The sequence below is a fragment of the Carlito syrichta genome, unplaced genomic scaffold, assembly GCF_000164805.1.
Source record: "Carlito syrichta isolate Samal-C Ts95f unplaced genomic scaffold, Tarsius_syrichta-2.0.1 Scaffold304020, whole genome shotgun sequence".
NCBI lineage: Eukaryota > Metazoa > Chordata > Mammalia > Primates > Tarsiidae > Carlito > Carlito syrichta.
This window is the reverse complement of record NW_007248116.1, coordinates 195,824-267,912: the sequence shown is the minus strand read 5'-3', so window position 1 is coordinate 267,912 and position 72,089 is coordinate 195,824. Positions and strand designations below refer to the sequence as shown.

Sequence of the window (72,089 nt, the reverse complement as noted above, 5' to 3'; positions counted from 1 at the left end):
GCTAAGATGCCCAGGTGGGTCTCAAACCCGCGGGCTCAGGCAATCCACTCACCTCAGCCTCCCAAGGCGTGGGATTACAGGCTGAACCACCGAGCCCGGCTATGTCTGATAAATTTAATCAGACATAAATTTAATAATCATAAATTTGGAGGATCTTCTCCATTCAAAGCAATTGCACCTTATGCAATATATATGTTAATAAATGGTGCTCCTCAGATGATATAAGGTTATATTTTTACTATGGGTGCTTGCAAAGAATAAGACAAACACAAAATCCAAGTTTGATTAGATTGCTCATTTTACAAAATCCCAAGATAGTTTAGTCTTTTTTTATACGCATAGTGAGGAAAGTGTTACTCAGTGCAGCTCAAGAACATATTCACAGCCTGCTGTCAGTAGTATGTATAGATAAAAGGAACCACTAAAATAAACCCTGAAACTTAATTTTCACATTAGGTGTCTGTCACGCTTTTTTTTTTTTAATTGAGAAATAGACACAGAGAAATACATACACCTTTACCTTTATCTGGCCATTTATTTAAACGATAAATTAGACTAAGTCTATCTTTAAGACTGGACAGAATATTAATACTCCCCTAGTAAACTACAGATCCCTGAGTACAATTCTTCCTTGTATAATTCACTTGTGAATTATGAAACTTACTCATGTCTAAGCCAATGCTTTAATTAAGCAGCGGATCAGAAGTTAAAAACAAATTCTGTAGGTGTTACATTGCCTCTTTCAGAATTTTTTTTTTTCCTGCTTCCTTATCTGCCATCAACCTTCTGCAATGGGGGAACTTCTCAGAAAGGTGACGACAGATATCAAGGATTTGTTGCAGAAACTCAGCAAGGCATTTAACTTCTCTAGTGTCCTAAGATTCCTCATTGATTAAATGAAGGAATTGGACAATAAAGCTCTCCTAGCTGTGTGAGTCTAAAATATTTACCACTTATATTGTTTATAACATCAGTCACATCACAAAATTTTTTTAAAAATCTCCTTTGAAAGGCAATATAGTATAATTGTAGAAGGCATGGTTTCCAGAGCCAAAAAGCCTGAACTCCTTACCACTTACTGCTCTGAGACCTTGAATGAATTGTCTAAGCATTTGTTCCTCAGTTTACTCATTTATAAAATGAGGAAGATAATAGAATCTATATCATACAATTATTGTGAGAATTAATGAGTTAACATATATAAACATTTAGAAGGTGTTTGACTCTTATACGGTGATTTTGTCATGTTATTCAACCGCTGATGACAAAAACCTGGGATTATATTGACTACATTGTTACTATCTTGCTGAGCATTTCACAAAAATATTATCTTGTATTGAGGAACAGCCATATTCAGGAAGCATATGACAAGTGTGTCTGTGAATGTGCATGTGTGTGTATGTGTGTATTATCTAGCACATTATTTATCTAGATTATTTAGATAATGTGTGATTAGAATAAAACTATACTTCCCATCTGTCAAAATAGTTATTTCCTTCGTTTTTGGTGCAAAGGCTAAAATGTTGATCTTATAAAAGTAGAGAGTAGAATAGTCGTTAATAGAAGATGGGAAGGGTAAACAGGAAGAGGAAGCAGAAATCTTCAACCCCCCAGGTCCTTCATCTGTTAGGAACTGGGCCACACAACAGAAGTTGAGCTGCAGGCAAGTAGCAAAGGTTCATCTGCATTTGTAGCTGCTCCTCATTGCTCGCTTTACTGCCTAAGCTCCACTTTCTTTCAGATCAGTGGAGGCATTTAGATTCTTATAGGAATGTCAACCCTATTGTGAACTAAGCATGTGAGGCATCTAGGTTGTGTACTCCTTGTGAGAATCTAATGCCTGATGATCTAAGGTGGAGCTGAAGTGGTGATGGTAACGTTGTATCTCATTACCCCCAAATGGGACTGTCTAGTTGCAGGAAAACAAGCTCAGGGCTCCTACTGATTCTGCATTATGGTAAATTGTGTAATTATTTCATTATATATTACAATGTAATAATAAAAGAAATAAAGTACATGATAAATGTAATGTGCTTGAATCATTCCAAAATCATCCCCTGTCCCCTTCTCTCCATCTGTGGAAAAATTGTTTTCCTCAAAAATAATCCCTATGTCAATAAAGGTTGGGGACCACTGGGTTAAAGGATACAAAATTACAGCTAGATAGAGGAATACTTTTCTGTAGAATGACTGTTGTTAAAAATAACATACTATATAGTTTCAAATCCTAGAAGAATAACATTTAATGTTCCCAGCACAAAGAAATAATAAATGTTTGAGATGATGAATATACTAATTACCCTGATCTGTTCATTATATATTGTGTATTGCCACATCATTATGTAACTCATAAATATTTTAAAAAGATATAAGATTTGAAACAATTCCATTACAGTAGGAATTACATATGGAATATACAGCTATTTAGCAAAAATGCATCTACTTAGTTTGAATCAACTAGCTATCCTATATAACAAAAGGCTTTTAAATGATATAAAATTTTAAAATAACATCAGAGAAGTCAGGATAAAATAGCAACCTCACCAAATAAAGGGATAACTCACAGTGGTATGAAGTGCATTCTACAATACAGAATGATGGTTAATTTTATGCATCAACGTGGAGGGTGTTTTTGCATATGATTAACATTTAAATCAGTGAACTTTGGGTAGAACATATTGCCCTCCTTTATGTTGGTGTGCCTCATCCAAACAACTAAAGGCTTGAATACGCAAAAAGACTGACCTCCTTGAGTAAGAAGAAATTCTCCAGCAGGCTGCCTTTAGATTTTATTAGCACCATGGGCTCTCTTGGGTCTCCAGGCTGCCAACACACACAGTAGATTTTAGATTCACCAGCATCCCTAATGTTGTAAGCCAATTCTTTATAATAAATCTCTTTCTATATATACACATCCTATTGATTGTGTTTTTCTGCATAAATCTGATCATTACAGTTTTTATTAGTCTTCTAGGTGTCTCAACTAAGAAAATGCACAGAGCACTAAAAGAATATGTCATGAAGGGATTCCTCCCTATCCCACAGCAAGAAAGGCAAGCCATCCACATATTTTGACTTAAAAGGGAAAATAAGTCAAGGATGCTGCAACTCTGCTGTACTAACTTGGAAATCAAGACTTCTAAAGTCATTAACAGCCTGAAATAGCACAAAAGCTCTCGTTACATTTTATTTCTCAATCTGGAGAGTTCTTCTTGCTAAAAGAAACAGTATTATTAACTATGAGTATATCCTCCATGAGGATAAAATTTAAGCTTAACGGTAAATTATTCATTGAAAATTTTGGAAACCATCTAACTGTTTTTTTTAATATTCCTCAAGTGCCTTCTTGGCATTTTCTCTGAATATCAACGTTCATTCCAGATAGCACCTGACACAAGGGATATCAAATAACAAGGTGTTTAGTGAGATAGATAACTCTGCTTTTTTCCCAAAACAATTGACCAGAAAATAGCTAGATCATAGATTGATATTTAAATGAAAATGTAGTTTATTCCCAATGTCACCTTTTCTATTTAGATAGTCCCCGACTTACAATGGTTTGACTTAGAATCTTTTGAATTTATAATGGTGTGAATGTGATACATATTTAGTAGAAGCCGTTCCTTGAGTACCCATGCAACAATTCTGTTTTTCGCTTTCAGTGCATTATTAAATAAATTACTGAGATATTAAACACGTTTTTAAAAAATGGACTTTATATTAGGTGATTTTGCCTAACTGTAAGCTAATATAAGTGTTCTGAGCATGTTTAAGGCAGGCAAAGATAAGCTAGGATGTTTAGGTAGATTAGGTGCAATAAATGCATTTTTTATTTGATACTTTTCAATTTATCAAGATGTAATCCCATCATAAATCAAGGAAAATCTATATTTATAATGTTTATCATGTTTGGCTACTTGATTCTTTACATCAGTAGTTTCTTTAACTATATATATATATGGTTGTAATATATATATATATATATATATAGTACAAGCCAAACCTTGATAAAAATGAGACTGCCATATGTTATATTCAAGTTCAGCATCAATAGTCTATCCCCTTAGAAATTAGATACTACTATGTTTTTTAGTATTTAAGCCCCTAAGCAACATGTTTTTTATATATTCAATAGCATTTCAGATGTTTAGATACTAGTTTTGTTTCTTTCTTACTACACACATACAGTTTCTGATGAGGCCAGGAAGTAGTATGTTTCAACAGGCTAAACAATTCTTATTCCCCACAATTATAAGAATTGAAATTCCAAGTAAGGTACCACAAAAAAATAAAGCCAGAAATAGATTCCAGATAGATGCAAGGATGACAGAGCTCAAATAAATTGAAAGTCAAAAATTGGCAAAAAGATAAATTATGTATATGATTCAAATTAGCAAAGACATGGTTTCCAATTGAAACCAAATTGTGTGTGTGTATCCAATCCCATCACCATTATAACAAATTACCACAAACCAGTGACTTAACACAACATAAGTGTGTATTATAATGCTGGAGATTAAATTTCCAAAATGGGTCTCACTGGGCTAAAATCAGGGTTCCAGCAGGCCCATTTTTTTCCCTCAAGGCTCCAGGGAAGAGTTCCTTTGTATTTTTTAGAAGACACTCACATTTTTTGAATTATGGTCCTCTTCTTTCATCTTCAAAGCCTATAGCAGCATGTCAACTCTTCTAATAGCCCATCACTATAATGTCATGTTCTGCCTTCCTCTCCCAAATCTAAGGAGGCTTGTGATTAAATTAGAACCACATGAATAACTCAGACTAGTATACCCATCTTATGGTCATTTTGTTAGGCACTTTTATGACATCTGAAAGCTTAATTGCCCTTTCTCACCTAAGGTATCATATGCATAGGACCCAGGGATTAAGGCATGGGCATCTTTGGGAGGTCATTATTCTTCATTATTCTAACACAGTATGTATGCATGTATGTTTTACATTGAAGTCCACATAATATGAATTTGTTTTTGATTTTCCTTTGTTTAATAGCTTGTATCTTTCTTTCTTTTTTTAACTGGAGTCTCACTCTGTCACCCAGACTGGAGGGCAGTGGCATACCTCTCGGCCACCGCAGTCTCAACCTGCTGGGCTCTGGCAATCCTTCTGCCTCAGCCTTCCAAGTAGCCCAAACTACAGGCGAGTGCTACCATGCCTAGCTAATTTTTTTTGATTTATTGTAGAGACGAGGTCTCGCCATGTTGCCCGGGCTGGTGTTGAACCTGTGGGCTCAGGCAATGCACTCGCCTCGGTCTCCCAAAATACTGGCATTACAGGCTGAGCCACCGAGTTTGGCCGCTTGTATCTTTCTACATAGACTCTCCAGAAGGTGTTCCGTTTTTAGAGTTTATGTGAAATCGCATATCCTGTGAATCTGCCTTAAGAGTTAGTAAGAGATACCTACATCACTTGCTTTTACTAAAGGTAACCCTGTGAAAGACATTTGCAATAGTAACCTAATACTCTGTCTTCTAGAGTATCTTAAGCACGGTTACTATAATATTAAAGTTAAAAGCATGAACTCTAGACTGACAGTGTTTAGATCTTAGCTTTACCACTTCCTAATTGTGTTATCTTTAATAGGTAAAGTAACCACTCTATGCTTCAGTTTCTTAATGTATAATGCAGATTTTAAAATATTACCTAAGTGAGATATTGTATGTCAATAGGGCAGTGCCTGGCACAAAGTTTAAGTGCTATATATGGTTACTGAGTTATAATAAAATTTAAAACTAATCCATCTAAAATGTCTAATGCCTAAAATCCATCTCTAACATTAATAGTAATAGATCTTGGCTGGGCTTTGTGGCTCAACCTGTAATCCCAGCACTTTGGGAGGTCGAAGCGAGTGGATTGCCTGAGCCCGCAGGATCGAGATCAGCCTGGGCAAATTGGTGAGACCACGTAAAAAATAAAAAACTTAGCCAGGCATTGTAGCGCGCTCCTGTAGTTCCAGCTACTTGGAAGGCTGAGGAGGAAGGATCTCCAGAGCCCAGAAGGTCGAAGCTGGGGTGGCAGTGAGTGTGCCACTGCACTCCAGCCTGGGCGACGGAGTGAGAATCCAACTCAAAAAAAAAAAAAAAAACAGTAATAGATCGTGACTGATTTGACAACTACTAACTGTATTATAGACCAAAGACTCATTCAAAAACTGAAAATGTTATATGTGCATGTGTAGTTCCAAATATTAAAACAAAGGTCATTCCTATATAATAGAAAACACTGATTCATAAAATGGCTGAGATACTATGTGCCACCATCTTCAAAATGAAAGGAGAGTTACAGTCAGTTTGGAAGACAGTTTGGCAGTTTTTTATAAAACTAAACATAAGATCTAGCAATCACATTCCTTGGTATTTACCCAAAGGAGTTGAAAACTTGGTTTGCACAAAAACCTGAAAGAAAATGTTTATGGCAGCTTTATTCATAATCGTCAGAACTTTAATGCAATCAGGATGTCCTTCAGTCGCTGAATAGATAAATAAACCAGTGTAAATCCAGAAATGGAATATTATTCAATACTAAAAAGGAATGAGCTATCAAGTCATAAAAAGACATGGGAAAATCTTCAGTGTGTGCTACTAAGTAAAAGAAGTCAATCAGAAAAGGTTACATGCTGTATGATTCCAACTATATGAAATTATGGAAAAGGCAAAAACATGACGACAATAAAAGGATCAGTGATTGCCAGGGATGGAGGTGGGGGGGGTGAGGAAAGGAGAGATAACAGGCAGAGCATGGAGGATTTTTACATAATGGAACTACTCTATAGATACTATTATGGTGGATACTTATTACAAATTTTTACAAACCCATAAAATATACAATAGTGAACCACAAGGTAAACTATATACTTTTGATGATATTGATGTGTCACTATAAGTTCATTAACTGTAACAAATATGCCCCTCTTGTGAGGGGTGTTGGTATGAGAGAGGCTATGCATGTGTGGGGGGGAAGGGGAATATGGGGAATCTCTGTACTTTCCTCTTAATTTTACTGTGAACCTAAAACTGCTTTAAACAATGAAAGAGGATCAAATATTTCTATGAATGCTCTGGGAACAAAGTTGTATATTAGAAATTCTTCCACAAACCAACCATCCATGGAGGCTTTATGGCATATGTTATAAGTACATTTTTGAATAGTTATTTTGACACTGTCAGGAAATCCAAACAGACAAAAGCATTTGCAGATGAAGAATTTTTCAAGTGTGTGTTTTCTGCAAGCACTCAAATTATGAAATTATAGATTAATTACTACAACTGACTAGTATGTGGGTCTCAATTAAGGTTGCTAAAATTATGGTTTTGTTCATGAACAGGTAAAAAAGAATTCATATGATTCCAAGATTTCTTAAGACAGAATATTTCAAATTATGAGCATAGTAACATAACAGTAGAATTATTACTGTTAGTGAGAGAAAAAAATTAAGAGGAAAGCAAGCTAAGTTCAGGGATTTTTTTTTTTTTTTTTTGAGTTGGAGTCTCACTCTTGCTCACTCTTGTCACCCAGACTGGAGTTCAGTGGCACGATCACAGTCACTGCAGCCTTGACCTGCTGGACCTAGGCAATTCTTCCTCCATGGAATTTTTAATAAACAAATATATTTTCTCTCATCACTATTATTTTCATACAAAGTATAAACAATAAATGCAGTATAAAATGTTTAAATTGTCATGATAGCATTACAGAACAAGTTATAACAATAACAATAAAGATAAAAACCTTTTTGGTTGTTGTTCAGTGCCAGATTTCTCTGCTTTTACTCTCATTTCTGCCAATGGAGTTGGAAATTCAGGATCATTTTATGTATTCACCTTCCTTTTAAAATTGAAAGCAAGCCGGGCTCGGTGGCTCAGCCTGTAATCCCACGAGTGGATTGCCTGAGATTGTGGGTTTGAGACCCACCCGGGTAACTTGGAGAGACCTCATCTCTACAATAAATCAAAAAAAAAAAAAAAAATTAGCCAAACGTGGTAGCGTGCACCTGTAGTTCCAGCTACTTGGAAGGCTGAGACGGAAGGATCTCAGGAGCCCAGCAAGTAGAGGCTGCGGTGGCCGGGAGCGGCCACTGCACTCCAGTCTGGGTGACAGAGTGAGATTCCAACTCAAAAAAAAAATAAAAATAAAAAATTGAAAGCAATATACTGACTGAGCAAAATTCCTTATAAAAACTTTATTGTCTTTTGTTTTCAATTGTTTAATGAATGCAAAATGTATATTTGAATTATTTTGCATAGAAGGGAATTATTCAGGGCTCTGGAGAAAATATCTCTGGCACAATGTAGTGCAACCTTATTTTATCCACCATTGCACAGAACATCTATAAATGGCCCCTGTGCTTGCACAGTGCTATAGGGCTCCTTCCCATTATCCCTGAGCTGTGGTTACTTCAAATGCTCTGCTAATCGTTCTGTACTCTAACATGCTCTGGAGGAAAATCTAAATGTTCCCACAAAGTCAAAGAGAAGTCCCACTAATGAAATTAAGTGAAGGGAATAAAATGTGTTTTTGTCAATGTAGGCCCCTTAAGCTAAATTTTGGAAGGTGATGCATGTGGATTATTCAGTAGAAAAGCTTTTAATTAGTGTTACTTTACACTTACTCTGTAAAGGATAAAAATAATCAAAACAGTTCATCAGGCTTGTTGAATATATAACTAAGCAGGTTTTCAACAAGCTAAGTTCCCACCAGTTATCTATTCAAAAGTACCTGAAAGTTAATTTAAAACAAGTTTGAGGAGTGGGTAATCAAGTTCTTTCGAAAAAACATATTTTATTCCTTAAAAGTAATTTTTATGAAACCCAAATTTCATTCTTTTTCTTTCTGATGCTTGTTTCTGTCTCTTCCTGTTAGGGTTCTCTTTTTCTCAGTACTTTACTCTTTATGTCCTGGTTGTGGAGTATAAAGTGCATGGAAAACAATTTTCAAAAGCTTTGGAGAAGATGAAAACAGAGAAAAAATATGCAAATATTCTGACTCTGCCTCAATAATGATTTCTAACCTGCCTCGCCTGACGTGTTAATGTAATTGCTTTACTGGACAATTGTATCCACCTTGTAAATTTGAATCAATCCACATCACTCTTTCACTGCAGTGCCCCAAACATTATTGATTTAAATATCATCTCTAGAAACAAAGATAATCCTTTTTTGAGACTTAAAATTCAATTTACAGACTGTGTATAAGTGACACTAGGTCAGTGCGGCCATCAGCTGAACACCAACTGACTTTACAGCTCTGACATTTCAAGCAAGCAGTTGGTAGTGATTGACTCACCAGAGAACAGCTCATTATTTATAGTGCTCTTACTGAAATGACTTAATTCTGAGCTGAGTAGTTTTCATCTGCACAGTGGAAAATTACAGATCTCTACTGAATTGAAAAGTAAACTGTTTTTTTGTATTTCCTAATTTTATGACTTTCATTTTATTCAGTACCCTGCAGGGTTTGTATACCCTCTTCTGGGTGATTTCCTATATAGACTGTTCCAGTGGGAAATACTGCTGGTGCATACATTTCTCTTAAGTCTATACTGTCCTAAAACCTATGGATTAGAATTCTTCATGATATGTGAAAATAGAGTTAGAACACCAGTGGTCATTTTAGGAGGCACATATCATGTGCTTATGATAAATTTTTAAAAAGGAAACTGCATATCTAAATCCATAAACATCAGTTTTATTTACCAAGAAGTTTAATAAAGCAAAAATTCCCTGAAGTAAATTAGAACTTCCCCTGATTGAAAGTGGAAGATCTGCCATTAGTATGGAGTCTGAAAAAAATATTATTTTCAGTAAATAATATCCCAGTAGCAATATTCCCCATATTTCAAAACCAGTTGAATATCTCTCGATCAAGTACATCTTGATCTATACCCAACATATAGTTATCAATCATACACACACACACACACACACACACACACACACACACACACACACACACAGAGTATTATAAGGAGATTTAAGACTATTTACTAAATAGTAATTTTCTTGGGAAGATCAAAAAGCTAACTAAAATGTAGTAAACATATATCATAAGAAAAACAATTGAGTAAAAGGTAAGTGACAAATAAATAGTAAAGAAAAAAAAAAAAAACCCTAAGCAGAGAAGTGAATAACTCTGATTAATAACTATGAATGAATCAAATTTAGTTTTAAATATGTTTAAGAGTTAATTAATCAAATATTTCAAGGCACATTCTCTCTGCCAAACATCTTATTTCAGATATTAATGGTAACTCTTCTTATTGGAAGGTCAGATCTCTGGGACAAAGCTATAGAACTCAATAATATTCAAAAGATACTTTCTTCCCCCTACAAGATAGGTTTAGAAACAAACATCATATGTAGTTATTTCTCTCATTTGCCAAAACATCAAAGAATAATGAAAAAAATCAAGTAGTAAAAGTATTGAATGCAATAATCTTAACAAGAAAGAACCGATAGGTCTTTAACTCACTTGAATTATCTGGATAAGAAATTCAGTTCTTTATGTGGTTTACATGGTAAGCTAACAAAATTTGTATATTTGTTGATGGAAATATTTAATCTTTAAGAATTCTAGAAAATATATCATATTTTATAGAACAATACTTTTCACTAATTATAGGCTACTTTCCCAGATTAATATAATTTTAATGGAATTATAATTCAATGTATATATTAAAATACATGCACTTCATAAAAGAGAGATTCCCAGAAGTTTCAGTTATGTGATTTATCTCCTTCATTATGTCAGGTGCAAACATTTTATGAATACAGGCTACTATTATAAAATAAATATGTTACCTCAAATTATTGCACCATAGAACTTAAAGATTTTCTATAAATGTCTTAATATTCTTCTGTATATATTAGCTGTTGCAATTCTAGAATAAAATTTTAAAACATGTAACTTATATAGGAAAAAGCATTGTAAATAATTTAATTGTCCCTAGGTTGAACACACTCTGCAGACTGTACCTGTCACAGTTAAGTTGTATGTTACTAAGGGTATGGAGATTTTGAGAAATAAGTTGGAAATTTCAGGTTGGAATTAGGTCATGGAGGATCTTAGATACAAAACAAGGAAATTAGGATCCCCTTCAGTAAATGATGCAAAGTTTGGAGAAGAGAATGACATTATTAGAACATAACTATAGGAAGATGATGCTAATACCAGTTGGTTGGATAGGCTGAAGAAGAGAGAACTTAGAGCCAGGGAACAATTCTGGAAATCATTTTAATAGTTACAGTAAAAGGTAATGCAGATATATGGTTTACTTCAATACAAAAAATTTACAACCAATAATAATAAGAAAACTCAGGTCTGAATTAATTTACAATACAGTACAGCACTGGTACTGTAAATATGTGAGCTATTTTGGTGTTAGAATTAAGAGAACTTGGGACTTTAGTAGATAGAGAAGGATGTTTGCTACCAATATGTATTACTACATTTTAACATTAATTCAGTGATATCACAAACGCATTAAGTTTATGATTAAATTTCTATTAGTTAAGTACGATTAAGTGAACAAACACATAAACACATTTTAAACAAGGTGAAACTTATTTAGGTGTCCCAAATTAATTTTCTTTCCTCATACAAATGAATGTATCTTCAGCGTCTGACTGCTGGAACTCTACCAATAAATAATTCACACAATTTTTACAATGCTAAATTAAAAACTACAGGATCACTTCCTACATTTAATTCAAGTATGTTTTTTAATTCAATGTTAATTGCAGACATTTATATCAAGACAACTTATTTTATTGAGAAAAAACTTCAATAATAAAAAAACAGAATTAGTTGTAGGAAACCAGTATTAAAAGAAATCTCATTGGGCTAAATTTTACTACTTAACAGGAATCTGTCATGTCAATTATTAATGGTGAAGAAACTATCTTTAGGAGAACAACAACAACAACAAAAAAAACTCTTTAGCAGTCTTAAACAATAGATGATCTTAGTTTGAATTCAGATAATTGTACAACATTACTTGCTTACTCCATGACTGGATGATTTGAGATATTTGACTGCATGTAAAACATGATAACAACACTATTTGAATATGTTTGACACCTCATCAATTGTACATAAATTTATCTATAAATCCACATGTACACATTGGGATGCCTAAATTCTAATGATTTATCCTCAAGTATATTTACTTTATTAAATATTGCATTAAAATGATAATTTGCTATTTGATCATAATTTTAGCATATGTCAAACTTGCAGAGTTTTCACAGAATTTGGTTTTGAATGTCTTTTAGGCTCATTTTATAAAATTCTAACCTATGGCATAGCTTTAGAGCTTTATTCATAGGAATCATGGCCTCCAAATATCTTTGCCTTCTCGTTTGGCAACCAAAATCAGCTAGATAGATTTCAAAATAATTATCCTCATTAACTGGAGATTAAAAGTTATACTAAAATTTTTAAAGTTGCTATACATAAGAGAAGAATCCACTAAACTAATGGCTCTTACTTATAATTATTTACAGGACTATCAACTCCTCCAGGGGACCATAATTTAACTTTTTTTATATTTTAAGCACCCAGAACAGTACCTGTATGTAACATATCCTCAATACATACTTTATTTCTTTTTTAATGATCCATAATACCCCAAGTAATTTTTTAATACAAAAGAATATACATGATCAGATAAAAATTTCAACTATTATTTCTGTGGTTTAGATTTATCTCTAGAAAGTTACCAAGCAACCAATGGGAATATGAAACTTGCAAAGTGCCATACATTTTTTGAGGTTATTTTGAGAATGTAGATTTTAATCTCTGACAATTTCTAAATGATTTGATTGAAAAATTTGACAGTCTAGTTCCATTGCTAAGTGAAATAATAAAAAAAAGTATTGCATTTTCCAAATCATTTTACACATTAATTAGTTATGGTGTGTGATGGCTCACAGAACTGAAACAGATATTACTACCTAAAAAAATCAAGGTTCATAAATCACTCTATGATAGGTATAGTCATTTCTTCAAAATTGCTGCTTTAGAACATTTAATTTCATTATTTTAATAGTGCTTTTCTGCTTCTATTTTCTTTGTAGGTTAACAAATATTATAAATATAGTGGTTAAATTTGTAAAAGTATGTAAAATTAGTTTCTGATAATATTCCAATTTCTTTTAAGTTGTTATCTATCATACTTAAATGTAACACATTAATGAAAATGTCAAGAAAAATAAAATGAAAATAAATATACTAGTGGTAAATAAATAAGTAAATAATAATAGATTTTTAAACAGAAATGTAATGCATTAGTTACATAAATTAAAATAAATATTCTAAAATCCATGGTAAAATCTTACAGAATATAATTTTATGTGATTTTGAATAAATAATGTTACCAGAGACACTCATATTTTACAAGTAATCAAATATCTCAAATCATATTGCAAAACACATTATTCTACACTCTGCCTATGCCATACTATGAAATATATACAAATTATATTTCATATTTTCATAATACAAAAGATCTAGATGCCTAGGGATATCAGGATGCTGAGCAGCCCACTGACAAAACAGTATTCATCCAACTTACTATGTGATATATGCTGAGACTATAGGAACATGCAAGACAAATCTCAAGATCCGTAGATAAATGTAACTAACTTCATTTTTAATGCAAATGGGATTCTTCTCCTTTCCTGTTTTTCCTTTTTGGAATAATTATTTCACAGACAATAGTTTGTGAAAAGTCAGCCTTATCTTTTGGGTAGCGCTAAAAGTTCTGTTCATTAGTAATGTACTGTTCCTACCTCTTGCAGAGTTATCTGTTGGACTAAATTTTTAATTAATTTAGTCAGAGAATACAGAATGATATATTTTATTTTTTATTTCTTCACCCAGGAGAGGAATAAGATGGAAAGCCTCTGAAAAATTAATAGTATGAAAAATGAATTTTATCCAGAGTCCACTTTACTTTCAGAGACTAGTTTGATTAAAATCAGAGTATTCAGAACTAAATAGATTGTTTTCATTCAATCCCTTTGTGATAGGTAGAATTCTAAAATATTCCTCCACTCCCAAAAGATATCCATCTTAATCTCTGGGACTGTGACTATGATGAGATGCCTATAATTATGTTACATTAAGTGGCAAAAGGAATTTTGAAATGCAATTAAGCTGCTAATCAGTTGACTTGGAATTCATAAAAAGGAGATTATACGCATAGATCTAATCTAATTACATGAGCCCTTTAAAAGCAATATATTTATCTTGATGGTAGCAGAAGAGAACGTCAGAGGGATTGGAAGCATGAGAAAGATTCAATATGCAGGAGGTATTTCCATTGCTGAGCTGGAGGTGGCCATGGATCAAAACCCCAAGAGTGGCCTCTAGAAACTAACAGTGGCCACTAGCTCGCAGCCAGAAAGGAAATAGGGACTCAGTTCAGGAACTAAATTTTACAAGTAACCTGAAAGAGTTGGAAGCTGATTCTTCTCTCAGAGACTCCAGATAACAGCCAGCCTAGCTAACACTTTGAGTTTAGCCTGTGAAACCCTAAACAAAGAATCCAGTCAAGCCAGCCTGGACTTTTGACCTTTAGAGCTGTGAGATAACAAATGAGTAGTTTTAAGCTGCTAAATTAGTAGTAATTTATTACAAAAATATAAAAAATAGTACCGCATTTCTTTCTTTATAGATAAGGAAACTGATCCCCAGGGTGGTCCACAAATAGAAAATGATGTACTTCTCTTCACTCTTCATGTCCCACCTGGTATACATGCATTCATAGGCAACTGTCTATGAATCCCACAGGGCAAAAATAACTGATTATTTTTACATAGACAAATATCCATAAAATTCAACAAACTGGCAGAGAAATAATACATGAATTACTGAGTTGGCAAATGTACTTGTGTGAAATTGTTACATATCTCCACACCCTAATTAATTGAAACCACTTTCTTTTTAGGCTTGGCAATAACACACTGATTAGATAACCCATTTTAGTAAGTCTAGAATATTGGGGTGTGCATAGTTGCTTTTCTACATATATAATCAATTAATCATTTTAAAATAATCTTTATAGATAAACTGAATTATTCTGACTTAGCTAGTTTCATTATTTGACATTGAATGAGCATTCAAAAGTCCCTATGTGCTTGCAAGTTTCAGCAACATATATAAAATCAGCTATTTTTGTATAAACCTAAAAGAGCTTTAAAAATACATCATATCAAATTAATGGAGTTTTAGAAATCCTGTTAAGGAAGAGAGAGAATCTGCTGATGTGATTCTAGAAACTGTCATTTGTGTGTTAGAAAGTGTTTGTTCTCCACAACTTGTCAGGCATTTTAAAAATATCAAACTACAGCTATGTTAGGATCCTATAACTAAAGAAAATAGAAAATTTAAGTAAACCTTCAGGACATGTTCAAAGATCAGTTTATTTGGCATCAAATGTGTGTGTGGACATGTGTATTTTTGTATGCTTATCAGCATTATCATTGGCAAAATAAATGAGAATTAAGTGATAGGAATTGAAGAGGTAGGTTAGTGTCTTGAAAAAAATTACTGTAGCAGATAACAGTCTGTAGATTTGACTAGTCTCTCATGCACTCTGTCTGCTTGCTATTACTTGGGCTATAATGCCCCTTTCAGTTTATGGATGCATTATAGTAGTGGGCCTAATAAGTTGCATTTGCTTATATGCGAGATTCCTTTCAATTATAAGTCATATTCTGTCTCTAATTATAACATTTCTAATGATTATAACAATATAATGATGCCTGAAATTATAAGAAGAATGTACCTGTAATTTTTCATCAGTGGGTCTTGAGTCTGATCTTTCTTTTGGTTCTATACTCCTTTGACATAAGTTGTTTTTATTTATTCTAACTGGTCAGGCTCCCAGTTCATATTTAAGATATTGAATTTCCACTTAACATGGATCATGACACAGAGGGGTTTGATTTTTGTAAAAATAAATCGTGTCTGAGAAAATGTTTTCTACTATTATGTACATCTGTATTTCAGTGTTTGGTATACATGAATATGGTGGTATATTTTGTGCCAAGTGTGCTGATTATATTAAATGAGAGTACTGATCTATAAACCTCATTTTGTTAGGTCAAGTATGAAAATTTGCTCTAATAAGATTAAAATTATTTTTCAAATGAAGCAATAAAAATAATTACTTTTCTACATGTCTGTTTCAATGTCCCAAGACCAGGACCACAGAAAGAAAGGAGTACTTACTCTCTCTGTCAGAGTACTTACACACCTCGAAAATGAATGCCTTTATTTTTGTGCCCTAGGTGCCTCACTCACCTCAATCTAGTTCCAGCTCTATAAGTTATATTGCTTTTATTTATATAAGGTTTTTATATAATTTGATTTTGTATCACTTTTTCTGTTCAGATGCTAGGTTGAATGACATATGCAGATGTATAAAATGGTCACATTTGCAATTTAATATGTAAGCCAAAAGGGCAAAAATATGATATCTTGCACAAAATGCATTTGAAGTGATGGAAAATTTTCTTAAAATGATGGAACATTTGTTTTTTGATAGAAATAACAAGGAAATAGGTTTATCCTCGGACATGAAACACAGATTTAACTGAATATAATTATTAAAATGACCAATCATACACTGTAGCAGTAAAGAAGGGAACTAACATTTAATGGAATAGATTAGTTTCATACTACCTTTGACATTTTTTGAATTAACTTTCAAATAAACATCCTTAAAGGCTATAAACTTACAAAAAATTGTTTGAAATTCTAATAATTTAGATGATTTAAAATTTTTGAAACAAATTATAGTTCCTAAATATTCCAAATTATGCTAGCAAATTATGCTGCTTTTAAATTACCAAAATAAATTGCAAATTAGTAATAGTCATATGACGTCAATATTGAACTATTTTGATGGAATTTTATAAATTTTGTCTTATAATAATGTGTGGTATGAAAAAGTCTAGCCAACCTGTGTTAGATAGCATTTATTTTTATTTTTTGAGTTGGAGTCTCACTCTGTCACCCAGACTGGAGTGCAGTGGCCGCTCCCAGCCACTGCAGTCTTGACCTGCTGGGCTCTGGCGATCCTTCCGCCTCAGCCTTCCAAGTAGCTGGAACTACAGGCGGGCGTTACCACACCCGGTTAATTTTTGATTTATTGTAGAGATGAGATCTCGCCAAGTTGCCCAGGCAGGTTTCGAACCCGCAGGCTCAGGCAATCCACTCCCCTCGGTCCCCCAAAGTGCTGGGATTACAAGTTGAGCTACCAAGCCCGGTCATTAGATAGCATTAATTGAACCAATTATGATCATGTTTTAAGGAATAAGGTGAGAGTGACATTTTCAATAAAAGTCAGATACTTTTATAGAAAATAAAATGTATATCTGATACTACTGAACTTTGCAAGCTAGACGATACTGATAAAGGTGATCTCATATAAAAATATTTTCAAACTTTTTTCTTGAGTGTTTTTCTACACTTGCAGATCATCTTGTACTGTCCTCTGAGATTTGCAAGTGCCAATACTAGGATGTAACTTATTCTAATAAGTTAAACGGTGTATATCTAAAGCTTGAGAAAAGGTCTTATTTTGTTTTTGTGAATATTTTTATGAGGATTATAAACTTGCTTACATATATGGATAAATGTAATCTACCAAGTGTAGATTTTCTATGGTAATATTTCAATATATATGCAAATTACCAAGTTGAAATAGAAAGACATTTTGAATGGAATGTATATTTCTTCTTTCCCCACCCTAGATAGCCTTTATTATGAACTTAGAGGGCCTAACAAACATAAAACGTAATTTTATCACAGTGACATCTTTAGGGAAAAACAAGATAGAAGGTCTAACTGCTCCTCAGTAATTCTCTCAGATTAATTGAACACTTTGTTTCACTGGCTGATGCTGCAAAAAAAAATGTCTATTCTAAAGATCATATTTTAATAAGACTGGCTTAAAAGACTGAATACTATTGGATAACAACCCTCAAGAAGCCTAAAGTAGAAAACATTGTAAAACAGGCATTCTAAAGTTCTGAAGGCCTAATGTACAGTATGGTGACTATAGTTAATCATACTTTATTGTATGCTTGACATTTGCTAAGAGGGTAGATCTCAAATAATCTCATCACAAAAAAAGGTAACTATGAGGTGACGGATTTGTTAATTAGTTTGATTGTGGCAAGTATTTCACAATGTATGCATACATCAAAGCGTCAAGTTGTACACTTTAAATATATATGATTTTTATTTATTTATCCATTATGCCTCAGTAAAGTTGGAGGAAAAAAGACAGGCAATCTAATCTTTTAATATGCCATTTTTATAGACAAATTAAAAAACTGATAACATACCAGTTGCCAACGTCTCTTTAGAACTGAAGGTTTTAACTACTTATTAGGCAATTCCAGATAAGATTCTAAATCTTGGGAGGCATCAAAAAGATTGCTAAATTCAATGGTTTTTGGCCTGAATTACTCTCCTTTGAAGTTAATAAGTCATAACAAATGTCAATACTTTCTTTTGTTTTTTTTCAGTGATACCTTTTTAAACCAGCAAACCACTGCAAAATCTTTAAGAGAATTATTTCAACCTAGAAGATGCCATATATATATTTAATGCATTTTTCCATTGGGTGCTTTAAATTAGGTCTCTCATAATTGTGAAGTGTTCAGAAGGTGAAGCATGCTAATCACATATGAGCTACTAAATGTGACAGAAGCAGAGGATCAGGAAGATGTTGTTGATATTTTCACAATGTAGATGTAGATGGTAACGTTTAATTCTGTAAAATGATTTTATCTTTTCTTTACCATATCGTTTAAACTTATTTTTTCCTAAAATGTATTTTGGCTAACTGAGAATGATCAAATGTATATCCAGATTTAACTTAGATACAAATTTTGGAGCAAACCATATAGAATAGCTTGTTTTGAATAGACCTGAATAAAACTGCCACTTCTCAAAATAGCTTTAATAATGTGCTACTCTCTATTTTATCTTTACCTTGACTATTTTGTATGGTTTGTTTTATAATTATATAACTATATGTGACTGTTTTAAAAATTGTTGAAGGAATAGCTAAAATGAATAAGGCTGTCCTTTACAGTAGCAATATATTAAGTTTGATTTTTAAAAATATAAATGGAAAAGCATCAGTACTGTTTAAGATCATGGCAACTTGAAAATCTATATTTGTCTATTATAATGAATTTAGGTCAGTGTGTGTGTGTGTGTGTATGTGTGTGTGTGTGTGTGTGTGTGTGTGTGTGTGTGTGTGTGTGTTGAGGGTGGTGTGTATCTGTATGTACATGTGTGTACAATGGTTGCTCTTTGGAGAAGTAATAAAAATTCAGAGACAACTAAGCAAATAATAAATGCCAGATTCGCCTTACCTCTATCTAAAATCAGTTATTTATAGAATCACTAAAATCAGTGTAATACCTGTGCATGTTTTAGAATTATGCTAGCATACATAGTGAAATAGTACACATGATTTTTATATTTCCACTTGCCATACTATTTTATCTTATTTTATTTTACAGATAGAATGATACACAATACATTGTCTATGTGTCAGAGGTAGCAGGGTTATCTAAAGTTTATTCCTCAGAAACTGTGTGTGTTCATTAGCACATTAGTGGCAAAAATGCTTTTTTGGCAAAATTATTCTTGGTTTTCCTCAAGGGACTTACCTTTCTTAGAAAAAAAGAATAAAAAAGTAATGTTAATAATTGCTCCAAAAGTTGTTTTGTGTCTGATATTTAAATAGAAATTTCACAAACATTTTATTTGTCACTGTCTATGAAACTAACATTGGTATGATTCTTCACTGATTTAATAAGTTTATATGATTACTACATTTATTTAATTAATTCATTATTTTTCCTGAGTGCCTATGTGCTGAAAACTAAGTTGGTTACTGGAAATATAAAGCTATAAAAGACATTGTGTCTGCCTTTGAAATGCTTAGTCTAGTGAATATAAGCTTATAGTGAACAACGTTTTAAAAACGTGGATGAAGACTCACCTAATTGACGTATATATGTTTGTGTTCAGTGATTATTATTTCGGTTTACATATCCAAATCACCTGTCAAGTTGATAAAAAATAAAGATAGCTAGACTTCACTCAGACCTACTGTATCAGAATCTCGTTGGACAGATTCTGACCTCCACATGCAATTTACTGCACAGCCAGTGTTTTGAATCACTGGTCTAGACAGTAATCAAATAAAAGGTCACTTTCATCAAAGTGGTTAATATACTGGGCCACTGATGCTTCAGCCTGTTTGCATTATTCTAATAGTGGGGAGAAGGTGAAGTCCTCTTTACTTTAAATTAAAACAAAACAGGAAAATGCTAAAGAATCTATATACGCAATATATAATTGCTTATTAGATAGTTTAAGTGCCCATGCCCTCAGAGAAAACAAATATTTTAATATGCTGCATTTTGTTAATATAAGATTTAAATGTATCTTCACATATTTGTAGTAACTTGATATCAACTTTTAGAGTTATTTGTAAGCTAAAAATATCTTCTCTATCAGAATACCAAATATATGAGCCAACTGCATTATAATTTCTTAGTCTTTACTTTAAAACATGGCCCAACATATAAAGATATTGTATGTACATACAAAATTATATCCTGTATGATACTTCTACGGGAGTTCTCTGAAACACTAATTTTGAAGCATGTAAATATCAAGTAACCTTCCCCTGCTTTGGAGAGGTGAATCTCCTCTTTCTCTCTCTCTAATTTACTTTCTAAATAAACTATATTTCTTAGTGTAAAAAATAAAACAAATAAATAAATAAATATCAAGTGACTAGTTATATGTATGGAGTCCAAGAACTAATGAATTGTAAACATGCTTAATATATATAGAAATTATGTAGAAAAAGTCACTAGAAAGTGTGCAGACTTCTTTTTCTTTTTTTGAATTAAATCATGGCACAGTTAAACATTTAGAAAATGGCATAATTAAGTTTATTTTTAGGAATAAAACTTTCAAATCATGAGACAATTAGTCTATGTGTTGTTTTATATCATCAAGTAAAAATGTGTAGAGTTGACATAGAGAAAAATTATTTAAGAATTGTCGGCCAGACTCGGTGGCTCAGCCTGTAGTCCCAGCGCTTTGGGAAGCCGAGGTGAGTGGATTGCCTGAGCCCGCGGGTTCGAGACCCACTCGGGCAACTTGACGAGACCTCATCTCTACAATAAATCAAAAATTAGCCGGGTATAGTAGCGCGCACCTGTAGTTCCAGCTACTTGGAAGACTGAGGCTGAAGGATTGCTGGAGCCCAGTAGGTCGAGGCTGCGGTAGCCAGGAGTGTACCAGTGCACTCCAATCTGGGCAATGGAGTGAGACTTCAACTCAAAAAAAAAATAAAAAATTGTCTGTCTTGATAGCATTTTATTAATTATGCACTGTTTTCCAATTAGGCATGATATACAGTTAAACAGAAAAAAAATCCATAAATCTTAACTTTGTAAACCGAGTTTCTCTATATCAATTGCTTTTGTAAAAAAGAGCTATTATATAAAAAGAAAAAGAATTTAATAATGATATATTATCTATTGGAACAAATGAAACTGATATATACAAAGATCTTTTAAAATGTAGTCAATTTTAAACATTTGTCTTATAAATATGTCCAAACAATGTCCAAAACAATTTTAAGTAAATATTAATCATAGCTTATCACTAATTTTAATGGAATCACCTCCAGTGTTTCTCTGTTAACTATAATGTTGGCTGTTGATTCAGTGCACAAAGAGATGTATATTCAAGAAGGTTCGTAGCATTGTTTATAATAGCATAGAAATAAGAAAACATTCAGCAATATTGGATAACCAAATGTAATATGGAATGTCTATATAATGAAATATATTTTTAAAATATATATTTTATTTTAAAGATGTGGAGTACAATTCTGTATTAGGTATGCAAATGGACATCATTCAGGTAAAGTTTGGGCCCCCCTTTGGTCCACACTTTGCCTGGTTTGAGATCAGGTACCCTTATTGATGTTGTGTTAATCCTCCACCCCAGCAGTATCCCACTACTGCCAATCCCTTTCTTATAGTATAAAGCAATATTATATAAATTTGGGGCATCTTATTTTAAGAGTATTTAATAAAATATAAAAAAACACAAATATATGTGTGTGTGTGTGTGTGTGTGTGTGTGTGTGTGTGTGTGTGTGTAAAATAGAATGGAAGAATATGCACTATCCATGTTTAACAGCTGATAAAAAATAATATGCACTAAAGTAACATTTATTATCATTAAGTTGCTAGGATAGAATTGTAGGTAATTTTTATTTTTTTCTTCTCTATTTTATGTATCTAGTCATCTACATCTTTCAAACTTTCCATAATTAATACATGCTATTTTATAGTCAGAAAAGAATCAATTGCTAACAAGTACAAATTATATTGTGGAAATATAACATCTAGTTGAAGAAACCCTTTGCTTATCAATAAATCAATCATAGTTGAATTGTTTCTACCAAGCTTTATAGTGATAAATGCAAATATATAGATGAACTAATGAATTTACCTCCAGAATATATTCCCATCAAATGAAAAACTGTGCTAAATATCCATTTGCTTCTGATTTAACAGCTTTCTCATATTTTATGTTTTTTATCTCATACCCCATACCCATCTTCTCACCCTTTTTTCATCATTAAAATGATTAGAGTTTCACCATCTTTACTTAGAAATACATGCATATTTGTTTTTCATCTCAACTTACACTTCTTTAATAAATTTAAACTTCTAATTATCTTAGTTCGAACTCCAATTGGTAGTCTCCAACAAACTTCCTTAAATTTTGGAATCTTGTTAAAAATTTTATTATATTTGGTCCCCCCATCTCATTTGTCAGTTCATATTTTCAATTCCCATCTCTTCTTAGTCTTGGATCTTCTCTCTTATTTTAGTCTGTAGTGCAACTTTCTTCTGGTTTTCTTAGCTGATTTCCCCGCTTTGAAACTTGTTTTCGATTTTTCATTATGATCTTTAATTAATTGTTTCAAAATATCTTTATTATGCAACTTTCCTACTTAAAGATTACACACACACACACACACACACACACACACACACACACACACACACACACTCATTTGGTATCAGCCCAAAAGAAAATAGGTGGTTATACAAAAAAGACATCTCTTCTCTTATGTTTATCAGAGCACAATTTACGATTGCAAAGATGGGGGATCAACCTAAATGCCCATCAACAGATCAGTGGATAATGAAAATGTGGTGTGTGTGTGTGTGTGTGTGTGTGTGTGTATACACTATGGAATACATCCAACCATAAAAAGAGAATAAAATAATGTTTTTTGCAGCAACTTGGATGGAATTGGAGACTATCATCTTAAGTGAAGTAACACAGGAATGGAAAGCCAAATGCTGCATGTTCTGACTTATAAGTGAGAGCTAAGCTAAGGGTCTGCAAAGGCATATAGAATGGTATAATGGATATTGAAAACTCAGAAGGGGGAGGGTGGGAAAGGGGAGAGGAACAAAAAAACCACTTATTGGGTACAATGTACGCTAATGGCAGTGAAAGTGGGTGACAGGTACCCTTAAAGCCCAGACTTCTTCACCAATATACATTACATCCACATAACCGAAGACCATTTGTACCCCTAAAGCTGTTTAAACAAACAAACACATACATAAATAAACAGAATAGCCAAGAGCAGCTCTCTATTTAAAAAATGATGAATTTGCAGAAACCAAAACCAGCATGCTGTGTAGTAGAAAATTGTAAGCAAATTGATATCTCTGCAACATAAACAATGATCCAGGGATGAATGAGATCACAGACTGAACAGTAAGTGTAAGATCACATCATGGAGAGTTTTGTATGGTACACTAAAAAACTAGAATATTTATTCTTAAAAATATGAGGATCCAATAAAGGATCCCAAGCAATGGAGTGAAATAAGATTTGCAAAGAAATAGGACATTGATTGACTTTGTGGAGAACAAGACTAGAAATATGATGAATGCTAACTAAGCAGCTATTGCAACTCTCTCTGTAGAAGATGAAGATGACTTAAAATAGGACAGGAGAGTAGAGATGAAAAGCAGCAAATGCTACCATCGTGTGTAAGGGTATGAAATCTAGAATTAAAATATTTGTATTTGAATACTAGCATTACTAATTATCATCTACGTGATATATGACAAGACAATGAAACTTCCAAACCTTTATTTGCCACATAAATAAAATAGGAAAAATTAGTACCTGAAATATAAGGGTTAAGTGAGATAATGCTTTTAAAGGTCTTGGTACTATGCCTGCCTTGTAATAAATTTTCAAAAACACTATCTGCTATAATTTTCATTCTTTTGACCATATTTTGGGTGTAAAGTCAGAAAAAAAATGAACTACTGAAAAGGGAGGGTCAGAGAGGAGAGAAGAAAGCATAAAATGTTACCCAAGTTTTTAACTTGAGTGATTTGAGTGAATGGTGAGTGCATTCGTTGATATAGGTAAGGGATTAGATTTAGAAAAAGGTAGTTTATGGGAATTAATCCTATTTGAAGCAAATTGAGTTTGAGGTTATATGGACCATTAATGAGGACATGTTCATGGTGGAGTTTGGTATATCAGTCAAAATCTTGGGTGAGAGGTCAGTACTAAAAATGGAGATAAGAACTCATCAGGATATAGGTCACATATGAAGCAACAGGGAGAGTATAAAGCAATGAGGACAGCAGGCTGAGGATATAACTTTAATAAAAATTGACATGTATGCAATAGACATGATGAGGTAACCACAGTTATAAAGAAATGGAATTGTCAGAAAGTAAAGAAAAACAATCAGAAGGGAATATCTTCATGAAAGCCAAGAAAAAACCTCAAAAAGAGTGAATGAGAAAGTGTCAAATGGAGCAGAAAGATATGCAAATGGAACATGTCCATTGAGTTTACCAAACAGGTTGATTACAATGCTAACCATATGAAAAATGTGAGTAGTGAGCAGATGGGGGATAGAGACTAAATTACAATGTTTTGAGAAGCAAATAAGAATTGAGGAAGTGCAGTTAATTAATGTAATTTTCCAACTTGAGTAGGATATATGAGAGACAGTATTCTAGAAATAAATATAAAATTCTTTTAATTTATTGCCTCCACAAAATTGTCAATAATATGGTTCTAATATTTTCCTAAATTTATCTCAATGGTAGCTGAAAACACTTTCAAAATATGACATACACTGTAGTTTATTTAATTTATAGCAACTGGAATTCTTCTTCTCCATTTTCCAAGTTCTACTTTAAGGACCAAATCATGATCAGTTCCTCCCATGAATCTTTCCCAATCTAATCTAGTCCACAGTGGTTCCTTTCTTCAAACTCAAAATGGGAATTATTCTCATTCCATCTTGTACTTTATGTGTGTAATTTCATGAGTGTAAGACTTGTGAGCCTAAGTAGTGTGTTTGAGTGAGTTCTGTAACCAGTCATTGATTAATTTTTAAATGAAGAAGTTAATAGAATAATAAGTAAAGTTACAATATGGACAAAATTTCACCATCTTATAGTATACAAGTTTTAAATATAGAAATATATGTGTATTATTTATATTAAGACATATATATTATTATGAGGTTATTTGATAACCAGTTTCTAGTCAACAAGCTGATTTTCAATTTCATGCCCATGGATAAATGCAGACAGGTCACCTAAATTTGGCAAATAAACTTGCATCTATTTGGCCCTAAGATCATAGGCAACTATAAGCAAAGCATCTAAACAAAGCCACATCCAAATTTTAAAATATGTCTTTTTTATCACGGGGCATATATTTTAATTAGAGCTATCATTTGTAATGTAGCAATCCATGTACATTGAATAAAGTGTTTTTATTTTAAAGATAATAGAGTAAAATGACTAATATTAAAAACCACATGTTAAGTCATAATCTTAGCATAATATTACGTTTCCTCTAACATAGTTTAGATATTTCATAAAATAGACTCCTACTCATATAACTCCCCATAACAAAAAATAATATGAAAAAGTAATTGAATAAATATTTAATGCCATGCATAATGACTTGAATCGTCTGAGTTTATAAACTGCCTCTGAACAGAGTTATTTGGGGTCTCATGTCAGAGGCAGAACAGCAGGCAGCAAAGGACTGGGAACTGAGAATTAGGCCGATCTTGGTAAAATTCCAGACAAGTCACTTACTAGTTATCTGACCTTGAAGAAATCACTGAAACTCTGAAAATCAGTCTTCCGGTGTAGTTTGTACGCAGGGAAGATATGAATATTACTTGCTTACTAGGTAGTTGAGCAGGTTACTTGAGGTAAGAGGTAAAGAAGGAGCACAGTGTTTAATCAGTGCTTATTATGTTCCAGGCACATTTTATAGATTATTTCATTTAATTCTCACAACAATTCTGTGAGTTTGACATTATCTTTGCCACTTTTACAGTTGAAGAGCCTAAGGATCAGAAACTTTAACAGTTGTTTTGTTTTTTTTTTTGAGTTGGAGTCTCACTCTGTCGCCCAGACTGGAGTGCAGTGGCTGGGAGCCCAGGCTTTCCTAACAAATACACATGACAGGGTTCAAGATGCGACATTCCTATCATGTGGATGAACTCTAATTTAGCAATTAATAAAATAGGGTTGCTTAGACTTTTGATCTGAGATACCTGTGGTACAGGGGAATGAGCACTTAAATTGGCTAAACTGGGCTAGGGAGAATTATTGAAGCTTTCTGAGACTCATTTTGGTTTTTAATCTTTAAAATGGATATGATACCAATAATATCTAGCTCATAATATTATAAGAAGATTAGATGAATTCATCACCATAGAAGAAGGCTTATACTTATTGAAAGTCTACTTTATGGTGTGCTGTGCACACTTTATACATTATCTCTTTTAATCCTCACTTACTATCTTGTAACTTAAACATCATGATTTCACTGGAAAGATGAAGATCCTGAGGTTCAAAGAAGATAAAGAGCACATATAGCTAGAGCCTGCAAATCCAGATTTGGAAAACAAAATTATCTGACTCTATAACTCAGTCATATCCCACTACATCTCGCTGCCCAGTGAGCCTAGCACTATGACTGGAACCTAGTAGGCACTCGAATTTAATGTAGCACAGGAATCTGATGTATGTTCCTTAAGTAGTCCTAAGGAGTAATGTAGCTTCTTAAATAAGGGCTGAACTTTGCCTATTTGGAAACACAGTATCGTATAGTATGATATAGTAAATGTTGGGCAACATTAAAATTAATGTTTCAATTGCTACATATGAATTGAATTGTTAAATTAGGAAGCATAAACCAGAAACAAAATATTCTTGCAATTCCTGCTATGTAAGCAAAAGTTAGTAATTCTAAATGACTAAAGTGAAAATCCATATTGTTCTTGAATTAGTGAGTCAATACCTTTTATAGATACCTGGTGATCCATATTTGATATATATATTTATGGTTATTAACAATGTGTATAAACAGGCTAATTCAAAATTCATAGTTATGCTGAATATATTAAAATTTTCCTTTTTAGTATAAATTGATGTCAAAATTACATTTAGATTTGGTGATACACATATATACCCTCTCTCAAACTTATCTTGTAGCTTACCAAACTGCAGGGTATTAGTATCATATTTAAAATATTGCAAAGTCAGAATGAAAAGAGTAGGTGTGACTCCCAATACACTGTCGCAAAAAATTCTATTATACACTTTTTCAGTAGCCACTATGTTCAAAATTTTTCCCAGGATTCATATATTGGGGGTGGGGATAGATGGAGGAGAAGGGATGTCCTTGTCTGTGTTATTTACATTTTTCTAACTGATCTGTTCATAAGAAAATTTGTCCTATGGTAAATATCTGCTAATAATAGCAGCTTCAAGAATAAACTTAGTGCTTTCCAACTTTATAAAAATCTAATAAAAAGAATCATTGACAATATTATCTGTTCAAGCTTAAATGAAAAAAAAAAACAAGTCTAGGAAGGTGCAAAGTGGATTGGGAAAATCTAATTCAACTGGACATTGATTTATAGAACAGAAGAGAAATTTAACAATAACGTGCTAAAACTGAAAGGCCTATGGATTTCAGTCGAGGAGATCTGGAAGCCATAGCTCTGCCAGAATTGTTATGTGATATAGTGAAAGGAGAACATGAGAGTCAATCAGACTTTGCCATAGACGCCCCCTCTGCCACTTACTAACTTTGTAACTTCTATGAGATAAAAAAACTAACACATGTAAGGTGCCTAGCATACTATCTGACATAAAATAGGTGCTCAATAAAAATTAATTCTCTCCCTGAGCCTTGGTTCCATCATTTGTCAAATAATAGAGGCAGACTAGGTCACTGCATGATCTTTAAAGTTGTATTCCATCTCTAAAATAGATGCTTACAAGTAAAACAATAAATTTCATAAAGATTGTAAAAGATACTCTAGACCTAAGTGTTAGATAAGTCAGTATAACATAGCCACAAGACTTGAGTACATTCTTCATGTAAATCAAGTAAAATATTTCTTCAAATCCAAACAAGAATTTGTTCCCATTAGAAAAATATAATCATTTTTTTAGTTTTTCTTTTTAAAGCGAGATCTAAATTTAAGTTCTATTAACTCTATTTTAGTTTATATATATATGCATTATATATAAATGTATAATATATCTAGTATACATGTGTTATATATGTATACAACATATGCATATACATGTAACATATATTATGTAGAATGCACAATGCATAACTATGTATTATATATTATGCAATATATATAAAATATGTAATGTGTAATGTAATGCTATAGATGATACATATATACAATATACACATATATGTAATATATAATGCAATATGTATATAGTATTAGTGTTATATAAATCTGTGTGGAAATTGAACCTATATTAGAGATCTTTTGAGGCTGTTAGATTTCTTTGGACAAGGGGAAACCTCAGGGGGAACATATGACTATTGATGTTTCTGCCACAAAAGAGAAATGGAGTAAAAATTTGGGGAATGAATATGTGAACCTTCAGGAATGATCTCTTGTAAAAGGGCCAATATTAGGTATTACCAGGGAGAGGCAAACTAAGATACAGGTTGATGAAACTGAGTAAGTGTTGGTGCGAATCCATGGTTTTCACTTGAATCCTGCCACCTCTTTCTTCTTCTTCTTCTTCTTCTTCTTCTTCTTCTTCTTCTTCTTCTTCTTTTTTTTTTTTTTTGTGCTAGGCTATTAATCTTTTCAGCACTAGCACCCTCTCTCTGTCTCAATCTGTTTATCCAAAGATTTAACCGTCTTTATGCTTTAACTATACAAACTACACTTCTCTCAATGTGAAGAACGTGTTTTCAGAACAGCAGATTATTTGGGTAAATCCACTTTACTTTCCACACAGTGTGCATCTATATTATGATGAGTAGAGTGGTCATTGTTCAGGGAATGAGAGAGTTCAAGTGATTTGACTGAAGTACATCAGAGAATAATATTACGAAGAAATATATTTTTTAAAAAGGTTCAGGTAACTGTTTCCGAGAGTAAAAGGGATTACTTTATCTAGAAAGTGTGTAAGTGACCAAGGCTTTTTCTCCTAATAGATTAACAGAGATTAGATAAGAGACAAGGTACATGTACTTATGTGAACCCAGGGTCACAAAGGTTGCCCAGAGAATAAGGCCTGACCTATGGTGTGTTTCTTTTATGTGTTAAGAAGACAAGGCCCTATCTGTTAGTACGTCCAATGTCTCCCATGCCCATATATGGTAGCCAATCTGGGATTTTAACATGCCAGACTAACCTAAAGAAGAAAAGGATATGCTGCTAAGTCTATTTTCAGAGTTTTCTCTTTGAATTTCTTATCAGAAAGGATATGGTATTTTTCTCCATGAGACCAAAATGCACCATGAAATTTAAAATTTCACATACAAGTCCAGTGACAGTTGAGATAGGAATAGAGTTAAAGCAAGTTTGGCATATAGTTATAGCACTTTTTGCCTTAGACTCATTTTAGATAGAACTGTTTCTAAGAAATAAATCATAGTAAAAATACTTTCTGGCTTTGTCAGATTAAAAAATAATAAGAGGGTTACATTTCATAAACAATAACCTTCCTAATGCCCTAATGGAATCTCTTTGAAATAACATAAAACACCAAATATAAGGGGAACATTTTTCCACTAGAACTGTGACATTGTGCTACTCTTGCTATGTTTCTTCCATTATCAAGTTCCTAACCTTATCTTTCTACACAAGCTTTCACTTTCTACTCCTTTATAATGTTCCTCTATTCCCAAGATATATGTACTGGAGAAAACAGCCACTGACTTTAAGAATGTTAATAGCTGCTTTTATTTTATCTGGAAGGGTTGGAAAATTCTCAATAATTATAACTGAGTTAATAAATATTATTTCCTTACTCATGATGGTGCTTTATTCTAAAGTTGGTTTTCCAGGCTTCTGATAAAAAACTGTCTAGCAAAGATATAGAAAGGAAACTAACCAAAACAACACCCCCAATCTCCCAGGATGTTTCCTTCATATAATTTAGAAAATTTTTTTCTGTCATAATAAGGACAAAAGAAAAAAGGCTAATTTAAGAACTAGGTGACTTATTTTAGTCTCTTCTATTTCTAGGAAGCAGGTGGTATATTTGCTTTCAATATGCTTGCAAAGAAGTACATTCCTTAAATACACACATACACAGACACACACATACACACACACACACACACACACACACACACCCAAACACACACAGTTTTTAGTAGGGATATGTGGTTTCTGAATTTTCAAATTGACTCTACCATGTTATAATTAGGATATTGTATACATTTGATAGCCCATACATTTCTCCATCTGTTCCTGTTTTCCCAGAATTGATAACTTTGATTACCAGCATAAGGGGCAAGGGATAAAATGATTTCTGTTTGGTATGACTATTTCACCTCAGTTTTTCAGTGATAGGATTCATATATATTTGAACTAGAGTTGTCAATATCTATTTGTAATGATTCACCATGGAAAATGTTCTATTGAGGATAACAACACTATTGTCTTGCTATATAGCATACTGGCAATATTTTTCTTTGAAGGAATTACACAGTGAGATAATTATTTTGCTAAAATTCCTAAAAGCAGTATGTGGCTCTCTCATCCTTTTATATATGAACTCTATCCAGATCAACAAGTGGGCTAAGGTTTTCCTTTGATATTTTATATATAAAAAAATATATTTTTATTTTGAATGCAACTCATGGACAGAAAGTGCAAAAAATCAAAACTATCTGAAATTATAAAATCTTTTAAAAATTAATGAAGAAAAGCAATGTAGCACATTTTCTGGGAATCGTTTTCAGATCCTAATGTTTACTGACTATATGAATTAGTCATTTATTTTAGGGGTCTTAAATTTACAAAAATTATGTATTGTTGGAAAGGATTAGAAAGATGTGATTAAAAAAGATATCATCCAGACTTCTTTCATTTCTTATAAAATCACATTCCTTCATTTTTATGCTGTTATCTCTGGTATTAAGATTATTTGGGTTTTTGCCTACAGTTGCACTTTTACTTCACTGATCACAGTTTAGTTATTTTTTTTTTTATTTTTTATTTTTTTGAGTTGGAGTCTCACTCTGTCGCCCAGACTGGAGTGCAGTGGCCGCTCCCGGTCACCGCAGCCTCGACCTGCTGGGCTCCGGTGATCCTTCCGCCTCAGTCTTCCAAGTAGCTGGAATTACAGGCATGCGCTACCACGCCCAGCTGATTTTTTGATTTATTGTAGAGATGAGGTCTCGCTGCCCAGGCGGGTCTCGAACCCGCGGGCTCAGGCAATCCACTCACCTCAGCCTCCCAAAGGCACGGGATTACAGGCTGAGCCACCGAGCCCGGCTCCAGTTTAGTTATTTTTATTGTCTCCAAAGCAATGTCTTAACCAAAACAAGTGCTCAAGATAAATCTGGTGAACTGTGCAGATTAATGGAGGCATTAAAATACATGGCATGACCAAGAAACAGGAGTAATAGAAGTAACAAAAATATGAGGTGTATGGTGTGGTAGAAAATTGGATGAACAAGTAGACCTGATTAAGATTGTTGAGTCCCTTGAAAAATACAGTAATTTAGGCATTATCCTATATGCAATAGGAAAAGATTCAAAAGCTTTTTTTGTCATAGGCTTCACTTGATCAGACCTGTGTTTTAGAAAGAGTACTCCCAATACAGGATAGAAAATTGATTGGACAGATGAAAAGTAGGAAGCAGCCGGGCTCGGTGGCTCAGCCTGTATCCCCATGCCTTTGGGAGGCTGAGGTGAGTGGATTGCCGGAGCCCGCGGGTTCAAAACCCGCCTGGGAAGGCGAGACCTCATCTCTACAATAAATAAAAAAAAAAATTAGCCGGGCATGGTAGCGCGCGCCTGTAATTCCGGCTACTCGGAAAGCTAAGGCGGAAGGATCACTGGAGCCCAGCAGTCGAGGCTGCGGTGGCCGGGAGCAGCCAGTGCACTCCAGTCTGGGCGACAGAGTGAGATTTCAACTAAAAAAAAAAAAAAAAATGTGACTCTAGTGCCTTATATTTTTCTTTGGTAGCTTCAAAATTCAGATATAATCTTTTTGCAATGTTCTAAGTCCTTGCTTCTACCCTCATTTGACTGGAAAAATGTTGCATAATATAAGAAATATCAATATACATTTTTTTAAAATATTAGGGAGTATAAAGGACATTACACTTTTCTTTTGATAAAAATAGAAAGAACTTTCATTTTAGGAACTTATAGAAAAAGAAAACATGATTACCATAAAAATAATTTTGTAATGATTAAAGTAGTGGAACAACATGATTACAATCAATAAAAAAAAAAAACAGTAAGATTATTTTGTGTTATCCAACTTTTAAGCAGAGTGGTAGGCAATTGTAATGATTTTTCTCAGCAGTGCTATGCCAGTGATTATTTTCAAAACACTGAAATAAAATTTTGTGGTTTTGTTTTTTGGTTTTTTGTTCATTTTGGTGTCTTAAAATAAATCTCTTGCCCTGTATTCCTTTCACAGTGTAGCTTGGAAAGTTTAGCTTCACTTCCAAACTCCCAGAGATGATGTTTAAACTCTTCAGCAATCAGACAGGGCAAATAATTCCATGTCTTATGATTAATACATTAACCATCAGTGTGTATACCAAAATAGCATTCTATTACATCACAGTTGTTGACATCAAGAGCAAGTAAACCGAGAAACAGTGTCATAAACCTATGTTATTACATTGCACTGTTTCTTCTGTAAATTTTAAATTTCTCTTGCTTATTACCACTAAAGAAAGCACAATGTTCACTGGAGCATCATTTCCAACATGGTTTTTGTTTTGCTTGCTTTTATAATGGAAATCCAGATTATAAAATTAATTAACTTAGTCAAATTTTGAAATCACAAACAATTGGAAATGTTGGAAGGGGAATGGAATTATGTTGTTTTTAGAAAGTATATTTCACTGCAGATTTCAATAGTTGATGTCCTGGAATCAGTCTAGATCAAGAAAATAACATGTTATCAAAATCAGATGATTATGTTCTAGGAGTCTTACTTGCCAAGCATGCTACAAATGATTAAAATTCACATTGCCAAAATATAGATGCACAGAATCAAAGTTACCAAATTTAACAATAGTGAATTCTAAGTCTATTCCAAGATAACTCCAACTGTTATAACTCCAACTCCAACTGTTATAATTTTGAATCCAGTTATTATATCTACAGCATGGTTCCATCCATGAATTATAACTGTCAAAGTCTTCCACCATTCTTTTCACCCTATTTCTGAAATTGCAAGACTATTTCAACTCAAATCACAAAAATTCATAAGAATTTTTTGTTTGTTTTGGAGAAATTTTACCACGTCTTAAACAGTGACTGGTATATAGAAGGCCCTCAAAAATTGTATATCATTTTCATTCTTCTCACTATTTTTCAAATGTATAGTCTTCACAATATATTAATGAGGGAGCAGTATTGAGCAAGACTTGGATTTAGTAGTTTATCTCCTTTATATAATAAGAAGAAAAACTTATTCTAAAACAGTTATTTATACTTATTGTTTCTGTAGAGTCATACCAACCAAATACTATCTGCTTGCTCTGAAAGGTGTTAATAGAAGGTAATCTGTAGACTCAGTCTCTTAAACGTTATGATTTTTGTTTCTAGTACAATATATACAAAATGCCTTCCATAATTCATGTAGAAACTTATGACAAAGAGGAGCATTATAGTTCCCAGTTATAGATGACTATTCAATAGATGTGCTACAATCAAACAGATGTTCCATAGTTTTCAAGAACATCAGAGTCAGAGAAATAATCTATAGAAAATATCTTATTCCCTTTCTAAAAGATAAAATTTTGAATAAATTGCCTTGCTTCTTACACCCTACTAGAACTATTTTATTTCTCCACTTTCATGTATCTATTCAGATGAGTAATGAACTAAAATATAAGTATCACCCTAAAGACTCCTTTTGAAAATGTGTTTCACTGTGTTTGAAATAAATTGGAATACTTTTGCCTTCTTTTTTTTTTTTTTGAGTTGGAGTCTCACTCTGTCACCCAGACTGGAGTGCAGTGGCCACTCCCGGCCACTGCAGCCTTGACCTGCTGGGCTCCAGCGATTCTTCCGCCTCAGTCCTCCAAGTAGCTGGAACTACAGGCACGCGCTACCACGCCCGGCTAGTTTTTGATTTATTGTAGAGATGAAGTCTTGCCAAGTTGCCCAGGCGGGTCTCAAACCCGCGGCTCAGGCAATCCACTCACCTCAGCCTCCCAAAGGGTGGGATTACAGGCTGAGCCACCGAGCCCGGCTTACTTTTGCCTTCTGCTAGCAGTAATATTTTATTCTACTCTTAGTACTTCCTTCCTTCAAGAACAACAAATTTTTATTGGAGGGGTTGACACTTTTCCCCATTTTGTATGATGATTCTTTAAAAGAAGACACCTACTCTATTTGAATAATTTTTTCTCTTTTAATTTTTATTTTGAAATTGTGGGGTACAATTCAGGGTTAGGTACACAAATGTTCATTGTGCAGGTACACTTATTGATGAGGTGTGCTCCCCCCTTCCCCAGGTGGATATCGACTACTGTCAATCCCAGCTACCCACCCCCCACCCCCCCTTCCTTCAGTTTCCAGCTACTTTCAATCCCTTTCCTACAGTATTACAATAGGTGTTCAAGGTCCACTTATGAGTGACAACATGTGATACTCATCTCTTTGTTTCTGTGAGGACTGGATATTTGAAATTTTAAACACATAATTTTCTTTTCAGTGTTCACTTAACTTGTTAGCAATTCTGTAACATCAGTGACATAAAATGCCTTTCCTGGCATTAATTACAAGTTGAGGAGCATACAGAAAGGGTAAAGAACATTGAAAATGTAGCACTAAATGTAAGATTTTAATTATAATTAGTATCATATTAATCTGTCTAAGTTCACCAATTCATGACCAGAAGATATTTAGTAGTGAATATGGAACAACTGCAAACCAATGACATAAAGTATATAATCTATTTTTCAAGATGTCAGATAAATTAGTAATCTGATATCTCATTGATTTTAAAATACAGTAAGTCCCTTACATATGAACCTTCAAGTTGTGAACTTTCAAAGATGAGAAAGTACATTTGCATGTTTGATCACATAAATTAGTTCACGTGCCTGGTGTACCTTGTCACGTGCATGCAAGGTGTTGTATTGTAAGATGAAAAATGTTTATTTTTTGTGTTTATTTGTGTATTATTTGTGTGAAAAGTATTATAAGTCTATTACAGTACAGTGCTATATAGTCAATTGTATTAGTTGGTGATCTAGGCAATTTTTGTTGAACTTATGAACAAATTGGACTTATGAATGCACTCTTGGAACAAAACTTGTTCTTATGTAGAGGACTTACTGCAGTCCTTTTGGTTAATAAAAACCTAATGATAACCAATAACTCCTTCTCATTAGCATTTACCTTTCATAGTTTGCCTAATTCATGAAGCCATGTGTCCTATGGAAAAAGTCTCTTAGCTATATAATATAAAGTGCTATCATAGGAAAGAATTTGTTAATTTTACTTACTTTTTAAATATTGTGAAATATTTAAGAAAATAAAAAATGAAGCTATTTGGATACTTCAATGTTTTTCCTTTATTCATGCTTGGCTTGCTTTATGTTCATATACTCAAGTATAATTAGTCTAGCTAGTAAAATCTCTGTGCCTCCAAAAACAATTGAAGCTAGAACTTGCTCCACTAACTGATTTCATGAGACAAACTTTTAAAAATGCAGACCTACAAAAGTAATTCACACACCCACCCTTTGTACACTTTTTAAAGCAAGTCACAAATTAAACCCAGGAAAAAATGCTATTAGGTTACACAACACATTTAATGTGTTATTCATGAAAGGTATTTTTTTGTCGTTGCTGAGAAAATTTTCCAATAAGCAGAATAGTGATAAGATTCAGAAAATGAGAGTGCCATTTTAAATGATTAAATGTAAACGAAACACATCTTGTGGAAATGTTAGGCATCTATTGTTTATTGCACATCTAAGATCCACCAATATAGAGAAACATGGGACTCATCCAAACTGTAGAAATAACACTACGTTGTAAATTCATTCAAAACCTAAAACAAAATCTCTACACAGAGACTAGGGTTCTATTTTACCTTTTGAAACAGCCCTTAATTGTGGCCCTATTGTTACAAAATGTACCCACAACTGAATTAGTACCTACCTTCGCTATGTGATTCAGGGAGAAAGATTAATGCTATTGTATTAATTAACTATGCATACTCTTGAATGACTTCTATTCTTAAATCCATTTTCAAAATTATGGTAAAATATTTGCATTGTTATCTTGAATCCAATAGACTTCTCTAATATCTCTAACTGTTACAAGGAGTCTATTTTGACTTTCACATTGCTACCATTTTATTAAACCTGAATACATGTTCAAAATACTTTATTCACTGAATTGAGACTAAGACCTTTCTAAGAGTTACATAGATAAAATAATAAAGACAACAAGTGGCATGAGTTCAAGAGGAAAAATTATAGATGAATTGCATTGCATGATTTTATTATGAAAATAACCATACTTAAATCATTTGATGTACTTATGAATTTCTAGGTAAATTTGTATTTATTTATCCATGGAATACAAATAAACTGAATAAACCCTTGTTTTCATAAATTTATTGGGTTCCAAATTATTGTGCACGTATTTCTTGAGTCTTCACATACCCATATTTTCTTTCACGTCCATTCAAGAAAGCAAATATATTTCATATTCCAAAAGCCATTTTCTTTTAAGAATGTCTTCTGAAGGACTCAAAATACCTTGCATAAATATGCAAATATTTAAATGGATATCTAAAATAGAAATCTTGTATCTATTTCTTTCTCTGACTTGAAGATGAGAGTGAGCATGCCTTCATTTTTCTAATCCAATTCTTGTTACATTGTATGAATATAGATTTGATGAACCAGAATAATTTGAGCTTCTATCTGAAAATGACACTTTTCTTTTTGAGGATCTTGGAAGCACTGTGAGGTGTGGAGAGGATATCTTGGTGCCATTTAGTTACCTTGGGCAGTCACAGATTTTCCCAAATTAAGTTGATATTCTCAACACCATTAGTATTAAGAGCGGCTTATCAGAATGTAGAAAGCTTTACTGTGAAGTATCTAGCCCTAGTTCTAATCCTCATGCATGCAATGGTTCTGAGGACAGTGCTATAGCCTTTTGTTTTGGAGTTTTCCAGTATATTCTCTAGCAAGAAGTGTCATACTGCCACCTACAGACAAAATTTGCCCCTATTATAATCATCATTCTGCACCTAATTTTCCTACAATCAATAGTCATTTTGTTCTGATTTTTTACCACACTTACACGAATCCATTTATCTGTTTGGATACTTGTGCAGAATATGGATTGTTTTGGACCCTCTTTGAAGTTAGTAGATTCTGTAAAGTACTACAGCAACTGAAAATAATACAAAATATATGATTAGAAAATTTTGTTAGAAACTTGGATTACCTACCGGTCTGGTGTGTACAGAGACAGGAGTCTTGAAGGTTGTCATTGGATAGCTGCACTCAGAAATGCTGTAGGGATCAGAGCTGCTGGAGGAACACTTGGAGATGGAATCACAGGTCACAAAGGTGTTATCAGCAGGCAGTTCTTGGATTATGTGGTGCTTTGAATTCAGCGGACTTTCAGGCTGGATCTGGAAGGCAGGCTGTGGAGAGGCAGATAAGTAGTGCTGAGCCAAATCAGGACTGTCAGGTTTGAAAGTAGTAGGTGTAGTGCTCCAGCTGTACTTGCTCATGGTTTGTTCTTCCAGCTCAATAGGAAGGTCTAGTGTAACACTGTTTCCATGATTGTCAGCATCATCTGCCTTAGTTTCTTCAATAGTGACAAAGTTAAGTAGCAGGTTCTTAGGGGCATGCTTCTTCTTATTCTTCTTTTGCTTCATCATTATCATCTGCCTGTTTCCTGGATTTGGAGTAGCCCATTCAGAATTCTGTTTGTTTTTCTGAGAAGTCTTAAGGTGTGGTGATTGGCGATATCTTACTACAGCAGCGATAACAATTACTAAGATGACAGTTATGGTGCCAGCAACAATGGCAACCACTATCTTGACATAGTCACTGGTTGGTGAGGATGCATCAGCTGTCTCAATATTTTCACTCTCTGGTTTCTCGAAGCTTTTGCGCACCATTTCTTGAATCAGTGTAGCATTGGTCACTGAGTCATTCACGAACAAATTGACAATTACAACACTGAAGAGAGAATCAGGTTGTCCTAAGTCCTCAGCTTTGACTATCAGTTTGTGTAAACCAAGATCTGCAATGAGACATTTCTCCTTCAGTGTGATATTGCCTGTTATTTGGTCAATCATAAACAGATCCTTTGTGTTTCCTCCTATAATGCTATAACGAAGGTCTGCATTCATTCCAGTGTCATTGTCAACTGCAATTACCTTGAAGATCACTGTGCCTGGATTAGTTGATGGTAGAACCAATTCATAAGAGTAATTGGAAGGAGGGACAATAAAAACTGGCTTGTTGTCATTGACATCAACCACATTTATGGTTACTTTGGCAGTTGAAGAACGTGATACCCTACCACCATCTTCAGCCTTTACATAGAAAGTGTAAGACTCTTGTTTTTCTCTATCAAATGAAATATTTGGTCGGATGGCACCAGTGTCTGAATCAATGGAGAAGCTATCATTTGCACCTAAAACTGTGAGAGTGACTGCAGAATTATCTCCCTGATCAGGATCAGTTACAGTGATTAGTCCTACTGTGCCATGTTTTGGAAGGCTTTCTGGGACGTAGAAGTTGTACTCATTGTGAGTGAAAGTTGGAGTGTTGTCATTCTGATCAAGAACAGTCACAAAGACTGTGGCATTGGCTATTAAGGGTGGCACCCCATTATCTTTTGCTACAGCTGTGAAGAAATAATGTTCCTGTTTTTCTCTATCCAGTTTCTTCACTGCAGTCAGAATGCCTGTACGACGATCCAAGCTGAATTCAGATGGAGCATCAGTGCCTAGCAGGTAAGTGATCTCAGCATTACGCCCACTGTCTGCATCTGTTGCACTTATTTTTGTCAACTGGGCACCAGGATAGTTATTCTCAGGAACAGAAAGACTTATGAAAGGTGGAGTGAATACTGGAGCATTGTCATTTTCATCTTTCACTTTGATGTGGAGCGTGGATGACTCATTCAAAGAAGGATAGCCAGCATCTGCAGCCAGTAATTTGATGGCATAATTATTTGTGGTCTCATAGTCAAGAAATGCTGCAGTCTCCAGGAGAAACTGATTACTGAATACTGGCCTTAATCTGAAAGGAATGTCATGATCTGTGAAGCATGTCACTCTACCATTATGGTCAGCATCCTTATCCGTCACAGTTATGAGAGCAATTTTGGTGTTGAGTGGAATATTTTCTGAAAGAACCACAGTGTCATTGACTGGATTGATGATGTATCGTATGTCAATTGATGGGACATTATCATTGATATCTGTAACATTTACCAGTACCATTGCTCTTGCTGGCATTAATCCACCATCACTTGCCAAAACCAGTAATTTGTGGTTTGGTGATTCTTCCCTATCCAGTGGTTCTTTGATTGTTATAAGTCCAGTGGTAGTGTTGAGGTGAAATAGTCTCTTGGCGATGTTAGAGACTAGATTGCTGAAATGGTAGTGAATCCTGGCATTTTCACCTATGTCAGCATCTGTGGCATGGAGCTGTGTCACTGAAGTACCTACAGGAGCATTTTCTGGTATAGTGACTTCAATTTCTTTCTCCTTAAAGACTGGGTGGTTGTCATTTGTATCAGCAACACTTACTTGCAAAATAGCAGTACTGGATCTTTGAGGAAAGCCACCATCTTCAACCTTTACCTTCATCACATAAGTATCCTTCTCTTCCCTATCTAACTCCTTTTGAACGATTAGTTGTGGCATCTTGTCTCCTTCTGGTGTTTCAGTGATATTAAGCTCAAATACATCTTGACCCTGGAAAACATGGAATGAAATATAATTTATGTTAATATAAATGAATATACTAATATTAGTTATGAAATATAATTTAACATATGTTATGTAATAAGTACAATTTTCAATTTTGTGAAGCCACATGACATAGCAGGATCAGCTGAAAAATATATACCAGAAGACTTGGGTTCTAAATTTCACATCTGCCTGTAAACTAATATTGCAACAACAAACAAGTTGCCTAACATCTCAGTTATTTGTGATATTAGAGAGTTGTGCCAGAAGGTGTTTGGGGGCAGGGACTTATAATAACATTTCATAATAATGAATATAACTCATTTATGCAAACTATTGACGTTTTCAAAAGGAAGACGTGTATAGAATTTTTTTTTTAATTGTCACTAAATTTCACAAAATAAATGAAACTGTGAATTACCCAAGATTACTCCAAATGAATTAAGATCGTTTTACTATAGATTTTAGTTGTCTAAGCTGCTCTTCCACCACCAAAAGTAATCAGCAATATAAAGTATTCATCAAAACAATAGCCTAAGTGTCTCTAAGCTGTAAAAAATACAGCTGAAAACTTTAGCAGTTTTAAAAAATACAAAATTCTGGTTAAAATATAAACTTGTGTAAGATACACAGAATTTTCATTTTTCCCTATAGAAACACATGATGAAAATAAAATTATCTTGGGGATTAACAGCATTGTTTTACTAACTAACCTTTTTTTTTAAATGTGCAAGTACAATGGACTAAAATTCATATACTGAAATGTAAATTGGAAAGCATAACTTGGGAAAGCACGTATTTTCTTTTCATGCCCATGAAGTTATATATACTATGGGAACATTTATAAAACAGTCCTCTCTCTGAACTACAATAAGTCCTTCAGCGATAAACCACTATTTTGCAGCTAACTGAGGAGTAGTGTTGGCTGCTTCTCAGGTGAATTCTGCCCCGTGTTACTAATAGTATTTTAACAAAACTAAATATGATAAAAAATATACTGGAGAGTATGAAGGAGAGATCAGAACAAGACCTTAAGATTTCTATGCAGGAATGATTTATGAGTATATGTAATTATATACATATATATGCGCACACACACATAAATATACATCTACATAATTTTAATTCTCTAATACAGGGTTTAACATAAATGTTGCTGAAATAGCAATGATCAGTTATTGATTAGATGTTTATTATAAAATTTAAGGTGACATTTCAGAAATATTAATTAAATTAGTTTACTCCACTTTGATTTTTTTTTTTTTTTTGAGTTGGAGTCTAACTCTGTCACCCAGACTGGAGTGCAGTGGCATACTCCTGGCCACTGCAACGTCGATCTGCTGGGCTCTGGCGATCCTTCTGCCTCAGCCTTCCAAGTAGCTGGAACTACAGGTGCGCACTACCACATTCAGATAATTTTTTGATTTGTTGTAGAGATGAGGTCTCGCCAAGTTGCCCAGGTGGATCTCAAACCCGTGGGCTCAGGCAATCCACTCACCTCAGCCTCCCAAAGCGCGGGATTACAGGCTGAGTCACCGAGCCTGGGTCATTTTGATTTTTTTTAATGTCATATGAGATAAACAATGTATACTGATTATCTTGTTTTCAATTCATACAATTAAAATGAGCATATTTTTCCTATTTTATTCAGATAAACCAATAATCTGACTTTCCTTTGATTGTATAGCAATGGAAACATTTTTCATGTTATACCTATATGCAGTGGAAAAATCAACAGACGAATCTATTATTTTATACAATGAATATTTTAAAGAAAATATAATTTTATAGCAATAATATTGAATAAGTAAATACAGTACATTCAATTATAATTTGATCTAAATAAACTTAGTGATTAATGATCATTTTGTAATGATATTCAAAAAGATTTTTAGAATGATTTAAATCTAAAGTGTTTCCCTTATGAGTAGAAAAAATAGTTTCTAAATTGTACTTCATAAAAATCCATGGCACTTAATACTATTCTGTTAATTCTTGGCATTCCAACATTGAGTGGCTAACAGATCATTCTCCTAGGCGCCAGGGATATGGTAATGAGTAAACATATTTTACTAAAGTAATGGAAATTAAATTCTAGCTAAGGTGAGAGAAAAATCAATGACTAAGTAGGTAATGATGGTATTGATACTACCAGATTTACATTAGTTAAGAGATTAATAAAAATTTAAGTCATAAGGAAAAATTATGCTATGTTTAGAGATTATATAAAAAGAAACTAAGATATATACTATAGTGTAAAAAGAACAAGTAAATGTTCTGAAGTTCTTGAGTTTCAGACCCAATTTTCCGATTTATGAACATAATACATCTGGGGAAAACAGGTTAGTTTCAATTTTAAAACTTATGTATTTATGTTTGTGCATTTCTTGTTTGTCAATTTAGTTTTTAGCTTTATGTGGTTGTCTGAATTATGAATTGGCCTTTGCTTTCCCACTCAAATTAAGGTAAAACTATGCCAATTGAAAAACCCCAAAACAGCATTTTCAGCCTTGTAATCATTTCATGTGAAATGGCAGTAATATTAAAACTATATTTTTCGCCGGGCTTGGTGGCTCAGTCTGTAATTCCGCGCCTTTGGGAGGCTGAGGTGAGTGGATTGCCTGAGCCTGTGGGTTCGAGACCCGCCTGGGAAGGCGAGACCTCATCCCTATAATAAGTCAAAAAAATTAGCGGAGCGAGGTAGCGCGCGCCTGTAATTCTGGCTACTCAGAAGGCTAAGGTGGAAGGATGCTGGAGCCCAGAAGGTCGAGCCTGCGGTGGTCGGGAGCGTGCCACTGCACTCCAGTCTGGGCGACAGAGTGAGACTCCAACTCAAAAACAAAAAAACCCTATATTTTTCTAATTCTCAAGGTAATAATGGATAATGCCCCCATTGTTCTGTCTTTTACAACTCTTCTGTTCAATATCATACTTCCAAAATAGTATTTAAATTTAAATTAATTAAAATTAGATAAAATTTGAAAATCGGTTCCTAGTCACAAAAGCAACATTTTAACTTTTCAATAGCTCCATATAGCTAGTGGTTACTGGGTTGGACAGCACAGATATAGAATATTTTCATTATTGCAAAAAGTTCTATTAGGCTGTACAGTTCTAAGATATCATAATATTTTTCTTTATCCAAAAATATATGTTCAGCCAGAGATTGCATGAATAATCCCTATTCTTCCAGATATTTAAAACTCTATAAATGACTTGCTGGCTTGCGTATTTAAACTTCATGTTATCCAAGGAATTTGAATAGGAGTTGCTTACATATAAAACATAAATAATTTTCTATAAAGTTTGGTGAGATATCTAAATTTGATGTCAAAATGTTGTGCCAGCATGAACTTACTATCATTATTAAATGACTATTTCAAGGCAGTTTTCTGCCCAGTCTCCTTAAGGAAGAAAGAATGACTGACACACAGATCCAACATTAGTCCTACCCCTGTGCAGTTAGCTCAAATGATGCCTACATCCACATGAACAATTTAAAAATAAAAATTAAAAAAATACTGAAGACTTTTACCATATGTTTGATCATGAAAGGAGGACAGTGTGAAAATGAAAAGGGGAAAAGTTGAATGGCTCCTTAATTCATCATCTCCCTAACTAGCATAGACATGTCCTCATGTACAAAAAAAAAAGAAAAAGAAAAGTAAAACATTTGGGATAATTCACCTGCAGTATCTTAAATCCAAACCTACTTAAAATTATTTATTCTTGTTTATATGAGCAAATCCTATATGTGTGTATCTCTAAGTGATTTGTTTAAAACTTCATACACTAATTGATGTGAGTGCAAGGTAATATGGCATGAAACTTTATTTGTAAAAATCTTCTAAGAACATAGCACCTGGTATACATGAACACATCCAGTAAGCATTTGTTAGACAAATAAATGCAATCAAGAAATAAAACTATGACAAGAATTGTTCTTATTTTAAAAAATAAAAGGCAAAAAGAGCAGCTTTCAGTTGTCCTTAATTCTCAATCTGTGTAGGCACAGGAATATTCAATAATTGTTGACTTAGGTTTCTTTTTTCCATTATTTTAAGAAAACTGTCCAGGAAACAATTTTAGAATTAATCTCTTAAACCACTTTTTCTTTGTTCAAAAATGTAATAAAAGTCAAAATGTCAATCATTAATAAAATTTTAAAACCTAATTGTAAATTTTTATTTTCAGAAGAAATTATAGCAAATACTAAGTGTGGTATGTAGCTAGTGATTACTGAAAAACAAAACAAAACAAACCCCTACATCTGTTAAACACATAGGTACAATAAAAAAAAGAAAAGAAAAACTCAGAGAAGGAAATAACATATGAACTGGATGCAAGAATCACTTACATATATGTTAATTTTGGATTCTAATATTTTAAATGGCATTGATCTCAAGTATACAAAATTGCCAATTCTGGTTCAGGTCAAGAAAAATTTATGAGCTTTCTAATAACCTCATGTAATGCAAAAAGCTGTATTTCATTTGTGAGAGATATTTCTTACTAAAAAATAAATAAATAAAGCTTTCGAGTTGCAAACCCAGGACAAAAACTGCTGAAATAAACAAAGATTTAAGCCTGTCTCAGACTTTAATTCTCTGTGGAGATTTGTAAAATCAAAGAAGAGAAAGTTGGTGTTAGATATGAAACTCTTAAGAAAATATTTTTTTCTTTTGAAAAAAAAAATAAAGAATTTTTTTGCCAAGTATAAATCTATATATATATATATATTTTTTACCTATTGTTCTCAGAAAAAATTAATGCAACCACTGTAGAAAACTTCAACATTTTTGACCTATGTGTGTGCAAGACATCACTTCATTGTCTATTGGAAGGTAATAAATAACATGGCACTTTCAAAGCTATAATTCTGGTACAGTTGCCCAGAAAATGCATACACTGCCAGTAAGTATTAAAAATAGTTCCAAAGAGATTGAATACTAAAACTGATTAAATAAAAGCTGTTTACTCTGTAGATCGAGGAATGGTGGTGGAAAGACTAAAACTTTATTTCTGAGCTTTGCCATTGATTTATTTTTTAAAAAAAACCTGATTTAAACAATTTTTTTTAATTTGTGCTTATTGTTTTTTGTTTTGTTTTGTTTGAGTTGAAGTCTCACTCTGTCACCCAGACTGGAGTGCAGTGGCCGCTCCCAGTCACTGCAGCCTCGACCTGCTGGGCTCTGGCAATCCTTCTGCCTCAGCCTTCCAAGTAGCCGGAATTACAGGCATGTGCTACCACACCCGACTGATTTTTTTGATTTATTGTAGAGATGAGGTCTCACCAAATTGCCCAGATGGATCTCGAACCCGCGGGCTCAGGCAATCCACTCACCTCAGCCTCCCAAAGCGCGGGATTACAGGGTGCACCACCAAATCCAGCTTGTGCTTATTGTTACTGATACATCTTTGAGCCACAGAAACGTAAGGACACAGTTTTAAATAGATAAAACCAAATGATCTATTTTGAAAAGCACTTGGGAAATGCTTTTAACATACATTGAATATTCAATAAAAATATAATAAATGTTACTATAAATTTACTTTCATTCCACTAAATATTACTTGGTTTGCCATAGGTTGTCTACAAATATTCAAGGGAATGGCAACTGTCGCTTATATATTCAATATTGTGATGTCATTTAGATTCTATCCACTATTTCTAGAACATTTCTTTCAGCATTCGTTTGTAACGTTGTCAACAGAAATACAATAAAAAGTGGATTAGAAATAAAATGACATGAGCTATTATTCACATGTTTGCAAATAACCATAAAGTCACCAAGTCCCTTCCTACTTTAAAATGATAATAAGGGAAGGAGAGTAAGGTGTAAGAAAACACCAACTCTCTCTGGAAGAAATATGTTTACATTAAAATATTAATAGTAGTTTGTATACCTAACCCTGAATTGTACCCCATATCTTTAAAATAAAAAAGGAAAAAAAAATGAGTAAAATATTAATAGTAATAGTGTGAATTTTGGTAGTCACACATATAGTTTAAGATATCACACATGTATATTTTGTCTACTGGGACCAGCAAAGTTAACTTAGTAGAATACTATTTTGTAGCATATAATCCATCTTTTTTAATGTTCATCCAAAGAAAAGGAATTTCTTTTCATAACTTTTTTTCTCTGTTTTGTCATGTTTCAATGCTAGGAACAGTCTGTTCTTCTTTTTTGACAAAAGAATAGATATTCACAAAAGTTCTTAAAAATGAAAGACCTTTTGTACTGTTTTGTGTTCTTCCCTTTTTAGTTTACATTTTTAAAATATATACATTAAACACTTTTCCTTTTTTATGGCCATATGTCACTGTCACTACTCTATTTCCTTCATTGAGAGAATAATCAAACCATTTGATTATATTTTTTGGAATAGACACTCAGATTGAAGTGTATTAGAGTGTTAACTTAAATTTACAATGCTATGAGCTGGAACAAAGGAGATTTAATTGATGACATCAGGGTTGTTATATCCATGAGAACAGATTAATAAGTGAAGCAAATCCATTCATCAGATTTCCATTATTTTTATTCTATTCTTCACATGGTAGTAAAAAGCCAGATTTGACTTAAAAAAAATTAAACAGATGACTTAATATGAAGTATAGAAATGAAATACGAAATATTAGTACTAGAACAGGCTTCAGCTATCATCAAGCCTTCCTTCTTTTCTTACAAAAAGGACACTGAGACTCAGTGAGATTAGGTGATTTGCCCATGATCACATAGTTTATTGCAGGACTCAGGACTGTGTTTGAAAGTCATAGCTCTTGACTTTGAATTCAATGATTTTCCCACAGAACTATTGTTACCTCTCAAAAGGTAACCTTTTTTTATGCTGGCAAGGACTCTGTTTTCTGGAGACTCGGAGCATGAGATAATCATCAGTCAATTAATGTCCAAAAAGAACAACAACAACAAAAAAAAGAACAACAACAACAAAGCTGTGTTTCTTGATCCCAGAATATTGAACCACTGACAAAAATATTTCTTTCCTGCTTCCTTCAAAACTAGCATTTTAAAATAGAGTGCACAAATATATACAATTCTAACTTGCCAACTTGAAAAAATATAAATATTAAGAGTGCTGTTATTTCTAGATATAAATTGAGATGTTTCAAATTCTCAATATAAAAGTTGCCATCACTATTGTTTAAAAGCTAGTATAAATTATTTTAAATTTCATAGATATTCTTTAAAAATTTCTTTACAATATTTAAAAAAATCTGCATAATATTCCATTGTGTATAAGTACCACATTTTCTTTATCCAGTCCAGCTTCGATGGGCAACATGGTTGGTTCCATATTTTTGCTATTATGAATAGAGCTGCAACAAACATTTGTAGAATGATTTGAGTTCCTCCGGGTATATTCCCAACAGGGGAATTGCTGGGTCATATGGAAGGTCAATTTCTAGTTCTTTCGGAAATCGCTACACTGTCTTCCAAAGAGGTTGTACTAGTTTGCATTCCCACCAGCAGTGTAGAAGAGCTCCTTTTTCTCCACATCCTTGCCAGCATCTGTTGTTGTTTTATTAATGATGGCCATTCTTACTGGGGTTAGGTGGTATCTCAATGTGGTTTTGAGGGGTATGGGATTAGCAGTTGAGGTAAACTGCTAAGGGAAGGAGGGGCATACCTCATCAACAAGGGTACCTGCATAATCAATGTTTGTATACCTAACCCTGAATTGTACCCCACATCTTTATAATAAAAAAAGACACAAAATATTTTAAAAATCTAAGAAAAGTCCAAAATCATTTTATGTTGCTGTATACCTTATCTGAACTATTGTTTTAAAAAAAGTAATGATCTAATAATGGTCAATTTTAATTAAAATTCATGACCAGGTTAAATCCTATCAAAAATTAGTTATTTAAAATGGAGAATATATCTTTCACTAACAGACACTGCTGCAAATCTATCTGATTGCTTATTAATATCAGAAAGATAAAGCTAAAGATAACCTGGTCTAATGTATCAGAGAAAACTTCAGGTGAAGAAAAGTCAATACATAAAATAACTTCCAGGAAGAAAAATACTATTTAAAAATCTAAGGTCATATGAAGGCATTTTAGTTTTTAAGTCTCAGGGCTTCTTGAGTGTTTCTAAATCTGATTACTTCTACCTTCTGAACTGTTAAAAGGTCTCAACCAATTTCTGTGGACTTAGAATACTCAAAGCCCAGAAATATTCTTTTTTCAAAAAAAAAAAAAAAGAGGATTTTAGTTTCTATATCACATGACGAGACTCATCCTGTATCATGGCCTCTTACTACTGACGAAATGGATATCATGGTAAAGATGGTGGCAAATTTTCCTGAGATAAGTCAAGTCAATGACAAATTTGTTCATGGATTATATTATTTTGGAAATGGGTAATCCTTGTAAGAATAGTTCAAATATTTTGTTCTTTGAGGCAAATGAAGTTTCAAACAGTCAGTAACTAGTCAGAGATGACTCATTCTACTTAGGGCCTTGGTGAATAGTTAGAAATTATTAATGTTATCACAGATGAACAGCAGAACCCTGTGGCTGATTTTTTAAATGTATTTTTCATCACCGAATCACTGTTCACACACACACACACACACACACACACACACACACACACACACACACACACACACACAAATGCCAATTTCTCAGTGACCTGGTTTTTGAGAGGTTGAATGAAGCTCAAGCAGAGCTAGATCTCCACAGGTGGGTGTAGGAGGCTGGATGATGGCACGGAAAGACCAGCAAATCTGGGTCTTTTTACCTCTGAACATTTAGACAGATTAAAATATTTTTCCCAGCCAGGCTCAGTGGTTCAGCCTGTAATCCCGTGCCTTTGGGAGGCTGAGGTGAGTGAATTGCCTGAGCCCGCGGGTTCAAGACCCACCTGGGCAACGAGACCTCATCTCTACAATAAATAAAAAAATCAGCTGGGTGTGGTAGTGCATGCCTGTAATTCCGGCTACTTGGAAGACTGAGGCGGAAGCATCGCCGGATCCTAGGAGGTCGAGGCTGCGGTGGCCGGGAGCGGCCACTGCACTCCAGTCTGGGCAACAAAGTGAGACTCCAACTGAAAAAAAAAAAAAAAAAATTTTTCCCTAGTGGCAGTGAAGGATTGTTGATTATAGATGTATCTTTTTAATGAATATTGATTTTAACTAAAATGAATATTCTTTGTTGGAGCTAAGACTAAACTACTCAAGGCAAAGGGGACATGGGATAGTTGTGGCATGCATCTGGGACAAGAGATAACTGAAGTAATGAGAGAAAAGTTAAGGGCAGACAATATTAGGCCATCCACAGAGAGGATTTCCTCATTTTCTAAATGAGAAAAAGTTTCAGGTAAAGCCATAGGTAGAGCTATTTTCATAATCCATGGCCTATTCAGTTAGCTCTGACTCCAGGGGACATATCTGGAGACCTTACCCCAGACCACTGCTTTCCTGCTTTGATTTAGTGGGAAGCAGAACACATCCCCATTTGCCCAGATGTTTTCTAATTCTGTTTTAGAAGAAAGTACCATGTCTTCTGAGATTATTTGTTACTCTATATGAAACACCACCTCAATAGGAAAAAAGCCATCAATGTTCTATCAGAATAACTACAGTTTATATATTTAAGTAATATTAACCTACTCAAATTTACTAGAAGTATTTAATATTAGCAAATACTAATAGTGTCCCATGACACTAATGTTAGGAATAATTTAAGTTGTTTGAAGTCAACTTGTATTGAGAGATGATATTTTCAGACTGCAAATAATTTTTTCTTCAGCTGTAATGAATAACACTCATTAATAAGGGCATCAATACACTATAATATCTAACCATTATCCAGAGTAGTAATGTGCATGAAATTTTTCCAAAGTTAATTAAGATGAAGTGTTGAAAGGTAGAACCAGTGTTTTATGGTGCAACATTCAGCAACTATGTAAATCAATCAAGCAACTAAAACATCCATTCATATCTAACTAGTCAGCTCTTTACAGACCCATCCAGTGACAAGCTTAAGCAAACTGGTTCTAGTTTTGTTCAATGAAGCATAGACATTTTCAATAACTAATATTTTAGATAAAAATGATTATGGACATATGGTCAAAAAAATTCCATGTACTACAATACTAAATGAAAAAATGTCATAAAATTTAAGAGCAAGAACAACTTTTCATAAATACATCCATTAATAAAAATATTAGTTAAATAGATGCTTGCTTTAGCAAATAGTCATATTAGCTCTATCATACACCAATATCAACTATTATATTCCATTCATATACTGAATTTTTATTAGTTTTTATTTGCCTAACTCTAGAAGGTGTTGATTTCAATCATTTTGTATCCATATCAACAATTAGCAAATAGTATTTTTTAAGTTTACTACTTTAACATTAGCAATAACTCTTAAATAACTATGAAATCAAGTTTGAAAAATGATTTACTAATAAAAGGAATAAACTATTCTTTACTAGTTGAGCTCTAATCACTTATAACACATATGAAAACAAATATACTCATATATATCAATTTTATCCTTCAAATTTTTTATTCTAAAATTGGAATTTAGGTTAGCAAAAAACAGTCATATTTGATTAACACAAATATTCAATTAATGAAATGAACTCATCATATAAATTAAGATTTCACTAGTGCTAATAATAAACGTGTTTCCTCTATATATGTGAGAACAAAATATAGAAACACATTTGTGTAGTGAGTGAAATGTAAATCTGACCTCCTGAAAGTAGAAGAATACCATCTTTTAGGCTACTCTGATCTATTTAGCACTGTGTTCCCTTTCAGTTACACAGATTAGAAAGTAACTCTACATTTACAATTAATTATCATAGCATATTGTAAAGTTTTAAAAAGCATGATTATTTCATAAAAATCTACCTATCAAAGGATTTGTTATAGTGCTACTACTATTCCACCTATAATCCCTAAGGTATGAGTTATTCAAATTGTATTTATTGTCTCAACATTTGGGAAATATTTTTATATCTGAAAATGCTCATCTTCTGAAGGTTTTTGAAGGCTTGGATGTTTCCATGGAGTTACCTAAATCTTCTGTAAAAGACAAGAGCTGCTCTATACGAGGATGTAAGGATTGATTAAAGCAGTGATTCTCAACCATGGCATTACTGACATTTGGGTTAGATAATTCTTTCTTGTGGGGTGGGATGGATGCTATCCTTGCATTGTACGAAGTTTAGCAGTATCTCTGTTTTCTATCAACTAAATCCTAGTAGCACTTTTTTGTCCAGTTTTGACAACCAAAAATGTCCCCATAGTTTGCTAAATATCCTGTGGAAGGGGGATTTCTTGGAACCTAAATCAAAATTTGATTTTAAAATTTTAGTTGAAATCCAAAGGTCGGCTGAAGAAGCCAGGAAATCACTAACAAGTACTACCTAATTTAATGAAAATATAAATGAATTAATGCTTTGGGGAGAAAAAGCTTTTGACTTAGATTATTGGCATGCTAGGGTAGAATAACAGCAAACAAGTTTCTATTGGTGACCAATGGAAGTATCATTTAAAGATTGAAAGAGTTGAAAAACAGCTTGAAGACAGGTAGTAAGAATCAACACACATGTAAAATATGTAATACTTGAATTTAAGTGAATCTAACTAGTGTAATGACCAAATCATAGAACTGGAAAAATCTTGATTTCCTCAGCTGACCTTTGGATTTCAACCAAAATTTTAAGATCAAATTTTGATTTAGTTTCCGAGACAGTTCTTATTCAAGCATGGCAAAGAAGAACTGAAAACATGGGAAGGAGCATGCATACACAGAAGACATTAGTCTATTTATCTAATATGAATAAATGTCCAAGTTCTTTTTAATTTTTTGAAGTTAAATCTAATATTGGTCATTATTTCTTAAATTAAAATGGTGAATATATTTGATCTGGGACAACATTATATTAAAAAAACTACAATTGTTTAAATATCTGGGGTTTACAGGTAATTTTCATACTATCCTAAGGTAACTTAAAATTTCATGTGTTACTTAGTGATTTACTGATGTATAGTCAGGAAGCACAGGTTCATGAAAAAATATGGAAAATTTTCCAGAACTCATACATATCTTAATTTGCATCATATTGAAAAATAATATAGAATCCAGTGGACAGTGTAGGAAAAAAAAAGCATGGCAACAGAATTCACTATTTTGTAATCTACCAGAAATCTGATCTAGTTAATCCGTAATCTATTATAATAATGCCTTTCCCTTTTTCTGTTAAAAGAGCTGTCACAAATGTCAAAAGATGGGACAACTCTTGACAGGAAGGGATTATAAATTAAATGCTTCAACAGTATAAAGTTGGCAGAGGGAATTTTTAGTTTAACTCGATTTTTAATTAGGCTTTTTTTGGGGGGGGTTGCCTCTCCTTTTCTATTATCTGGTTTGAATACAGTTTACCAATATATGGTCATACATAAGCACACCTATTTACAATCTATAAGCAGTCACATGCCTTAGTTTAAAAGGGAGGGGGGAGAAAAGTACATCTCTAATTATAATAGAAAAATATATGTTATAATTGGAAAGTCACATGTCTTGATAAGGTTTTTAAGAAAATGTTCTAAAAAAATTAAGTTTCAATCTATAATGCCCATGAAAACATTTTTTAGCACTGATAAGTTACTATGATTAAAAGATAACAATTTAGCAATGTGGCAAAAAGATTTGTAAAAATACTTTTTATCTTGACTAAAAATTAATATAAAGACCTTATATGTCAGACCAGACTAATGTTAGTACTTTCCCTCTTGGAATCAAGGCAGAAGTTAAAATTGCAGTTATCCACAGTCTCTGTATGTTATCACAGCATCAGTAAGAAGCCAATAGTAGTAAGAAAAAATGATTTAAAGAAATGTAAGAAAGACTACCAAAAAATCTTCAAAAAGAATATAGCTGCACAAAAATACGAGGGGGGGGGCAAAAACCCCGGAATTTATTTATTAAAAAATTGTGTATTTATTCCTTTTTATTATTATTATTATTATTATTATTTTTTTTTTTTCGAGTTGGAGTCTCACTCTGTCGCCCAGACTGGAGTGCAGTGGCCGCTCCCGGCCACCGCAGCCTCGACCTGCTGGGCTCCGGCAATCCTTCCGCCTCAGTCTTTCATATATGTATACTCTTCAGTCACTTTCAAAATGCTCTCTGATGCAATACACCCATCACGACGCTTTTTCTATTGCTCATAACAGTTTCTAAACTTATCAATTTTGATGCCTGTTAGACTTTTTGCCATTTTCTGTTTCACCTCTTCCACGTCGGCAAAACGTTTCCCTTTGAAAACATTTTTCAGCCCAGGAAACAAAAAAAGTCGCTCAGGGCAAGATCGAGTGAATAGGGAGGGTAGACATGGGATCGTGCCGTTTTTTTGGTCAAAAATTGCTGAACTCTCAGTGAGGTGTCGGCAGGTGCGTTGTCATGATGGAAGAACCAGTTACTTGTTTCCCACAACTCCAGACATTTCTTCGGTAAATTGTGACCCACAGCAATGCTAGCTGGTACACTGATCCTGATTCCGATGGGTTCCTAGAACACTTACTGGCAGGGGAAGATTGTACTACAAGGGCCCAACGTTCCAAAGATAATTTCGGTTTTGGGGGGGTCCTCCCTTCGTAAACTGTTAAAAGAGAAATCTATAAATTATGCCTATTACACTGATAATTGTCATCTCTATAAAGTCCAATTTGAAATTCTCTTGAAAACCCCTATTATTCTAAATAAATATACCTATTTGCTTTGATTTATCCCCTTAGAAGAGTAAAGATGCTATTCCTGGTAAGATATTCTATATGTATTGGAAACCAAAAACAAGGGTGATATAACATTGACCTGAGCTTATTAATAATAAGGAGAGCTTACTAATAACAAGAAAGAACATTCAATGGAGATTTAAATTTATCTAATTCTATGAATATTTCTGGATTAAAAACATGCTTTCCAAGAATTGTTATATAAACTGGGCTCGGTGGCTCAGCCTGTAATCCCGCGCCTTTGGGAGGCTGAGGTGAGTGGATTGCCTGAGCCCGCGGGTTCGAGACCCACCTGGGCAGCAAGACCTCATCTCTACAATAAATCACAAAAAATCAGCCGGGCATGGTAGCGCATGCCTGTAATTCCGGTTACTCGGAAGGCTGAGGCGGAAGGATCGCCGGAGTCCAGCAGGTGAGGCTGCGGTGGCCGGGAGCGGCCACTGCACTCCAGTCTGGGGGACTGAGTGAGATTCCAACTCAAAAAAAAAAAAAAAAAAAAAGAATTGTTATATGCATTTGCTGAAAAAGAGAATTTTTAGCAAGTATTTTAAAAGTATTTTGAAGGAGAATAAAATGGGGAGAGATATGATTCATTGAAATTTGATTTTTAATTACTGACTGGTTTTTATTAATAAGTTATATGGAATTATGCTCAATTAACCTTGAAAACAAAATACCATGCATAAAAAACTCTGGATATTAAAGTGATGCTCAGGTGATAAACTTTGAAGTTATATTTTTATTGCCAATCTCTAATTTAATGAAATGACAATTTCTTAAAAATTTGACAACACTAGGATATATGTATTGAAATATAGTAAACAATGATAGCAGATTGATAAATATTTAGTAAATACTGATTTTTAACTTCTGAAAAAAAATTTTTCTCTGATAAAAATCAAGTTCTTGATTTGGTAAGCTACCAAGAAGTAGAAGAAACATGATTAATACAATGTTAAGGAACTTAATAATAATAAATTTGTTTTTTATATCATTACTCTAAAATCAAATGTGTACTTTTAAACCACTAGATTATTAAGCTGACTGAACTCCACAACACATCTTGTATTTAAATTGATTTTTATTATCACCAGAATTATTTAAGTTTGTAGCAATTGCTATTAACTAGACTTACTTGAATCTAATTAAAGTATTTTTATTAGGGATTATGCTAAAATATTCAAGCAACCTCTAAGGATTAAAAGCAGGTTTATAAATAAACATACTTGTAATGTGTTTAGCAAATTGTTTAATAACATCTTTTCATTAGCAATGCCAAATAAAGAAATCAGTGATCCTGATACACACAGTTGATTTATAAAATAGAAGTCTGCATCATATCTGGCTCAATGAGTTAATCCATGTAGTACATTTTCTGGGTCCAATTTACACTTATTGTGAAGAAAATGCTAATACTATAATAGGATACAGGCACTTAAACCATCATCAAAAGATACATGATTTATATAAAATACATAATATATAATATTCAAGTCCCTGAGTGAAAAATCCAGGCAAATCCATAAGAAAGCAAAACTTATGAGGCAAAAATAGAGTATTATTTATGACATCATGTCTTGCAATGTAGATAAATCAAGAACAACATCATTTGCTCCTTCGTCTATGGTATCAGGAAAGTTTAAACTGTTCTGTTATAAAAATTTATGAAGAATATGTCCATGCAGATAAAGTCACTACTCTTCTCTTGCAGATTTCACTCAAAGCTTTGGATTTACAAAATGAAACCTTATTTTGGAAAGATGCTTTAGTGACTCTGTAGCTCATCCTCTTTTGGGGATGTACTCAAATGGACTGCAGACAAAGGCTATTTAAGGGAAAATGTGTACAGAAGGAGAAACTTGGTATCGTATTTAGCTTCTGAAAACTCTAATTGTTTAGAAACTTGGCCAGAAGTCTAACCCTTCTTACTTTTTGTGGGTCAGTGCATGAAAGCAAAGGGCACATAGTCTTCATATATTTGAATAATGTCAAAAGAAATGGAAATCTTATGTTCAAAAGTAACAGAATTCTTAATGCAATTATGCCTGCTTTCCAGTCATTTTCTTGCCTACTTAGCTTTAGTGAACACTACGTATGATGAACAATACCAACTCAAAAAAAAAAATCATCCTATATAATTTGATGACAACATATCTGCTGTCAGATTATTCTTCACAAGCTAATTGTTTGCCAATTGAGCCAACCCATCTTGAGAATTGTTCAGAAAAAATAAAATGAGAATGAAGTTTGAGTTCATGCAAGTAATAGTTGACCCCGTTGTTGTTGTATAGGAAATCATAGCTTTCTGGCTCAAGGTAGACAAGATCTTCAGAAAGAACAATGTAAAATGGCAAAAAAGGAACTAATCTAGAAATTTGGAGTTTTAAATATTGTGACTATATATTTTGGTTGTTCCTGTTTAGATAAATATCAAAATTGTCCTGGTTTAGAGGATAAATTAAATTGTTATCCTAATTGTAAAAAATGCAAATAGATAACGAAAATCAGATGAGGTTAAACTAGAGGTAAAAAAATACACACAAAGATTCAAAGCAGTTATATGAGCCTGTAGTCCCAGCTATTCGGGAGGCTGAGGGAGGAGGACTGCTTGAGCCTAAGAGTTTGAGACACACACACACACACACACACACACACACACACACACACAAAGATATGTACAAAGCATACAAAGATAATTATTTAAGTTACAAATGGAATCTGAATCAGGTCAAACCATTTGTCTATTGTCCCTGTGGAAAATCATCTGAGAAAGTAACACGTAAAATAACAGTAAATATTGCCCAAGCAATCATCAAAACAAGCAGTTATTTTTTAAAGCAACCATTGATAACTGAAACTAGGAGAGCAAATCCGGTTATTTATGAAATAGCAATTGCTAGCCATGTGGGAATGCACAGAATAATGCAGTCAGTTATTTGTGAGAAGACAACAATAAAAACTCTAAATAGCACATTGTAAACACACAACACAAAAGCTGCTGTCAGTCAAAAGATGTGATGATAACTCATTGTGGTAATGTAGCACAAATATGGGCGAATCAGCCATCACTAACTCATTGAAGCAATCCCAGGTTTAAGGAAGCTTAACAGCAGCATCAGATGAAACAATTGTCAATAAGCTGTGTAGCAAAGCAAGGAAACACTTTGGAATAACTCTTGAAGTTTCAAAAGAACATAGTTTACGTTTACTTACAGATATGTATAATCTAACTAAGATACTATTTCTTAAGAGAAAAAAATACAAAAATAATTGCCTCACTAAATTCCACAGGTACCTGGTAATAACAGGAGGTTATTTGGCAACTTGCTATTTTTACATTAAACAATACTCAAATAAGGCTATCATTATTTTGTGGGGTATATAAAACATGTCAGAGAGGAGTCAAGTTTTTTTTTTGCCTCAAATCTTTACAGTTTAGATTATAGAATATCAGATACAGTTAAATGAGATTACTGTTTACAAATATCCACAAAACAAGTGAACAAAATTAAATTCATTACATTTCTCATAGTATAATTATATTTGTTTAGACAAATATAGTTTAAGAAGTAATCTATCAGATAAATAATTTTAAAATGAAGTTCTAGGGGCTAAAGAGATTAAAAGTTCAGTTTTATTAATCGTTATTTTACATGTAAGCTAGTTTTCTGTGTGAGAGGTCTAGCTATATGAAAATCCTCTCATTATAAGAGTTAGGTATTTGTCACTCTTTGAAAAAGATACCTGCACACGTATGTTTATTGCAATATTGTTCATAATAGCAAGAACATGGACTCAACCATGCTGCCCATCAAAGAGGACTGGATAAAAAAAAGTGTACATATACACTATGGAATATTATGCAGACATAAAGAAGGACAAAATCATGAACTTCACAGCAACCTGGATGGGCTTAGGGTCTATAATACTGAGTGATGTATCACATGTTCTCACGCATAAGTGGACCTTCAACAATTATCATAATACTATAAGAAAAGAATTGGCAGTAGTGGGAATCTGCTGGGGGAGGGCACACCTCATCAACAAGGGTACCTGCATAATAAACTGAACATTTGTATACCTAACCCTGAATTGTACCCCACATCTTTAAAATAAAAAAATTAAAAGCTAAAAGTAAACGACTTAGGTATTTGATCTTAAATATCATTTAAAAGATGAAGGCAATGCTTCAAGCACCTAGATATACCTGAAAACTGATGACAGGATATTTTTGGGAAAATAGATGTCAGAAAAACATTTAGAATCTTAAAACTACCAATGGATAAACTTTTTTAGCCTGCAGAGAAGCCAGTCAACAATGTACCAACTAAAAGTCATATACACCATCCCCGGTGAAGCCATTTTCACTTTTCCGGGTCTATGAGTATGTGTTGTTAATATATATGCATTACATATATGTGTACCATTGCTATGGTTTCCAAAAAATTAAACATGATTTTATGGTTTTGCTATTTTCTCAATTTGGAGAGTTCTGTGCAGGGTTTGGAATATAAGAAAACTATTTTATTTGATGGGGCAATATGGTTAGCTGTAGTTGATCCCCTAGGAATAAGTTTCCTCATAATAAAGTTAAAAGATGTAAAAGCCTCCTGAAATACACAGAATATGTTAATACTTAAGTTCTCAGAGAAAAAGCAGTGCGAGACCACTAAATAGAGAATGAAATCATAAACATCAGACTCTTATAATCTTATTGATCAACAAACGTACATTGCCTTCATTTTATATTTATTTATTTATTGAAGGTAGTTGAATTTCTGAGTTAATTGAAAATTCATTTGTTTGTAACTCAACAAGATTGTATTTGCCAGCTTTGTAATCACACACACACACACACGTATACATATGCAATCTCATAGTCATCCATGTAATCACTTGGTGACTTAAATAAAGCACATGTTCTGGCCGGGCTCGGTGGCTCAGCCTGTAATCCTGCGCCTTTGGGAGGCTGAGGTGAGTGGATTGCCTGAGCCCGCGGGTTCGAGACCCGCTTGGGCAGCGAGACCTCATCTCTACAATAAACCAAAACATCAGCTGGGCGTGGTAGCGCATGCCTGTATTTCCGGCTACTCAGAAGGCTGAGGCAGAAGGATCGCCGGAGCCCAGCAGGTCTAGGCTGCGGTGGCCGGGTGCGGCCACTGCACTCCAGTCTGGGTGACAGAGTGAGACTCCAACTCAAAAAAAAAAAAACAAAAAACAACAACAACAAAAAAAAAGCACATGTTCAACTAAAAGTAATCTATAAAGTCCTACACTTGTTATTTATTTATAATCCATTAAATTGTTTTTCTAAAATTTATGCATCCCTGGATTATTTAGAGCACCACTTTGTTCTTCTGTTAATCATTTACTTCATTATTTTTATTACTGACAGCAAAGCCCTTCCTGTTCCATTGTCCTTAGAGTTCAGGCTATTTATTCTGTTATTTTCTCTGGTCAAATTATTTTAAATGGATGATTCCAAGCAAAATCTTGTACTCAGAATATACCTTGGCCCTCTCATAAGCCAGGAAACTATACTAGCATTCAAGAAGTGCTTGTTTTAACAAATCTTCTGCTTGAAAAATTATACTTAAAACTTAATTTATTTAAAATAATTAAAAATACAAAACTTAAATATGTTATTAGGTAGCTCCCCTGAAAAATCCACTGTAAAAATACAATCATGATTGACTTAAAAAGGGGATGAGAAAATTTAAGAATGTTATCATCATGAAATGAATAAAAGACAGGAGAAGAAATCTGATTTTTTTAAAATGGCATATGAATGAGATGTAAATAAAGCAATTCCAGATGGTGGAAGTAGCATATGAGAGCGTACTCATATTAGCAGTACCACTGTCATATGGGGGACCAGGAGGAGGAATAGACAAATGAAGAAGAGACATTTGATTCAAGAGATAAGCTAAAGGGGTAAGTGGAAGACAAAAAAAAATGAACTAGGTCCAGAAATAAATGTGGAGCCAGTCGGACTGATTAAGAAAAAATATAATGTCATATTTTTATCTGGATATATACATAAAACATGTATGAAAACTAAGTTTAAGTTGTAAAATAAGCTTTTTAAGAAGTAAAAAGATTGACATCTTTGAAAAATAGAAGACTATAAACTATAGAGTAAAACCAATCACTGTTGTTTATGGAACACTTCAAGGTATTCAGCAAATTTTATAGATTTTCTTATTTCATTAACTCATAATATCACCGCATGTTAGATAATGATAATTTTAATTTTCACCATTATATAAGAGAGGAATTTGGGTCATAGATAACAAGTTTTTGAATTAAGATAACAGAAAGACTTATGTAATCACCCCCACTAATACAGGAATTACCATTTTCATCAAACAGTTTTATAGTTGGTTTCAAAATGATTTTACAGATAAATGTCGGCAAAAAGTATCACTGCCAGCCGGGCTCGGTGGCTCAGCCTGTAATCCCGCGCCTTTGGGAGGCTGAGGTGAGTGGATTGCCTGAGCCTGCGGGTTCGAGACCCGCCTGGGCAGCGAGACCTCATCTCTACAATAAATCAAAAAATCCGCCAGGTGTGGTAGCGCATGCCTGTAATTCCGGCTACTTGGAAGGCTGAGGCGGAAGGATCGCCGGAGCCCAGCGGGTCGAGGCTGCGGTGACCGGGAGCGGCCACTGCACTCCAGTCTGGGCGACAGAGTGAGACTCCAACTCAAAACAAACAAACAAACAAACAAACAAAAAGTATCACTGCCATACTTGCATACCCAATAACAAAATCAAATATTATAAACTAATGAAGGTGGTTGATGAAAAATCTACTAAATGTAGATTTCAAAATTTTAACTTTTCTTGAGACAATAAAGACTTCAGATAATTCCATGCTCTTAATGGCAGCATGACCAATTCAAGATAAAATGTTATTTTAATATAGTCAATATTTTTTCTTCCTTACAATCATTAAAATAAAAACATAATCCCTATAATGTCTGTTATTATTAAGCTCCTTGGGACAGTGACTATTTTCAGGTATATTTTTATGCCTCAAGACTTTGTACACTGGGCACTTATTTAATATGTGTTAAATTCGGATGACTGGAATTTGACTAAAATATTAGTTAGTAGTCAGTTACTATAACAACTAAGACAAAATTTAATAGGACAGCTTTCCATTCTTTCGAATTTTTACTTCACTCTATTGGAAAAGCTTAAAACAATGGACTTCTATGTGTAAAATAAGCAAAAGGATAAGAAATGTCATGACAATACCTTACATAAAATAAAACTCCAGATTAAAGGAGACCTCTAGGACAAATGTAAATTAAGTTAGATAATTTAAGACTTCACTTTATGATATTTAACTTTTAAAATTCTTTGTTTTGTTTAATGTAATAAAATTCAAATGTACTTTAGTTTACCTGCAAGTATACAGATGTGTATATGTGGCAATTAAAAAAAATCACTAAACATTCTTCCAATGCATTAAAAAATCAATACATTTCTTATGATTAGTCATCTAGAATTATCTCTTACATTTAATCGCAAATGAGCAATTTATGAACAGCTACATTTTTATCATTTGAATTGCTAAAAGGTATGTGTGTCCACATGTATGCTATTTTGATGCACTTTGTTGTCAATGAATATTAAACATTTTATAGATAAAACGCTTTATCACATAATTATAGAATAAGACTGGTGAAGATATAATCTTTTCAAGCAAAAGGCCAATGAATAAAGGACATTTAAAAAATAGTTAAGAAAATCAAGCTCTTTGTTATTTAATTAAATTGAACCCACTACTTTCCTTCTTGTAAATTCTACTGAAGTTACTAAAAGACACTTTAACAAAGATCTACTAAAGTTTAATTTGTGTAAGAGCAATTTATTTGATCTATTATGCTACTGAATTGTTTAATTGTTTACACTTTCTTGATTGATTTTGTGAAGATAATTGTAAACTAGTAAATGCAAAGGGAGAATATTAATTATTTTAGTATTTGGTTTTTACATGAGAATTATTTTTTACGTGCATTTTATATATTTTGCTAAAGAATAATTTCTTCAAAAACTCATCTAAACTCACATATCTTGGTAAAAGCATAAAGCTATATAAATCATTTTATAGATAAAATTCAAACAAAATCAGAAAGTTCTCTCCAGAATGACCTCTTTGCTTTTATCATCACTTCTCATACAAGGTGGCATCACCTCTGAAACAAAAACTTTATCAAGTCATCAGTTTTTAAAATCTAAGACTGAAAGATAATATTTCACAAAGCGGGTGCTTCTACAGCTCAGAATACTGTTATATAGACAGTATTAAGTAGTATAGGCAGGAAGAATAATTTTTGCGAGGCAAACTACCCACACTGGGATGTTTATTATCTTTGATTATTAGCACTGATATGAATTTTGAAAGCCAATTAGATCTGTATAACACAATCTCATGTTTTCATTAATAATTACATACCAAATTATTCTGTCTTGTATAAATACACTTTTATCTAGATTTTTAGTCATTTTCTTTGGTAGGCATAAAATTAAATATCTAACTGATTTTTATTTAGATACACTGAATGCAAGATAAATAAATCTGCACTTAATAATAACAAAATTTAGTAGTGCTTCTTATAGCTAGTTGGTAATATTAAGTTAAGGGAAATGGTGTAAGTAAATTACTCAGATTTGGAAACAGCTTTGTTCTTCAGAGTCTTAATTTATGAATTCTAGAGCTATCTAAAATGTTCATATATGATGTTCTATAAATTTCCATCCTTAGTGTGAGACTATTTATAACAGGTATATTCAACAAAAAGCATTAAAGTGGACTGTGAACACTAACCAGGACTCCTAATAGTAATGAAGTCAAAAGTTTCTTAATCCGGTTAGTGTCACTCTCTCATTTTAATAAGACCTGACAGCATTAATAAAAATCCATTTATGAAATGACTGAGTTTTATGTTGTCATTTTTCCCCACTCTAGGTACACTTTGATAATAACCCTAGCTTTCAGGGACCTAATAGTCATTAGCATTTGATTGTTGTTTTCTTTTGCTTTCTAGCAAAGATCAAAAATGTTAATCTGCACACCACAGAATACAAAGAATATAAAATCAAAATTCTAAGTAAAACTTTATTTTATATTTGAAAGAAATTAGAAAATCATTATATTCAAGCTCTTCTGAGACTATTGAAGGCAACTAAGCTAAATAAGCTTTTTAAAACATTTGTACACATTGTTACAGCATATTTTCCCTGCACCAATATTAATAAATCTTTATTTACTCCTTCTGATGTTACACATCACTTTGAGCTATGATAACAGATGTTAAATAAACATTATTTTCTTCGGAATAATACATTTTGCTTGCTCTTTTTCTTTACAATATTTTACTCAATGCCTTATTCTTGGCAATTTGAAACAAGATGACTAAATCTAACTTATGTATATGTGTATGTATATATACATATATGCATACTTATATACATATACATACACACATAACTTATATATGTGTATATATGCATGTATGCATATGTATACATATATGTATATACACACATATATATACATGTACATAAGTATATATGTATATAGATATACATCTTTGACATATTCCAAACTAGGGGGACATTATATCAAAATACCATGGGGGGTTCTCATTGCAGCATAGCTTGACTTTGAAATAGAGAAAAAAGACTTCATATCTGAATTTATTTTTAACTCTCAAAAAGTTGAAAATTAACCTTACAGAGGTCATAAATTTTATTTTAACTTAGTTTTCTTTTTACCCACCAGTATTACTTGTTAATAACTTCATTTATTCCCCATTTTCTCTTCTTCTTTCACTCTCTTCTTATTGAATCATGAACTTCTTGCGATCTCTGCTCTCAAGATCTATCTATCTATCTATCTATCTATCTATCTATCTATCTATCTATCTGCTGTCTGTCTAAATCTAAGAGTAAGAAACCATGTTCTGGTTTCTACTTCTATAATTTATAAGTCATACAATCATAAGCATAATATGTTATCACACTAAAATTCATTTTCCAAGTATTCACCATGTGGAATAATGATACTTTTCCTGTTTATGCCAAAGTACACTGAAAATCACAACAAATAATATAAACTAAATTAAAGTATTTATATATCAATCAGTTTTACAAATAAATATTCTAAATGTTAAATCTTATTTTATATTATACTCATTTTTGATACGTTTAATAAATATTTCCCATCACTGTTTTTAATTTCAGTTAATTAAACATAAAATTGTCAATAGTAAGCCCCCTTCATCTGCAAAATGACCTCTTTTTCCCTAGAATTTTTCTTTATAGTTCTCCCTTCTCTCCCTTTGCTATTTAAACTTTTCATATACATTTTATATTACCCTAGTTATTATAAAGTAACAGTGATTTTGTTATTTTTGCTATTTTCAACAAAATTAGAGTAAATTAATATTAATTAAATTATTACCCTATTCTGCAGGACAGGTCTTGTAAAGTAAATTATTATGGTTGGCCTACTTCTTTCACATTGTGAAATTTGCTAAAGTTTATGGATGAATCAAAACATGCTTCTTTTCTGTAAACCGCTCCCCTCCCCCACCCCTTCCTACAGCATACGTGCCACTTTTATGACAAGACCTTTTTGCAAGTCAAAGTGCACTCGGTGAAAGTCACCCATGTCATAACGCTCTGCGTGCCTGGGGCTGTGCTTTGTGTTCCATTCTCATTATTTTTAACAAGCAGTCAGAGCAGTATTTGTCCATGGGGCCATACAAATGTCCCAGTATTTTGGGTACATGATATAGTTACTTTAGGCTTATCACACATTCTAAAGCAGAAAGAAATTTTAAAGCATTTCTATTTCTAAGACTCATCTAAGAGCCTCTTGTGAGCCTGTCTTGTTGCCATTTGCTGACAAGCTAAAATTATACCAGCAGGTTTATTTATTTCATTTGAATTTGTTAAGCAGCTTTCAAAACAAATCAGAAAATTCTTAGAAGTTCATTAAACTTCCCTAAGGGAAACATGGCAAAATTATTCCTTGAGTAAAGCACTATATTTTAAAACAATACATTTGTCAGAATGATTAGCTGAAGAGACGATATTATTAATACCTGATTTAAATTTGTTAGGGACCCATTTGGATTTTCTCTATTAATTTTTGTTCTCTGAATAAACTATTTTCATTTGTTTAGGCTGTGCTGTCCAGTATGGTGGCCACTAACCAAATGTGCCTACTAAAATTAAAATTTAATTAATTAATAATTCAGTTCCAGGTGGGGCATGGTGGCTCATGCCTATAATCCCAGCACTTAGGGAGGCCGAGGCAGGAAGATTGCTTGAGCCCAGGAGTTCAAGACCAGACTAGGCAACATAGTAAGACCTTGTCTCCACAAAAAAACAAGATAAAAAATAAATAAGTTAGCCAGGTGAGGTGGTACATGCCTGTGGTACCAGCTATTCAGAAGACTGAAGTGGAAGGATTGTCTGAGCCCAGGAAGTCAAGGGTGCAGTGAGCTGTGACAGTGATACTGCACGTCAGCCTTCCCACAGAGTGAGACCCCTCATTCAAAAAATAAATAAATGAAATAAAAATTCAGTTTCTTAGTAAAACTAGTCATGTTTCAAGTGCTCAGTAGCTACCTGTGGCTAAGACCCACTGTATTGTATATCATAGATTATATAGCTTCTGTCCCTGTAAAAAATTTTGTTGTGCAATGTTGCTTTAGTGAGAGTATTTACTCTGCAACTCAGCTTATTATTTAAAGTGATAAGCCCCACATTTCTATAAGTAATCAAATGTTTTAAAGCATCTCCAAGAATCTTCTATGCAGGCATATCTGCTCTACTGTATAGTAGTGCTTATTCCTTTCATTTTTGTTTCTGTGTTAGTTGTATCATCATCCTTATATTATGATTGAAGAAATTTCAGATCAGAAAGATTAAGCTGGAGGTAACAGGTCTAGCAAGAGGTAAGCACAAAATTGGGATCCATATCTTTCTGACTCCTGCATATTTTTCCATTTCATTAGATAAGGAGATGTCATTGCAGGGAGCTTACATTAAAACGCTCATTTAAAAAGAATTTCATCTTTCTCTTTCTGTTTTTACTTTGTATACTCAAACACATCTGCATTTCACTTGAATTTGCTCAAGAGATTTGTAACCTTCCATTTCTGAATGAATTTATAAACAAATATATCTTTATAATGGATAACATCAGTTGAGTCATTTTCCCATATTATATATCCTCCAAGTCATATATCTCCAGATGATATATATCAGAATACCTTATTTATGTGTTTTGGGGATGTTTTTAACATTAGTCATTATGGTGATCATAATCTGGCAGTAAATAATCACAAAATATGTATAAAAGTTTGAAAATTCCCTGGCCATATCTTTTTGAAATCTGCACACTTGTTCTTCTACGTTCTATGCAACACCTCTGCACATATTTCAAAGAATGTCAAGTATTCCAATCTATTCTTCCCTCAGCCTTCCTCACCCCAAGACTCAAATCAAGCCAGAATAGTTTCTTCAAATTAACACATTCTTTTTGGATAAACAGTTTACTTACCCTTACATACCCTTCTGTGTTTTGAAAGAACTTAAGCAAAATGAAAATAGTTAACATTGACAGCACATTGGCTAAAATTTAATCTCACTTTGATGATTCAGAATATGCTTAAAGATCTTGCCTTGACTCAAAATCATTATGAAAAATGTTTGTCATTAATCTATATATTTTCAAAAATGCTAGCAATAAATTTTCCTAGTCACACTTCAAGTTATTTGGCATCTTTTCAAATTGCAAGATAAATCTTTCTATCTAAAATAATCACTAAGAAAAATTGATAGGTTGATGGATTCATTCTTATTGTTTAGATTTGCTTGTTTAGGTCATTTGTTGTGGCAGAGTCATGACTAGATAAAGTAAAAGAAAGGTATTGGGCAAGCTACTGATTTGTAAGTAGCAGGGCAGAGCTCCTTGTCTGACCCTTATAAGTAGATTAAGTGAAAGACAACTTTTTAAAAATGCATATACATATTATGAAGATTCACAAACACCACATAATTACAAATGTCGTGTTGATGAATTTTCTCTGATATGCTTCACTTAAGCTGAAAAATTGAGATGATGGCATACTCAGAATTCGAAGTACACTGAAATTCTTTTTTTTCCTCTTTAAAAAATGAGATCATGTCTTTAACAGAGTGTTTTCAGAACGCACCTTAATTAGTTGGTAGTTTTGAACTCCGTTTATTCCTACGTCAGGATCAACTGCCGCTGGGAGAATATATCGAGAGTTTATAGCCGAGTTCTCTGGAATTGATATGTTGATAACCGTTGTCGGGAATAATGGTGCATTATCATTTATGTCTTCTATCATAAAACGTATCTTAATCAGTCTAAATATTTCATCCGGCAAAACAGCAACTTCCACTTCATAAAAGCAATAGTCATCTATCAAGATACCAACACACAATGCCTCACGATCAATGCGAGCGCCAGTAGTGAAGATCTCACCAGTACCCTCTTCAACACGAATCAATGGCACTTCCCCGGGCTTGGTTACTAGCTTGAACTGCATAGGAGATGTCAAGGACTTGTTTGGAATCAGCGACAAGTTGAGGTCTCTCAACAAGTCGCCTATCAGGACGTTTTCTGGCATTTCTTCTCGGACGGTGTAGTTCTTCTCCTGGGCGCCAGACTGAAACACGACCCATGCTAACAGGACCGCAAATATATACGTCCCGGACAACAAGTCCATACCAGGTACAAACTATGATGGTTCTCTGTTCCAACCCACAGAATACTGACAGACAAAAAAGAGAGACAGAGAGACAGAGAGAGACATAAAAGACAGAGAAGAGGAAGAAAAGGAAGAAGAAATTATTAGGAAGCCAATCATAAACATGCATGTTAACTAAATGCTCAGTTGTAAATTAAATCATTAAATGAAATATTAGCATAATCACACTGTTAAACAAAACAAATCTGTTTTGAATAAAATATTATGCATTTTACATTCAGATAAAATATAAATGAAATATAATAGCTACAGTAGTTAAGAGACACAGTATTTATAAAAGTGTCCACCACTGATAAAATATATAAAAGATAAATATTTTAATATGCCAAGATAGTTAAAGGGAATACAAGTAATTAAAACTATTTAATTAAGGAAAAGTAAAAGAATATTTGCTATTAATCACAAAAATATAATCACTGTTCTTTGTTATAATAGGATTTTGAATGCAATTATTTTATTGGCAATTAATATTTTATACAACATTCCATATCTTCAGTTTTGAGTATCAAACTATAAAAATTGATCTGGTTAAAAAAAAGACAAGAATCATGACAAATGAAAGACTCAGAAAGTTTGACTTGAAGAAGAAAAGTCCTTTGGAAGAGGAGAGGAGTTGATGTGACAAATGTCTAAACATGGGGAAGAACTACCATAAAAAAAAATTAGTTATTTTTTTTCTTTGGATGAGAAAAACAAGAGTAGGTGTATATTACAGGGAGACAACTTTCAGATCAATATAAACAACTGTTTATTAAAGATTTTTGGGGGATGGGGGAGAAAAAGATGTTCAGGTGACAATGGAGTCTGTATCTTTGGAGGTACTGATATAAAAGTTGAACCACTAGTTCAAATCTACATAATTTTTTAGATAAGTAGATTTGGTAGATGATGTCCAAACATTCAGTGAGAGAGTTGGCCTAGAAAACATCTCAACTCTGAGAATTTGTGTTTATAGACTGCAGAAAGTAGCCCATATGAAAATAGGTTTTCACATATATAAACTGACCTAAAAATTACCCAACTTCAAAGAACAGCTTGACTAGGATTTAAAAATAAGAAAGGCATTTAAACACACTATACCAAGTTAAAAGTGAGTAAAATAAAAAAAAGCAGCAACCTCTCTGGCTAGTTTTTTTCTCTCTTTCTTATTAATTTTCACTCACTGAAATCTTCCAATTTATTTCAGCTCTCTAATTCGTCTGATAAAATTCAATAAATAATTTTGATTTTCTTTTTACCTGGAAAGTTTTCTTCAGTTTCCTTTCTTAATTCTCAACTTTTATTCTCAATTTGATTTGCTTGATTTAGTCTCAATTTGATATATTAAATTTCTTTTTATCTCTCGTACCATTAAACATTCTAATGTGCTTTTCCTTCAATATTATATATATATATATAATACAAATATTATTTGTAGGTACTACAATTTGTAAACACAAAATTAAATTTGTATCTCATTTCATTAGACACTATTAGATGTCATATTTTTATAATTAAATGAAGATTAATGCAGCTATCAAGGCATTCAGTAGTTTTAAAAGCTCAGTGTACAGATGGTCATTTAAAATTCCATTACAGAAAAGTATTAATGCATGTAGGTATCTAATTAAGAAAGTTCTCAATATTTATTGGCAGTCAATAACATTAACCAAGTTTTAGTAAAGGTTCCCAAAACAGGAGGACTTAAGACATGATATAAATAACTTGCTATGGATATTTTGCTCTGATTATACAAGAAAATATATTATAAGAAATAACCGTTCCACTGCATAACTGCCTTTAAAAATATGCATATGCAAATGTTAGAAGACACAAAATGTGGGAAAAAAGAAATCTTTCTCTTTTCAATCAGTAATAAAATAAATGCTTTCTTGAAATGATTGAAATGGTTTAGGTCATGAATATAACCAAGAGGTGAACTAGATAATCTTGAAACATTTTAATAGTATATATCAGTAGTCCCCAACCTTTTGGCATCAGGGACTGGTTTCATGGAAGACAATTTTTCCACGGACAGGGGATGGGGAACAAGGTATCAACTGGAATTAGATTCTCAAAAGGAATGGGCAGCCTAGATCCCTCGCATGCGCAGTTCACAATAGGATTCACACTACTATAAGAATCTCATGTCCCCACTGATATAACAGTGGAAGGAGCTCTGTTAGCCCATGGTGCACCTCCTACTGCACGACCCAGTTACTAACAGGCCATAGGCAGGTACCAGTCTGAGGCCTAGGAATTGGGGACCCCTGATAAACATTTTAGGTCCAATTGCCTTCTTGTCTTAAGCAGCTGGTGCTATTAATAAAACATGCTAGGTATAATAGGAGCAATGTTAATGCTAAAGACATTATCCTAGTAAACAACACAAAAATCCTGTTGCCTGTGGTATTGTATTTTCAGCACCATTTGCTTAATGATGAGCATTGGGATTACATAATATAGAAACTTGCTCAAGATTCAGTCTCTTGTGAATTACTGGTTTTCAACTCTGTTATGAATGTGAGATTAAAAATACCTCATTGATACTTACTATGAGTTAATATGCACACGTGTCCTCTACACCGTAAATTTAGGACATCTAAAAAAATTCAAATGTCTATCTGTGAGATGTTATAAATACCATGCAAACATAAGTAGAAATAAAAATGGGGAAGTGAATATTGGAATTAAAACAACCACTCTATTCTTATCTTACCCTTAGGTATTACACATAATTACAACTGACAGAAGAATACTGCAGACTGTTTAAAAAAAAAACATTGTATGCATGTTTCAATATCTTTACACAAGAGAATTTAAAAAGTGACCTAATTCTAAGAAGTCTCCTTCTCTCAATCCATTCTAAACCAGTTTTACTCTAACTTCAACTCCATCATCATATAAAACATTTTAAAATGTGTTTTGTAACTTGAAATTATTTCAGAGGTTTTAAAAAATCAAGAAAAATATATTTGACAAAAAGACAAAATCATTTCTAAAACTTAAGTGAATATACATATTTGCCAACTTTGAAGGGATATTTACCCACTAGTTAATAATTAGTTTCAAATGAATTGAATTCATGAAGTTGAAGTTTTAGTCACTTTTTCAACAAATGTTTATTAAGCATTTTATATTCCAAGCATCATTCTAGACACTGAAAGTAAATCAGTAAATAAAACAGGCAAAAGTCCCTGTCCTTATAGAATTTACATTTGGTAATGTAAATGTTCCAGTATGTTTTTAATTTAGTGTTCAACCACTGTGATAATGAACTCAATTCTACCTCTACCAGAATGTAAGCATGCAAAGTATAAACTTCAATCCCCAGATTATGATATACAATTCTAGAAATTTCAGACCCCAAAAATGATGTTCAAATGATTTATCAGAAGAACTCCATGGCATAATCTCTTCAATATTCTTGTTATATATATTTTTCATTATAGTGCTGATTTCATTTGTGATATATTTAAATTAATTCTGTGTGTGTTGGGAGCTGGCTACGGAGGCCCACTGAGCATTAGGGATCAGGAAGGGCCGTTGACCCTGAGACCACTAGGATGCGTTCACGAGCTATTGACCCCATTTCCTCCGCCTTTCTACTCAGCACTAAACAGATTAAGCTCCTGTGAGCTCAAAACATAAAAACTCAGACCAGGACGAACACACACTAACTTTAGAAGCTCATTGCTCCCATTCTGCCACAAACTGCAGTTTTGGCTTTCACACAACTTATTCAAACTCGTGTCACATCTAAGAACCTTAGTATTGGTCACAGGCTTCTGAGTCATGCTCTTAGGATTTATTGAAGGTATAAATTGTAGAATATAGTTTTAGAAGACAGTCATTTTGTTGAAAGAATGTGTCTGGG

At 33.2% G+C, this 72,089-nt stretch overlaps 1 protein-coding gene across 1 annotated transcript; it reads right to left on the bottom strand.

Moving 5' to 3' along the window:
- Positions 1–37,403: 37,403 nt before the first annotated feature.
- LOC103261817 (protocadherin-11 X-linked-like) lies at positions 37,404–68,228 on the bottom strand. The gene is made up of 2 exons (XM_008059394.1): positions 67,652–68,228; positions 37,404–40,622 (listed from the first exon to the last, which is right to left on the bottom strand). Exons 1-2 carry the CDS (start codon positions 68,189–68,191, stop codon positions 38,109–38,111), a joined length of 3,054 nt encoding a protein of 1,017 aa, XP_008057585.1. The 5' UTR covers positions 68,192–68,228; the 3' UTR covers positions 37,404–38,108.
- Positions 68,229–72,089: the final 3,861 nt, after the last annotated feature.

Coding starts and splice junctions, on each gene's coding strand:
- LOC103261817 (XM_008059394.1), bottom strand. CDS start 68,191: ATGGACTTGTTGTCCGGGACGTATATATTTGCGGTCCTGTTAGCATGG. Junction 40,623..67,651: donor AAAACTACCAACTAATTAAG/GTGCGTTCTGAA, acceptor CATGTTTTCCAG/GGTCAAGATGTATTTGAGCT.